The sequence below is a fragment of the Malus domestica genome, chromosome 04 (assembly GCF_042453785.1).
Source record: "Malus domestica chromosome 04, GDT2T_hap1".
Taxonomy (NCBI): Eukaryota; Viridiplantae; Streptophyta; class Magnoliopsida; order Rosales; family Rosaceae; genus Malus; species Malus domestica.
This window is the reverse complement of record NC_091664.1, coordinates 1694963-1766629: the sequence shown is the minus strand read 5'-3', so window position 1 is coordinate 1766629 and position 71667 is coordinate 1694963. Positions and strand designations below refer to the sequence as shown.

The following is a 71667-nucleotide window of genomic DNA, read 5'->3' as shown; positions in this document are numbered from 1 at the left end:
ACCATTTTTGGACAAAGTTTCACACTTTGTGGAGCAATCTAGCTTCATCCCACATGCATGTTTGGCACCCCTATTCAATGCTTTCACAAGGATTAGGGGCATCAACCTCATCATCCCTCTCAATTATCATTTGGCCACATCTTTAAAAGCTACATTATTATCTTCTCTATATTCCAAATGCAATACCATTCCTTTTGTGGTAACACAATTACTTTACTCCTCTTGCTCACATGATCAATACTTTATTACCTTATCTCTAAAATCATAAGAAAGATTTTTTCAATGTATCTAGAATACGACTCGATATATCAAATGTCATAATAATTGGTTGGATACATAAAAAAAAAAATTCAACCACTTGTATTTTGACACTTAATGTACTAGAATGTATTTTGGCACACTAAAAATTTCTCAAATCTTAGAGAGATATCTAAATTCCTATATACATACCTAACTAATGACTTTCAACCATTTGTATCTTGAGACTTGATGTACCGGGTTAGAATTTCGACACACTAAAAAATTCCTCAAATTTACAAGAGAGATCCGAATTCCGGTACACATACCTACCTAATGACAGAGGTCTCAAATCCAATAAATTATCGTCTTTTACCCACCCAGTCCGACAAAGTTAATGATCAAAATTTAAGGATGACTATGTTGGGGTTGTGTCGCTAGATATAAATCATGTATATGGATATACTTGCTACCGCATTGAAATAAAATTACGATATCAATATAGATAGTTCACTATTCAAGCATGTATGCCTTATGAGATAAAATTCCAAACTTGAAATTCACTATGAGTACTATCCACGTCATAGGGAGTGTTTGGTACGTAGACAGGATGAAATGAGATAGAATGAGACAGGATGGAATGGAGGTATTGTTTTACGTTTGGTACGCGCATGCTGAAAGTGACAGTTGTTCGTTTCGCGTTAGATAGGCGAGAGGCATAATGGAACAAAAAGATTAAATACCAATTTACTCATGTTCTCTCTCAACATGACGGCCATTCTAAAAACCCCGAAATCTGTGGCTCGACACTTCTTCATCATTTCTCCACATTTCATCGATTTTCCCCAACAAAATCGACACCAAAAAATGCGCAAATATTACTATAGAAGTTAAAACAAACAATTCAACATTCCAAGATATTTAAATCATGAAATTGAACAATATTTTCTCAATTCATACACAAAAATCCAAAGCATTACACACACAATGGACAACACGCGTGCTTTCTCCAAAAGTAATCATAAAAGTCTAAATTGGGAGAATGACTTATATGGAACAAGTTCATTGTCACGTGTCGTCTTCTTCAATAATGCATGGTTATGTCCAAATTTTGTTGTTCATAACAACAAATTATTGAACTAAAACGCTATAATAGAAGAAATGTAAGAAACCCTCCTGCAAACGAAACAAGACCTAATTCCCTCTTTAGGCATATACCACCTGCTCAAGCAAGTGAAAAAGTTACTTGGCATGCAACATTTTTTGGCTTTGAAGCACGGGCTCTTTGCAAGACATCCATGTTATTGCTAGTGGCGTGGCGTGAATACATAGACAACCCGGGCATGGAGGTATTATTTCTTATTGTGTTGGAAACACAATATTGGTACAATAAACGTCATAATACAAGTAGGATGCTGAAAATAATTTTAACCACTTATATTATAATACTTGATGTGCTGGACCGTCTTAGCTGCACATTAAAAATTTTCTCGACACACTAACCTTTTATATTATAACACTTATTATACTGAATTGTGTTCGTTTCACATTAAAATATTCTTGGCAGGGAGAGTCCTTTCAATTAAATAGGAAATTGATCATCTCCGGATCTCTTATTACTAATCCATCAAATTAGAGAATCTGTATTGTGGATGCAAATTTTCTCCTCTTCGATCTTGGACGATTTTGCACCTACAAAACAACTAGCACCTTAGGTTAAGGCCAAAAGCCTCACGCGCCCACGATGAATGGGGGGGGGCTTTGGCCGAAGAACCTCCGATGCCAAAGTTAGAAATTTAGAGAGAAATAGTGTTTAGAGTGTTTTGGAATTTTTGCAAGAGGTTTGGAATGAATTTTTGGTGAGAATAGGAGCCTATTTATAGGATTAGGCTTCCCCATTTTTCACCAAGGAAGGGCCGGCCACACCCTTCCCTTTTCTTAGTCAATTTGTGGTTTTTTATTAGCCCCTTTATTGGCTAATAAAATAGAAATGAATGGGGTCTTAAATGATTAGCTTTATTTGAGTAATAAAGTGGAGGAAAATAAAAAAAAAAAGGTAGGGAAAAGATGGGAGGGAATGTGGCCGGTTACTATGGGATTTTTAGGTTTAATTTTAGGTTTAATTAGCCAATTAATTGGCTAATTAAATATGAAAGGAGATATTTTATTATTTATGGTATTGATTGGCTAATTTAAAAGGGAAGGAAAGGTGGAAAAGGTAGAAAAAAAAGGTGATGGAATAGACTTTGAATGGGGTAGCCGGCCCTATCCCATTTTTTAGGTTTGAGTGGATGTTTCAAATTGGTAATTAAGGGATGATTTTAGGAGATATGGGAAGAATATATTATTTAGATAATTAATTAACTAAATAATATATTAGGGAAATTAAGTTTTGGAAATAATTACCTAAAATAAGATAATTTGGAATTAGTTACCTCTTCTGGAGCATTTTTGAATTGGTTGAGGATGATTACCCACTACTTGCGCGTAGGAATCCCGATATACCTCAAGGGTATTTTTGTCCTCTTTCGTTCACAAATCCACGTGTCGCCTAGTGAATATTTTTGGCTCCACAAATGCCCCCACACCTGTTGAGCTGTTTGCAGAAAAGGGCAATAGGTGTAGAGATTTTCTTGCTTTAGGAAATTCTGAACTGTTTCCTATTTTGTTGTTGATTCTTTCTTTCAATAGGAAATTAAATCCTTCTAGGAAAAGGAAATAAATTTCCCCAAAGCTTATTTAAGTCCACCTTAAGTGGATTGTTAAATCAACTTTTAGAGTGAAACTTATTCATCCTTACAAGAGAAAAAGAGAGCTTAGAGGATATTTGTTCCCCCTCCTCTAGCAATCTTCTACGTCTTGCCCGTGTAAAGGATCGCTCTTCGTTGCTTCCAAGTAAGAAAAAATTATTTTTCTTGTCTTCTTGATTTTCTGGAATCTTTGGATCTTGATTCTTGGCCTGATGGGAATCAGAGACTTGTTATAGGTTGATCTGGTGAACCATGGCATGGTAATGCCATGAAAATATATATATTTTTTTCTTGCTGGGCGTTGAAGCAAGCCAGGCCGTGAGGCCTGGCAGGTTTGCTGGTCCTGCGGCTTTAAGCCTAATTCTTTTTTTTTTTTTTTTTTTTTTTTTTTTTTTTTGCTGCCGAGAGCTGTTTCTTTTCTTTTTTTTTTTTTTTTTTTAACAACTCTCTAACAAATCTTCCTTGTACTTTTGTAGAATTTTCAAGCATGTCTTCCTCGAGCCGTAAGAATGATGATGGTGTGCCCCCGCTGTACCGTCAAGGCGGGTCTTTGAGCAAGATTGGCTACTTCAAAGCTGCTCACATCAAGATTAGCTCCGACAATTTGTTTAGAGATTTTCTTGAAACGTATTGGCATGCCATTCCGTCGGGAGTGCGTGTGAGACGAGTTAAAGATGGTAGCAGCCGAGAACCATGCAGTGGAACTCGGAGAACTATCAAGTTCCATCCTTACTATTTTGTGTTAGGGTTTACTTTCCCTATACCGCGTTTCTTCCAAGAAGTGCTTTGCTCTATGAAATGTGCGCCTGCCCAATGTTCCCCGAATGCGGTCCGAGTGATGGTGGGGTTCCACAATTTGAACCAATTCTTTGACTTGGGACTAACCACCAACGAATTTTGGTATTTCTTTGACATAGGTCGTATTGATGGAGTTGGACAACTGCGAATCCGTCATAAGCTTTTTGATAATTCGAGTAAAGGAGATCATGATTGGGCCAAAGAGACTTTGGAGATAAGTGGAGAATGGGAATCTGATTCTTCTCCCGAGCTGCGTGTATCAACGGTCTTCATATCTGGTAAGCAGACTGCTTAGTCTTTTCGGCTGCTTTGCTTTAGTGCCAAATCATTCTTCAATTTTCTGATTGTCTTCTGTTTTTTTTTTTTTTCTTTTTTTTTGTAGATTCGGAATTTGGCTCAACTCCTAGGGTTTCTCCAGATATGAAAAAAGTGCATGTCGCTCTGGGTATTCCTTCCGAGTATCGTGAGTGGCGTTGGCTGCTTAGTCCTCTTCGTAGGGAAAAAGGTGGACTACCCCCAGAAGAAGAAATAAAACGGATCAAGGCAGACGCGATGGCTCGTCCTATCACTGTGGTGGAGCCTACTACCAATGAAGGTGGGAAAAAGAAACATTCCCCGCCTGCTCAAGAGATACCTGCTGAGAAGAAAATGAAGACTGCTCGTGGGGATTCTCCGGCTGCTCCCAAGATTGTGATTGACCTGACTTCCTCTAAGGGCGAGAAAGAACGAACTGCTACATTTGTGCCAGTAACGCCTATTGCTTCGAAGGCTGCTAGCTCGATTGCTGAAAAAATTGCTCAGCGTAAAAGTTCTTCCGTGCCTTTGGTACCGAAGTTTGTGCCAAAACGTCCGTCCGGGACTAAACCTGACTTACCCTTGAAGAGACTTGCTACTATGAAGAGTGATAAGGTGCCCCTGTCTGCTAAAGTGGCGCCGAATACTGCTTCTTCCGCTGCTGCAACCATCTCGTCTGCTGATAAGAATGAAGCTGCTCGCTCAGGCAGGCTTGAAGAATCCGCCAAGGCCGTTTCTGAGGAGGCTGCTAAGATTTGTGCTCTTTTGAAACCAGATCTTCTTGAAGACATGGATGTATGCGCCCAGTTTGTTGATGGCGTCAAAGAGATTGTTGGTCCGAGTCTTTTTGCAAAGCATACACCCGAGTATAGGAAGACTGCTCTGCTAGCCATGATGCAGAAAACAACAATTCTGGCAGCCGAGTCTATGTTCCTTGACCAAGAGGACACCAAGGCTGCTAAAGAGATGGCAAGAACTATGGCTGCCGAAGCTTATTCCTCGGTTGAAAAAATCAAAAAATTGGAATCTGAGCTTGCTGCTTTGAAGGAATCTCATACTTCTGACCCCACTTCTCAGCAGCTTGAGGCCGCTCACCAGGAGATCATGGATTTGAAGACTAGGTTTGATGCGGTCCAAACAAAGAATGAAAGTGCAGAGAAGGAAATCGAGCGTTACATACCTCAGATTCGAGATCTTGAACGCTCCATATCTGAACTTCGCTCCGCTGCTTATGCAAAGGATGAAGAATTGATTGCTACTTACAACCAAGCGATCCACTTCAAAGAGGTTGCTGACAGGCTTGAGCCTCAAGTGTCGGAACTTCAAGGTGTTTTGAAGACCAACGACAATCTTAAGAAAGAAATTGAGGAGTTGCAGCGAGTTCGTGCTTGCCTGTTTGAGGAGAATAAGCAGTTGAAGAGTGAGAAAAATGGTTTCGAGGCTTCGCTTATTCAGAACCAATCTGATTTCTACAAGCTGGGCTATGTAGATCATCTCTATGGGCGGCCGTCTGACTTTGAGTTTTCCGGTAAAGACTTCGAGACCTTCTCTATTTCCCCAGAAGACTTGCTCGATTTTACCTTTGAGTCTTCTATCGGTGAAATAGCTGGAGGAGTTGATACCCAAGCTGGAACAGTCGAGGGTAAAGGTCCGGAGGATGCCGCTGCTGAGAACACCAAGGCTGCTGAAGGTGTAACAACCGAGCAGTTGGGAGATGTCCAAACTACCGAAGAGTAGTCTTCTAGGTAGCTTTTAGGGTTTCCTTTTCTTTCCTTTGTTGCTTTTGCTTGAACTCTTTTGGTATTTGCTTGTTGTTTATCAATTTTGCTATAAAATTTAATAAACTCGCTTCTTTTGCTTTTCCCATTTTTTTTTTAACCTTTAGACCTTATAAGCCAGTGGCAGGCGTGCTACTTTTCTATAAGTAGACAGGCCCACATAGCCTATGCAACCGTAGGTGTTGATGTAGAAACTTCTGCAAAGTTATTAACCATAGGGTTGGCAGCCGGATGCCTTACTTACAGAAGCAGACGAATCCGCGTAACCACTTGGTTATTCAACCTTGGATTTTTCCAATTCCGTAGGCCGTGTAGCAAGTATCACAACACTTTAGGATTTGGTATAAGTTATTCTGCGTTTGACAGAGGTGAAGCTTATCAACTACGTAGCATGTCGGTAGTGGATAAAATCTTCGTGTGTGCACGCTAACTTGTTTAACCTTTCACAATAATGTGCGGTTGCATAAGTCTAGCGTGGTTCTACTGCCCGAAGGGCAAGCCGTAGGCAGTCTTCTGGAAATCCGTAGGCTACCTTAGTGCACTCGGTAGCAGCTTTAGGTTTCCAGGGCAGCCGCCCATTGGGTGTGCTGCATAATGTGCCCCCTCCGTATCTAGGGCCCGGTTCCCTGCGGATTAAGCCGATAGACCCATAATCCTTCAACTAGCTAAGCCTTGAAACAGACCATTGTGGCTACTTCTAGGAATCCCGGCGCAAGCCATCATGCACCTAGTCATTCTAGGGCAGCCAAGCTCATCCACGTCTGGATATTCGGAGTGTTGAGTTTATCCTCCCTCCTTGGAGAGCACAGTTGGTCCCTTGGGGGGTGTAATTTTCTTTTGAAATGCAGAAAGAAATAAGTTGTTGTAGACATATATTAAAGCCAAATTACAAATTACTTTTGAATTCTTTATTGAAAAATAAAATGAGCGAATAACTTGGTTGCAAAAACTGCATGATGATTGGATAGTCCTCGGTTTACGAGGTGGTGACCGTTGAGATGCTCGAGTCTTCGGGTCTTGATATAGTGTGAAGTCACACATGGTATTTCCTCAAATTGTAGGCGTTCCATTGCTTCTCGATCTCTTTATCATTCATGGTAGCAAGAGTATAACTGCCTTTGCCGCCGACTCTGTTGATCTTGTAAGGACCTTCCCAGATGGGGTCCATTTTTTTCGAGCCTTCTCTGCGGGCAGTGATGAAAGCTTTTCTTAGGACTAGGTCTCCAGGTTGGAACTGCCGGATCTTGGCCCTTTTGTTGTAGCTGGAAATGAGCTGCTGCTGGTAGGCTGCGATGCGGGTGATGGTTTGTTCGCGCCTTTCTTCTGCCAGATCTAAATCTGTGGCCATTTCTTTACTGTTCCGCTCAACGTTTAGCAATAGAGTGTTGATGCTTGGCACGATGATGTTGGGAGGTATGATTGCCTCCGAACCAAACGCCAAAGAGAAAGGAGTTTCACCGGTTGCTCGTCTTTTGGTGGTGCGATATGCCCATAAACATCCTGGGAGCTCATCTGGCCATTTTCCCTTTTTGTCGGTGAGGGATTTCTTGAGGCAGTCGAGAATCGTCTTGTTGGATGCTTCAGCCTGCCCATTGCCTTGAGGATATCTTGGTGTGGACATGTGTTGTTTGATGCCGTATTTTTGGAAGAACTTTGCCAAATCTTTTCCCACAAATTGAGGACCGTTGTCAGTGACGATGGACTGAGGGATGCCAAATCGGCAAATGATGTTCCTCCATATAAAGCGCTCTATATCCGTCTGAGTTGTGGTTGTCATGGGTTCTGCTTCTACCCATTTGGTGAAATAGTCGGTTGCCACGATCATCATGCATCTGCCCCCCGTAGCAGGCGGCATAGGCCCTACCAGGTCGATTGCCCACTGCATGAATGGCCAAGGACTCGTTTGCGGGTGTAGCTCACTGGCGGGTAGTGCTGGTACTGGTTTGTAGCGTTGGCAACGGTCGCATTTTTGTACTAACTCCTTAGCATCTTGGTGCATGGTAGGCCAGTAATAGCCTGCGTTAAGAGCCTTTTGGGCTAAGGATCGACCTCCAGAGTGATTCCCACAAACGCCTTCGTGGATTGAGCTTAGAACCTTCAAGTCATCGGGAGGTGCCAGGCAGCGGAGATGTGGTCCGGTGTAGGATCTTCGAACGAGAATGCCATTCCACATATAGTAGCGTGCCGACTTAATTTGAAGCTTCCTTGACTCCAATCTTTCTGTGGGTAATGTGCCGTTGACCAAGTAGTCTATAATTGAACTTTGCCAAGTGGGAGTTACACTAACCTGTGACACTTCGGCTATCGACTCCATCTCTATGCTTGGCTTGTCTAGATATTCCACCGGAATAGAGCGTTTGAATTGGTGGTCAAGGGCGGAGCCTAAACCAGCTAGTGCATCTGCATGTGCATTGTCTGCCCGCGGAACTTGAGTGAGAGTGTAAGTCTGAAATGCTTCAAGCTGCTGGCGTACTTTCTCTAGGTATTGTGCCATCCTTGGGTGTTTTGCAGTGTATTCCCCAGTAGCCTGGCTGGTGATTAGTTGGGAATCAGAATGAATTGCGAGTTTCTTCACCGCCAAGTCTTTTGCCATTCGGAGGCCCGCTAGTAGAGCCTCGTACTCTGCTTCGTTATTGGATGCTTTGAAACCTAGAGTGATCGCCTGCTCGAGCATTGAGCCATCTGGAGTAACAAGAACTACACCTGCTCCCGAGCCTTTATAGTTGGATGCACCGTCGACATGCAAGTTCCAGAAATCTTTATTGGATGGAGTAAGTGTGGCTAAGGTACTCTCTGCTGCTTCTGGGGCGTCGTTGGGCCGCACTGTTGCGTTGCCTAGGCTAGGTGTGAATTCTGCCACGAAATCCGCCAAGGCTTGGGCCTTTATCGCTGTGCGAGGTTGGAAAACTAAACCATATTGGCCAAGTTCCAATGCCCATTTCATCACTCGTTGAGAAGCGTCCGGACCATGTAATATTGATCGTAAGGGATATTGAGTCATAACAATGACTGTATGAGTTTGAAAGTAGGGTCTGAGCTTCCGAGCCGCAACAACTAACGCCAAAATTAATTTTTCGATCTTCGGATATCTTGTTTCTGCATCGAGAAGAGCTTTAGAAGTGTAGAATACCGGCAGTTGGGCCCCCAGCTCTTCTCGTATGAGAGCAGAGCTCACTGCTACCTCGGAAACTGCCAAATAAATATATAAATCCTCCGCTGCTTCCGGCTTGGATAGTAAGGGAGGTGATGTGAGATAACTCTTCAAGTCTTGGAAAGCTTTTTCGCATTCTTCATCCCATTTGTTTCTTTGTGCCCTCTTGATAGCTTTGAAAAAGGGTTTGCATCGATCGGTGGATCGTGAGAGGAAGCGATTGAGGGCGGCTGCTCGTCCGGTCAAGCTTTGGATCTCCTTCAAGGTAGTTAGAGATTTCATCTCTATGATTGCTTGGATTTGCTTGGGATGTGCCTCAATTCCTCGTTGGGTTACTAAGTACCCTAGGAATCGACCTGAAGATACTCCAAACGTGCACTTGGTGGGGTTGAGCTTCATCTTGTACCTTCTAAGGATATTGAAAGCTTCTGCTAAATTGCGAATGTGATCTGATCGCTGCTTGCCCTTTACCATGATATCGTCGACATAGACCTCCATGGTTACCCCAATTTGCTTTTTGAACATCATATTTACTAACCTTTGGTAAGTGGCTCCCGCGTTCTTGAGGCCAAAAGGCATGACCTTGTAGCAGTAAGTGCCTCGCTCTATCACGAACGCAGTTTTCTCCTTGTCGGGCTCATGCATGGCTATTTGGTTGTAGCCGGAGTATGCGTCTAAGAAACTAAGTAACTGGTTTCCAGAAGTTGAATCTACTAATAGATCAATCCGGGGGACAGGATAATGGTCTTTTGGGCATGCTTTGTTGAGGTCAGTGTAGTCTACGCAAACCCTCCATTTGCCCTTCTCTTTCTTCATGACTAGTACGACATTAGCAAGCCATGCCGAGTGTGCTACCTCTTCTATGAAACCGGCCTCCAATAGTTTGTCGATTTCTGCCTCGATGATCGCTACTCGTTCGGGAGCGAAATGTCTTCTTTTTTGAATTACCGGTTTGGCAGTTGGATCGACGTGCAGCTTGTGGCAGGCCACTTTGGGATCAATACCGGGCATGTCGGATGGTGACCATGCGAAGATATCTCGGTTTTTCCTAAGGAAAATTGTGAGTTCTTCCTTCTCGTCTGGGCTTAGTCGTGAGCCAATTTTAGCCGTCTTTTCCGGCTGCTGGGGATCAAGAATGATGTCTTCGGCGTCCTCTTCGGGTTTCCATCCTATCCTGTCTGCTTGGGTGCCATCTTCTCGATCCACCTGCTGTAATTGCTATTTGGCAATTTCTTTGCCCTTTTGGACTTCGGTAACCTCTACGGGGGTAAAGGTCTTTTTCTTTGTTTCTTTTAACATTTGCACAGTGCATCGTCGGGATGAAGCCTGGTCAGACTTGATCTCTCCGACTCCTCCTTCCGGGATGCGGAATCGGATTTTTTGATACTTGACGGAAGTGACAGCATCCAGCTTGATCAACCAAGGTCTCCCAAGAATCCCATTGTAGGGAGATGGGTCGCTTACAATCGTGAATGTTTGCTTTGAGACGACTGGCGGTGTTTTTACGTCAAGTATGATATGACCGATGGCAGTTGAGGTGTGTCCGTTGAATCCAGTAAGTACCTCTGCCCGGCGTATGATTGTACTTTCCAGGCCCATCTTCTGAATGACTGAAAGTTGAAGTAGGTTGACCGCACTTCCATTGTCAACCATCATCCTGTCGACTATAGCATGGGCTAGTTGGACAGATACTACTAATGCATCGTCGTGTGGGAAGTCGACTCCTTCTGCATCCTGCTCCGTGAAGCCAATGATAGGTCCAGGTTGGGTATCGACTGCATGAACTTGTGAGATTAGTAAGGCCTGCTGGATCTTCCTCTTTTTGGAGTTATTAGTAGCCCCTAAGTGCTCGGACTCAGAGAAAATGCCGTTGATTCGAATCGTCTTAGTTGGTGGCTCCTCATCTCCGTCTGCATTCCTTTTTTGCTGCTCAGCTGGCTTGTCCAAATATCTATCGACTTTGCCTTCTTTCACGAGTTTCTCTAGGTAGTTCTTCCAAGTGTAGCAATCGTTGGTTGTGTGACCGGGACCTCGGTGGAATGCACAATACTTAGTGTGGTCCAACTTGGAAGTATCTCCTTTTGACTGCTTCGGCAACTTGAACCATGGTTCATTCTTGACGTCACGAAGGATTTGATGAATCGGAATTGAGAACTTAGAATAGTTGTTGGTCATCGGGCCTTCTTTGGTCGTGGGTCGGTCCCTGCGCTTGAACTCCTGCCTGCCCTTGTTGGGTTGTTTTTCATCCTTCATTTGAGTAGCTGCCAACTCTTTTCGAGGTTGTTCGGGAGCCTTTTCTGCTTGTCGAGCCTCGTCCCAAAGCGCATGCTTTTCTGCCAGAGCAAAGGAATCTGCTAGAGTTAGGTCTTCTTTCATGATCATTTCTCCAAACAGTGGGTGGTCTGCTGGTAGTCCTTTTTGGAAGGCTGCACTTGCTATCGAGTTGTCGCATCCGACGATCTTCGCCTTCTCTGCTTTGAATCTCTTCACGTAATCGCGAAGCGACTCTTTTGGGTTTTTCTTTACGTTGAACAGGTGATCGGACTTCTTCTTGATCGATCGATAAGATGAGTATTCTTTGGTGAAGACCAAGGAAAGATCATCAAAATTCAGGATGGATCGTGCCGGCAAGGTATGAAACCAATCTTGTGCCTCGCCTTGTAAAGTAGTGGCGAATATTTTGCACATAAGGGCGTCATTATTCCGATAAAGGACCATCGCATTTCGGTAATGCTTCAAGTGTCTTTCGGGATCCCCATCTCCTTTGAAAGATGTGAAGTGTGGCATGCTAAACTTGCGCGGAGGCTCTGCCTGCTCGATCTCATCCGCGAAAGGTGACCTGCTCATGTTGGTCATATCTCGCCTTAGTGCCTCATCAACCATTTCGTTGCGCCGAAAATCACGCATCCGCTCATTGAAAAGCCTTTCTACCTCTTCTTGGATTTGCTTTTGTTGGGGTAGCGGAGCTTTTTGCTGCCCTTGGTCTTTTTCTACCGGTCTAGGCTGCTCTTCTTCTCGCTCGGCTCGTCTACGCTGTGGCTGCAATGGATGAGATAGATTCTTAGCAGGCGAGGGATTTCTTTGCAGGCTACCGGTTGAACTAGAGCCAGATTGAACGATCGTTTCCTTCCGTTTGTCAGGCTGCCTGCTCCGATGTGATGTGGAGGATACTCCTTGTGAGCCTAATCGCGAATGAATGTTTTGCCTGGAAGGTTGCCCATGTTGATTATCAAAGCGTGGCCCCAACCGTGAATGTATACTTGCTCGTGGGCCTAACCGAGAGTGCACGCTCATCCGCGCGCTAAGACGGGAGTATACGCTATTTCGGGGGCCCAATCGAGAGTGTGCACTGTCTGAATGCTCCACTTGTGATGGGTTGAATGGCTGCTTTCCAGGACGCTGTTTAAAAGGCTCCTTGTCTACCCTTGTTCTACTCCGGGAAACTTCATCGTGAGCGCGATGCATCTCAGTACGTTGTAAAAGTTGATTCACCAAGGTGGTTTGTTGTGCAAGGGCGCTCGTCAATTCTATGACTTGTCGGGACAAGTTTTGTTCGCCATTCGGATTGGAAGAACTTGGATGGAATGCACCTCCTTGAACAATGAAAGGGTGGTTGACTCCAGGTGCGAGATTTGAGTTGGGGAATGTCAAATCTGCAGAGAAATGCGGTGAAAACGCCTCAGCCTCGATGATTGGTCCGGATGGTTGAGATTGTCTCGGGCGGACTTGGGCAGCTTGGGAAACCATGAAAACAGGCTGGGCTGCGGGGGCAGGCTGGATCACTGGGGCAGGCTGGATCGTTGGAGCAGGCTGGGCTACAAGAGCAGGCTGGATCACGGGAGCAGGCTGCTCAATGCGCGGTGCATGTGAATGCGAGGCTTGGGCTTTGGTCCACGTAAACTTGGATGGCACGACTCGGGCCGTGGTGAAGGCTCCATGGACCTCGCCACGAGTGGCTACCGAAGTAGCCACCGTGGTGGTTCCCATGGCGGCTGTGGTGAAGGCTCCATGGACCTCGCCACGAGCGGCTACCGAAGTAGCCACCGTGGTGGTTCCCATGGCGGCCGTGGTGAAGGCACCATGGACCTCGCCGCGGGTGGCTACCGAGGTAGCCATCACGGTGGTTCCCATGGTGGAAGCTCGTGGTGATGATGTCGCTCCCCTTCTTGTCGCATTTTGCCTCATGGATCTCCGTAGTCCCATTTCTTGAATACTAGAATTTTTACTTGCGGAATTTTCTAAATTTCTAGTCATTATATTTTTCTTATACGTTTTATCAAAGAACCTTTGCAAGTAGAAAATTCTAATAATAAGAACGTATGAAAAATATTCAAATAGACTAGAAAATAAAGAAAAAACCTTTTTGTACGAGAGTCTTCTACGAGTATGGATTACAACTCTCAATGAAAGCACCAATTTGTGGATGCAAATTTTCTCCTCTTCGATCTTGGACGATTTTGCACCTACAAAACAACTAGCACCTTAGGTTAAGGCCAAAAGCCTCACGCGCCCACGATGAATGGGGGGGGGCTTTGGCCGAAGAACCTCCGATGCCAAAGTTAGAAATTTAGAGAGAAATAGTGTTTAGAGTGTTTTGGAATTTTTGCAAGAGGTTTGGAATGAATTTTTGGTGAGAATAGGAGCCTATTTATAGGATTAGGCTTCCCCATTTTTCACCAAGGAAGGGCCGGCCACACCCTTCCCTTTTCTTAGTCAATTTGTGGTTTTTTATTAGCCCCTTTATTGGCTAATAAAATAGAAATGAATGGGGTCTTAAATGATTAGCTTTATTTGAGTAATAAAGTGGAGGAAAATAAAAAAAAAAGGTAGGGAAAAGATGGGAGGGAATGTGGCCGGTTACTATGGGATTTTTAGGTTTAATTTTAGGTTTAATTAGCCAATTAATTGGCTAATTAAATATGAAAGGAGATATTTTATTATTTATGGTATTGATTGGCTAATTTAAAAGGGAAGGAAAGGTGGAAAAGGTAGAAAAAAAAGGTGATGGAATAGACTTTGAATGGGGTAGCCGGCCCTATCCCATTTTTTAGGTTTGAGTGGATGTTTCAAATTGGTAATTAAGGGATGATTTTAGGAGATATGGGAAGAATATATTATTTAGATAATTAATTAACTAAATAATATATTAGGGAAATTAAGTTTTGGAAATAATTACCTAAAATAAGATAATTTGGAATTAGTTACCTCTTCTGGAGCATTTTTGAATTGGTTGAGGATGATTACCCACTACTTGCGCGTAGGAATCCCGATATACCTCAAGGGTATTTTTGTCCTCTTTCGTTCACAAATCCACGTGTCGCCTAGTGAATATTTTTGGCTCCACATGTATCATTGAAAATTAATCCAACGGTTGAAGTTATTATAACATATTAAAATGGACCTCTCTTTGTAATCGTTGGATTAAATTTTAACGGCACGAATTCTCTGATTTGATGAATTAAGAAAAAAGAATCCGAAGAAGATCATTTTCTGATTAAATAAGCTGCTTCGTGGAAGCACCTCCTTTTGCAGCCATGGAATTTATAATGGTTTATGGTGTTCGAGGGAAGCGGTAGAGCGACACGTGTATGGACAGATGGAAGGTGTGATAGGTTAGGGTGGTGCCACGTGGAGATGCAGCAGCAATAGGAGTTCAGATCTGCCGTAGAGAGAGAGAGGGGGGGGGAGGGAACCAGGGACATGTGCTTGCTCCTTGGTAAAATACCCAAATCCTCCTTTCTGCGGCCGCGGTCTTCCTGTCCACACCCTCTCTCCATAGCGCGTGCTGCGTACGCACACCCATGACAACAAATACTCTCATATTCTCCGCATAAAATAAAAGATTAAATTAAAAAACATTAGCCTATTTAGACTCCAAATTAGACCCCAGAGATTATGAAAATCATATAACATGGATTATGTTGTTTGTGTTAGGTTTATACTTACAATTTCATTTTTTTTAAAGAATCATGCATATGAGGAATATTACGTGAAAAAAAAATTAGTTTTCAATGAAATTTAAAATAAACCTGATGTTAGATTACATATTGATTATAATATCTTGATGTTTCTTTAATTCAAAATAATTAATGCGTATTTTATTTAAGATCTCCCATTCAATATTTAAATTTATTAATATACAAATTTTAATTTATTTTTTGACCAAAAAAGAGTTTTTTAATTTGTTAATTTTATTTAACATTCTTCAAACTTGAAAGACTCAATTAATGTACCTAAATGTTAGTACCGAAATGTATTATTATTGAACTAATGTATTTAAATGTTAGTACTAAAATATATGCAAATATTAAATTAATGTATCTAAATGTGTTTCAAAATGTATGCACCGATATATTAGTACCAAAATGTATTATATTGAATTAATGTACCTAATGTTTGTATTGAAATGTATGTACGGAAATGTGTGTACCTAAATATATGTACCGAAATATATTATAATGAATTTAATGTGTCTAAATGAAGAAGACAAAGTACATTGAAATATATTGTATAACAAAAGTTAATTTATTTAAATGTTTACAACAAAAGATATTACGATAAATGAAATGTAAATGAAAATTATAATGAAATAAAATTAATACATTAAAAATTAGGAAGAAAAAAAGAAATAATTAAAAAATCAAAATATAATTAATAAATAAGGCTATTAATGTATCAATGGACTAAAATTAGATTTTGATCTTACTCATGGTTTTAATCTAAAAGTCATCTTTGTCAATGATTAAAATGAAGTTTTCAATATTTTTTACTACTAGAGCTATAAGTCCTTTCATTGAGGTAAAGTAAATATTTTTAACTACTATAGGTTAACGATAGGATTAAAAACAAGAATATATGCGGTAAAGTAGGAGTGGCCCCATTGAAGATAAGATGTGAGACATCGATTAAGATGGTTTGGACATGTGAACCTAATATCTACAAATGCTCCGGTTAGAATATGCGACTACAAAAGGGAGACTTAGGGCAAAAAGGATAGACAAATACCTAGGAAGACTTAGAAATAGACTATAAAAAAAAATATAGAGTATTTGAAGTTAACGAAAGACTTCGAACAAAACCGAGCGCAATATCTCTCTAGAATTTATACATCTGACCCACTTAATGGAATATGTATCCTTTAAAAATTGTTGTGACGTTACCCTTGCAAAGGTCTGGTGTGTAAGAAATCACAACCATATGGAAAGGGCTTTTTCCCTCGTGGGAAAAGAGAATTTTATTCTTTACCAATTCCATTTTGGGTAGGAAATCGTTCGATAACACTTATTTGAAGCTCAATTAATCGTAAGATTAATGCCTTTTAGTTTCTCGGATTTATATATTTTGCTTCTTGTCAAGTGTAACATGTTTCTATTATTGATTTATGTATCCATAAATTATTTATCTCGCAGTTGAGTTTTCATGAATGGTATGGCATTTCTTCGTGAATATTTTAATTTTGTGTTGGTCTGTTATTGGATCCTCTGGGTCTACTTTGTTAAAACCAATATCTTCGTTGAATATGTTGCGCAAAAATTCATGGTGTTATGGACACTAGCTGGTTTATTGTCAATTTCTCTTTGGAGTCGGTGTTGCTCGTTGTCAAAGAGTGTCCTCATGTCCATTATATTCAAGGTTTTGTGAGTAGATGTTTTCATCAATAATGGAGTTTCTTTGGCTTTGGAGGGTCATCTCAATTCTTTGAGTTTGTATGTGAATGATTCAAGACTTGGATGCATTCTTTTACTTATTCTCGAGCGTGTCTCGCCCCCAAATACACTTGTACAGCAACAATTAGTTTGGCCAAGTTGGTCTTTTATTTTATGTTAGAGTTTGTTTAGATTAAAGACCTCTTGAATGTTATCTCGAATGTTCTCTTTGATATTTGCATATTTTTTTAAATTTATAATAAAAACTATCATTTCGTCTAGAAAAAAGAAGTAAAGCTTGCCTATTTTAAATATGTTTACTTACTCATAAAAGGAAGTCATGAATTGGAGTAGGAAAAGAAAAAGGCCTAATTGGATAAATGGTCCCCGTTGTCATAAGGTATTCGGATGATAGCCCATGTGGTAAAAAAATTCGGATTTAAACCCCTGTGGTCTAAGTCTGTTAGGATTTAAACCCCTGTGGTCTAAGTCTGTTAGGATTTAAACCCTTCTGTTAAATAATGCTGACGTGGCTGCCACATATATGCCACGTGGCTGCCAAATGGCTGCCACGTGGCAAAATAATAATTTTTAATTTTTTTTTAAAAAAAACCTGAATTAAAAAAAAAAAAAAACAAACAAACAAACCGGATCTGCAAGAAGAAGGAAGAGGGAGAGGGAGGAGGGCGCGAGGAGACGGCTCCGGCGAGGGGGGAGCTGGTCTCCGGCGGGAAGAAGAAGAAGAAGAAGAAGAAGAAGAAGAAGAAGAAGAAGAAGAAGAAGAAGAAGAAGAAGAAGAAGAAGAAGAAGAAGAAGAAGAAGAAGAAGAAGAAGAAGAAGAAGAAGACGAAGAAGTCGCGCAGGGAGACCGGCGGGAAGAAGAAGAAGAAGGAAGAAGGAGAAGGAGGAGGGTCGCGCGGGGAGAGGGCTCCGTCGGGGGGGGGGGGGATTTTCTGGGTTTCTGCGTTTTTTTTTTTTTTTTTTTTTTAAATTCAGGTTTTTAAAAAATTATTATTTTTGCCACGTGGCATATATGTGGCAGCCACGTCAGCATTATTTAACCGAAGGGTATAAATCCTAACAGACTTAGACCACATGGGTTTAAATCCGAATTTTTTTACCACAGGGGCTATCATCCGAATACTTGTTGACCACGGGGACCATTTATCCGATTAGGCCAAAGAAAAAACGTGTATACTCATTAATTAAATTTTTTTTTTTTAACAAATGATATTATTTACACTAAAGGGAGATGAGAGTGAACTTAGCCTCATAATGAGCTAGCAATAATGTGGTTCAAATTCGCATTTGACGAGAATCGAATTTAAGACATCTCATTTACAAGCGAAGAGGAATAACTAGTCTCGTAGTTTATTTAGTTCCTTATTTTTTTTAAATAATACATAATCCATATCATTAAACATGTCATTAGTGTTGGGCTTGTGCCACAAACCAAGCCAAATTCCAAGTTTGGAAAGAAAGCATCCAACTGAAGTACAACTCAACATGATTTAAACTACAAAAATTCAAACCAAGACAAGGACCTTATCACGCAACTTAACTTGGTATTGGCTTTGACTCTCTCTCTCTCTCCTCGCTCTACAAAAACTGTCCTTACCCAAAGATTTTTTATTTTTATTTTAAATAAACGATATTATTTATCATAAAAAGGAATATGTGAACTTAGTCTTACAAAAACCCACCATAACTAGCAATAATGTGATCCCAACTCACATTTGACGAGAATTAAACTTAACCTCTTATTTACAAATGAAGATGAATACCACTAGACAGTAGTACTAAGTGATACTATTAACTAAAGATTTGGAACCCAAACACTGCATCGACAGCATGGGACTTGATTTGGATGGATCATACTCTTTCTCTCTAAACCATGTGTTGCGTAGTGTTGGTCTCACCAATTTACGTGCTTCAAGCCCCTTTACTGCCCTCCTTTTCTCTCTCTCACTTGCAATTCTCAACTCTCGCGTGTAACCTCCGAACTCAAAAGAGAGAGCGCCATCTCTCCTTTCTCTCTCTAAAAATACCAAAAATCATACGAACAACACGCAGAGGCTCAGACGGAGACTCAGACTCGGACGCCACCCATAAAATACAAGCACTACAAGACTCTGAGAGCAAAACACAGAAGAAATCTGCTATCTTTATCATCATCTATCCATTCTTCTGCTTCTTGTTGTATCACTTATCTTTAGAGAGAGAGACAGAGAGAGAGAAAGACAGAGAGAGAGATCCTCCTCTATCATTCTGCATTGCCCACTTTGTAGTGGACGAGGTAATCTTACCAGTTATTTATCAAATACCCATAATTCAGATTTCGCAGATTTTCTCATTGACGCTTTGAATCCACTCTCTTTTACCCTTTTGATCGATATCCACGAAATAAAAATTGAAATTGTAAAGTGGGTCGATTCTCTTTTCTTTTTTATTTTTGAAGTTTTGAATTTTTGCCCTTAATTTTTTGTTTGAGGAGTGGGATTAGGGTTTTTGATAGTTGGTGTTTCCTTTCTTGGTGGATTTTCTAGGGTTTTTGTTGGATCGCAACTGGGTACTGCTCCAATTCTGCAGTTTTTGACTAATTAGGGTTTGATCAGTGCCAGGAACTGAGTAGTATTGGGATCATCGCGGCCCTGCATCGAATGATCATAAGCTCCGATCTTTCGGGGAATGGAATTGTGTATTTGGCAGTGCTGGGGTGAGTACATGAACTCTGAGATTGCATAGAATTATGGAAAGTGTTATTTTTCTAAGCATGGAAGAAGATTGCACATATTGAATTCGGTACAGGAGTGATCATAGACTTGCCGAATCGTCATTTTGAGCAAAAGGGCTTCTGGGTTTTTGCTGCTTTTACATGCTTGATCTTCAGCTGGGAATCAATCTTGTTTTGTTATTTGGTAATAAGGAGTAGCTGATGATGCTGTATTGGCCCATAAGGCAACACAGACGATTAGGTTGCGGTGGACTGTTTTTTGTTTCTCAAAAAACCATTCGCGTTAACTTAGTTTGAACAAAATTCTTGGTAGACAAGCTTTTGGAGTAGTTAGTTCATGGTTTTTGTTGGATTTTAGTTCATATTTGTGTTGCAGTTGTTTATATTGAGGTGGTCCTGTGCTGAGCCTTGATTTTTCAAGTGAGTTTGGTGTGATATCTCATATACCTGACTGCACATCTGTGTGGAAAGGATTAAAGGACTGATTGAAGTGACTGAGAAGCTAATGGCGGGTTTTTGATGCTGGGAATGAATGCGGGGACATGGTGCATGGACAGGAGCATAGTTGCTGGTTCGTTCCCTTTCTGGAACAGTGCTGCTGGAAACTAATTCAGGAGTTTTCTTCTTTGGAAGATACTGGTTTTTGGTACCGTCAGGCTTTATGCAATGTCGCGCTGCTTTCCATTTCCTCCACCGGGATATGAAAAAAAGGCTAGGACAGATGATGTGGACTTGCTGAAAAAGGTTAAAATTCTTTCCTTTTATTTTTTCATTAATATCTTTTAATTCGTATAGAATTCATTACGGACATGATTTATCAAAAAGATAAAAAAGGTAAAATGAAATAATCATTCATTAGGCACATACAAGTGAGTTCCAGCAGTTAACTAGTATGGCTTACTCATCGATACACAAACAAAATAAGTATCGTCATGACTGAAGATTGTCTATTTCAATAATGCTGTAGTTTAGGAACAAATATAATTAGAAAATATGGAGTAAGTAAAGGTATAGGTGCCAGTTAGAGTCCAGTAATTGCTGGGCAAAACTGGTCATTTTGTCCTGATTTCTAATCAATTACATTTGTTGGATGCTTTTCTTGCCTGCATGTTGAAGTCCAGTAAAAATAATCATCGTCATTTTGCCAGTTAGCGACTATTAGGTTGATTTTTGTGTGTACCCAATTCATGTTTGAGTCCCGCTCTTACTAAGGATTTATGGTTACCCACCTTTGGATTTGATATCAGGGGCAGAGAATAATTGGTGCTGCTTTTCATGTTTAATTCTCAAGCTTCGATATCAAATCTAAGGGTTAGTGGCTATGCATTCCTTGGTCACCTGGTGACCAGGAGAACATTTTCTTTTCATGTTCAGTGGGGCCATGTTGAATCAGCAATAGTTTATGTTACTCTCTAAGTTGGATCAGTACTCCGAAGCCTTTTTCTTTTCTAGTGCTTGGACTGTCAGATTGCAACTATATCTTGATGGTATGTTTTGATGCATAAACTAAGGTTATACTGAGCAATGGGTCTCGCTTAATTTAAGGATTCCAATACAAATCACCAGCCAGTCAAACATAGTTGCGTCATATTTGTCCAGTCCGCAGTTTCATCTTATAGGCCTGAATTATTTCTCAAAGTGGAGCCAATACTTGTGACATTATTCAGAGTAGGCCTAGTCTAGCCCAGCATTGATGCATCATGTGCAAAAAGAACCTGAAAGTATAGATCATCTATTCCTCATCTTATGATTTCATCAAAGCTTGGCATACGAACTTCTTTTGGGAGCTAGTGTGAATTTGGTGATATCAAAATTCTACATGTGTTTTTTGAGAAGTAATGGGGTTCTGAAAATATTAGGGGTACAAATCTGAACGAAGGTGAAATGGAGGAATTTCTCCACTTGCTGCTTTTTATTGAGTTTTAGTAGGGGCAAGAAGGCCAGAGTTATATGGGGGCGTCTGGTTCTTGCTGTGATTTGTGTGGTCTGGATGGAAAGAAATAAAGGGCTTTTGAAGGTATGGTGGAGTGGGGGCTGGGGAGCTATGGGATAAGGTTCAGTTTTGGTCTGGTTTCTGGGCGTCTGTCTCTAATGAATTCGACTTAATTCTTTTCTCTGCTAATTTGGCGAGGAGTCTATGATGTTGTAGGCCTGCTAATTTTTCAGATTTTAGGAGGGTTTTGTTTCCATCGTGCGTTTCTGTTTTCCTTTAGTGGTCCTCTTGACCACTTTTTCATTTGTTGTTTTATTGTCTTTGTTGCAATAAAATTGTTTTTTTTTGGCAACAAAGAGAAAAATTTAGGGTGAGGAAACGAGGGATTCTGGGATACAATCTGTTTTGGGAATCAACAGGCTCAAATTTCCTGGATTTTTTGGAGAATGTTTTTTGTCGTTATTCATGTGGAGTGGAATTCACAAATATTTTAAATTCTCTCCCTCTAGCTTAGATTTTTTTTGCTATAATTATACTCACTTTACTATTGTACGTCGTATTCTGTGTGCTGTTATGTAGCTGGTCTGTCGGGGTTTTTATGCATTCTACCGGACAGCTTGACACTATATTTTCGATCTTGGGCATATCAATAAAATCTTTCCATTTCTCTTAAAAGTTAAAAGTAAAACCAAGGAGAGAAAAGAAGGACATGAAGAAGCTGCACAAGAATGTTTTCCACAAAGAACTCTAAGATATGGCACATTAGCATTAGTGTTTGTTTTTGGAAGTGGGCATCTGATGTTGGCCAAGATAAGTTCCAAAGCAGGGAAATATGGAATGGCTAGATATCGTATGTTATTGATAATACGCTACCATTTTTTTCTATTTGAGTTTGTATTATCTTGAAGACCAGTTTTGGATAAAACAATGGTTCCTAGAATTGTTTGGTTGGCACAATCTTCTGCTGCTGAAATTGGTATGCTGTCTTAAAGCCTTGGAAGAGATGGGGAGAACGGTTGTTGACAGAATTTTAGGGTACAAATTGGCAACTGGACAATTTGAATTATAGCAGACACAGAGTTACTTGCAAGGATGCCAGTTGGATCTGGCTATAATTACTTTGAATTGTTGCCTGTTTCTTGTCGCTTTTTTGAATTGCGTTCTCTAAGCTTATCTGGGCTTATCTTGTCAACTTAATCCTAAATGTTTTTTTGGAGAAAGAAACGATTTATTACTTAAGCCTTTTACAACTTTGGTATCTGATTGATGGTTACTGTTTGACATTATACTAGCCTGCCATCGCTGGTGGTCATTTCCATTGGTTTCCGTGATTTTCTTTTAAACCAAAATTTGGAATGATATGTATTTTTTTATTAACTCCGCCTATGTCTTACATGGCCGGTCCCAAGCCCGGATAAAGGAGGAGGGGGAGGGCGTCAGGTAGTCGACAGCCGGCACTCCATGATCACGTCGAATCCTTATGAAAATGAATCCAGAACAAAATCGCGCTAAAGCTAGGGCGTCACCCGTAAGTGGCGCGCTGTGTGGCCTGAGCACAGTGATAAGTGAGCAAGGGTCGCTGTATCTCCATCGGCACCCGGATGCAGTGTTAAATGAGCAAGGGGGCCATAGAAACTTCTTTTCGAACGACTCCACTCAAAGTTGTTTGGGAGCATATGCTCCTATCAACTTTACCCGGGACACACAAAAGAAGTACTTTGATCCTATTAGACGGGGGATGGTGAAGAAGCTAGGACAGAAGGGTAGAGTTCAAGAGAGCAAAATGCGTTTAGGAACGTGGAATATAGGAACCTTAACGGGAAAATCTATGGAAGTAGTGGAAGTTATGGTGAGGAGAAGGATAAATATTATGTGCCTACAAGAAACTAAGTGGGTTGGTAGTAAGGCAAAGGATCTAGAAAACTCAGGGTTTAAACTTTGGTATTCGGGCACAAATAGAACGAGAAACGGTGTTGGCATCATCGTGGACAAGACCTTGGTACAAGATGTTGTAGATGTCAAGAGGGTAGGAGATAGAATCATGGCAATCAAGATTGTAATAGGACAAGAACTTATCAATGTGATTAGTGCGTACGCACCTCAAGTAGGGTTGGATACAAGTTCGAAGGAGAAATTTTGGGAAGATCTTGGAGACTTGGTGCAAGGAATTGCTCAAACGGAGAAGTTATTTATAGGAGGAGATTTAAATGGACACGTGGGCAGGGAGACAGGCAACTATGGAGGTTTTCATGGTGGCCATGGTTTTGGGGAGAGAAACGAGGATGGGGAAGCTATCTTGGATTTTGCAATGGCATATGATCTCTTCTTAGCCAACACCTTCTTTAAGAAGAGAGAAGAACATGTGATCACCTACAAGAGTGGGTCGTCAAAAACACAAATAGATTTTCTTCTAATGAGAAAAGGGGATCGTATAACTTGTAAGGATTGCAAAGTTATACCAGGAGAGAGCGTGGCTAATCAACATCGCTTGTTGGTGATGGATGTACATATCAAAAGAGTAAGACAAAAGAACAAGACTTGGAAGTGCCCAAGGACTAAATGGTGGAATCTAAAAGAAGAAAAACAAGCCATTTTCAAAGAGAAGGTAATCACCCAATGTGTGTGGGATAGAGAGGGGGAAGCTAGCCAAATGTGGGATTCCATGGCTAGTTGTATCCGAAAAGTAGCAAAAGAGGTATTAGGAGAGTCCAAGGGCTTTGCCCCACACCAAAAGGAATCTTGGTGGTGGAATGAGGAGGTACAAACGAAGGTGAAGGCTAAGAAGGAATGTTGTAAAGCCTTATACAAGGAGAGGACCGATGAAAATGGTGAAAGGTATAGAAAAGCGAAGCAAGAGGCGAAGAAAGCTGTCAGAGAAGCTAAGTTAGCGGCTTACGACGATATGTATAAACGACTAGATACCAAAGAAGGAGAGTTGGATATCTATAAACTATCTAGAGCAAGGGAAAAGAAGACAAGGGACCTAAACCAAGTGAGGTGCATCAAGGATAAGGATGGAAAGGTTCTTGCTACAGAGAACGCGGTTAAAGACAGATGGAGAGGTTATTTTCATAATCTTTTCAATGAAGGACATGAAATGAGTGCTTCTTTAGGGGAGTTGAGTAACTCAGAAGAGTGTAGAAACTACTCTTTTTATCGTCGAATTCGGAAGGAAGAAGTGATTGTAGCTTTGAAGAAGATGAAGCATAAAAAAGCAATAGGCCCAGACGATATACCAATCGAAGTGTGGAAACTTTTGGGAGAGACAGGTATAACATGGCTCACTGACCTTTTCAATAGGATTTTGAAAACGAAGAAGATGCCAAATGAGTGGCGAACGAGCACTTTGGTGCCTATCTACAAGAATAAGGGCGACGTACAAAATTGCATGAACTATAGGGGTATTAAGCTAATGAGTCATACAATGAAGCTCTGGGAGAGAGTCATTGAGCATAGATTGAGGCAAGAGACACGGGTTTCGGACAACCAATTCGGGTTCATGCCAGGGCGCTCAACCATGGAGGCAATCTATCTCTTACGAAGATTGATGGAAAGATATAGAGATGGGAAAAAGGATTTACACATGGTCTTTATAGATTTGGAAAAAGCGTATGATAGGGTCCCAAGAGACATTCTTTGGAGGATTTTAGAGAAGAAAGGAGTACGAGTAGCATATATCCAAGCTATAAAGGATATGTATGAAGGAGCAAAGACTGCCGTAAGAACTCATGAAGGACAGACCGAAAGCTTTCCCATAACTGTAGGATTACATCAAGGCTCATCCTTAAGTCCTTACCTTTTTGCGTTGGTAATGGATGAGTTAACAGGACATATTCAAGATGATATTCCTTGGTGTATGCTTTTCGCAGACGATATAGTGTTGATAGATGAAACTCAGGAAGGGGTAAATGCAAAGCTTAACCTTTGGAGAGAAGTGTTGGAATCTAAAGGTCTTCGCCTAAGCCGATCAAAGACAGAATATATGGAGTGCAAGTTCAGTGCAAATGGAGGCCAAAACGAGTTAGGGGTGAGGATCGGAGATCAAGAAATGCCAAAGAGCGACCGTTTTCGTTACCTAGGATCTATCTTGCAAAAGAACGGAGAATTAGATGGAGATCTCAACCATAGAATACAAGCTGGATGGATGAAGTGGAAGAGTGCATCCGGCGTGTTGTGTGACCGCCGTATGCCACTGAAGCTCAAGGGAAAATTTTATAGGACGGCAATAAGGCCGGCGATGCTGTATGGCACAGAATGTTGGGCGGTGAAACATCAACACGTACACAAAATGGGTGTAGCGGAGATGAGGATGCTTCGTTGGATGTGTGGGCACACGAGAAAGGATAAGATTAGGAATGAGGATATCCGGGGTAAAGTAGGAGTAGCCGAAATTGAAGGAAAAATGAGAGAAAATCGGTTACGGTGGTTTGGACATGTGCAAAGAAGGCCTACTGACGCTCCAATTAGAAGATGCGACTATGGGACAGAGGTTCAGGGCCGAAGGGGTAGAGGAAGACCTAGGAAAACTTTGGAAGAGACTCTAAGAAAAGACTTAGAGTACTTGGATCTAACGAAGGACATGACACAGGATCGAGCACAATGGCGTTCTAAGATTCATATAGCCGATCCCACTCAGTGACTTGGATTTTCCAAGTCTCCAACCGAGAAGTTTTCCTCACTCGGGAAATTAAGGGAACACTACCCCAACCTACATGCTCCACTCAGAAAGCTTCAACATACAAGCTTCAACAAAAGAAAATTCAAAGAACTTAGCGAAGAAGGCTTTGGTGTATTTAACACAATACGTTGAAATGAAGGAAAGCTTATTTATTGATATCCCCGATAAGCTACAAATATGTACATATACATGAGTCAAAATAAACACACAAGAGGGAGCCTTCACAAAGGTTGCTTAGGAGAAGTCTCAGCAGTCGGTAGAGCCCCAGAAAGAGAAGGCACCGGAGGGGGATCATTTGGAGCCTCAGTACTGGACAGAACCCTAGAAGGAGGAGGCATCAGAGGTTGATCATTTGGAGCTTCATTACGCGGTACAGCCCCAGAAGACGAAGGCAATAAATGCCTTTGGAACAAACCCACAAATCTCTGATGATCAAGTAACACCTGACCATCAGTTTCCTTCATCTGGTCAAGCTTCCTCTTCATGTTTGTAGCATAGTCATGTGCGAGCCGGTGCAACTGTTTATTCTCATGCTTGAGCCCTCTAATCTCCTGTTTGAGACTCATCACTTCAGCCGCCAATGATTCAACTTGGCGGGTTCGAGCAAATAGGCGTTGGGCCATATTAGACACAGAACCTGCACACTGAACACTGAGAGCCAGCGAATCCTTAACAGCTAACTCATCAGACCGTTTGGAAAGTAGTCTGTTATCTTTGGGAGTGAGAAGGTTCCTGGCCACCACCGCAGCGGTCATATCATTCTTCATCACGGAATCCCCAACGGTAAGAGGACCAGTAGGGGAGACGAAGGATGGGCGCCATATGTTGTCTGGAGAAGGCGGGGCTGCCTCTTCAACAAGGTTCAAGTCAAAACGACGGTCGGAGGGGCTAGACATTTTCAAAGGTGTTGAAGAGAGAAGAGGTCGGACAAATCAAGATCTTAGAAGTGCAAGAATGAAGCTTCTACTGGTGGAGATTCAAGTGTGCTTTAGAACTTAATGCCAGCCCCTATAAAAATCTGCACTCGACGGAGCTTCAGAAATCGAAGAGGCGCCTGCTCAGAAATCGAAGAGGCGTTTGCTTTCTCAAAAGCTGAGCTGCTTAGAGATCACGAGGGTTGATCTCAGAAATCGAAGAGGCTTTTGCTTTCTCAAAAGTTGGGCTGCTCAAAGACCACGAAGGCCGATCTCAGAAATCGAAGAGGCGCTCGCTTTCTCAAAAGCTGGGCTCCCCAGAGACCACGAGGGCCGATCTCAGAAATCGAAGAGGCACCTATTTTTCCAGCCTTGTCAGCACCTGTCACACGCACACTCAGCTTTGCGGAAATTATGGGCATTCTGTCGAAGACTTCTGGGGAAGTAGAAAACACATGAATCTTACTGTTCAATCACCCACTTCCCACACGCAACAATAGCTCATGGGTACCACAGATAACCTTGCCAAAGTTCTCTGCCAAAGTTGAGCACGTGAAGCTTGCAGCTCCCACTACATCGCTCTGACCAAGAAGGGTAAAAGAATAGCAAAGAAACAGCACTAACAAAGTTTAGACCCATAAATTTTGAAGGTCTAGCTACCATATTATTACCCACAAGGGTAAAGGAACAGTACCACTGCTGGATAATTGGAAAGTCCCTGTGTGTCAACCTCTGTGCTTCGTGGCAAGGTAGACTAGCAAACATGCCCAACCTTTACTCACATTCGAGAAAACACTCCCAACAAGATTGCTTGCTCCAAAATCGAAGAGGCACCGCCTTCCGAATCTCGAGAGCCAGACTCCCAACATGATTACTTTCTCAAAAATCGAAGAGACACTGCTCCCCGAATCTTCGAGAGCCAAACCCCCAGCATGATTGTTTTCTCAAAAATCGATGAGGCATCGTTCTCCGAATCAATCGAAGAGGCGCTCGCTTTCTCAAAAGCTGGGCTGCTCAGAGACCACGAGGGCCGATCTCAGAAATCGAAGAGGCACCTACTTTTCTAGCCTTGTCAGCACCTGTCACACGCACACTCAGCTTTGCAGAAATTATGGGCATTCTGTCGAAGATTTCTAGTGAAGTAGAAAGCACATGAATCTTACTGTTCAATTACCCACTTCCCACACGCAACAATAGCTCATGGGTACCACATATAACTTTGTCAAAGTTCTCTGCCAAAGTTGAGCACGTGAAGCTTGCAGCTCCCACTACATCGCTCTGACCAAGAAAGGTAAAAGAATAGCAAAGAAACAGCACTAACAAAGTTTAGACACATAAATTTTGAAGGTCTAGCTACCATAATATTACCCACAAGGGTAAAGGAACAGTACCACTGCTGGATAATTGGAAAGTCCCTGTGTGTCAACCTCTGTGCTTCGTGGCAAGGTAGACTAGCAAACATGCCCAACCTTTACTCACATTCGAGAAAACACTCCCAACAAGATTGCTTGCTCCAAAATCGAAGAGGCACCGTCCTCCGAATCTCGAGAGCCAGACTCCCAACATGACTACTTTCTCAAAATCGAAGAGAGGGTAAAGGAACAGTACCATTGCTGGATAATTGGAAAGTCCCTGTGTGTCAACCTTTGTGCTTCGTGGCAAGGTAGACTAGCAAACATGCCCAACCTTTACTCAAATTCGAGACAACACTCCCAACAAGATTGCTTGCTCCAAAATCGAAGAGGCACCGCCCTCCGAATCTCGAGAGCCAGATTCCCAACATGATTACTTACTCAAAAATCGAAGAGACACTGCCCTCCGAATCTCGAGAGCCAGACCCCCAGCATGATTGCTTTCTCAAAAATCGAAGAGGCATCATTCTCCGAATCTCGAGAGCCAGATACCACAGACCACTTTTTCAAAGTGCTCTGACAGAGTTAAAACATGTGAAACTGACAGCTCCCACTACCGTGCTATGACCAAGCAGGGTAAAGGAATAGCATTACTACTTGTTGTTAGGGAGACGCCTATATATGTCAACCTCCATCCCCAACGGACAGGCAGACCTGCAAAAATGCTCAACCCTTCATCATATCTGAGAGGGCACTCCCAACGAAGCCTTTCGAAATATTCAGCTTTCTTTCCCCCCGATAATACCTCTGCAAACAAGCTATACTAGAGCAAGAATATCTCATATCATCAGGGTTAAAAGCAAGAGTATCCCATATCATGCTTTTTCCCTATCTTTTCCTTTGGCCTTGTTTTTACCTGCAAGACAAGGAGAAAGAGAGCAATCAGTCAGCACTTGGAATCAAGCTTCCAGCCAGGAACTGACTGCCTGGAACCCCTTACCTGATTACTTACCTGGCATTGCTCTCGAGTACTCATCTTCAACATCTTATGTTTCCAAGGAAGATTCCGCATCTGCTTGAGGAACAGATAGGGCAAGTGCGAAGGATACAAGGAAGCATGTGGAGACAAGCGTAACAGCACACGTGCCGATACATCCATTACTCTGTCAAAAGCAAAAGTATCCCATATCAGCAGGGTGGAACGTACTCTAGATTTGATGGACTTGTTTTGACCCTCAAATTCTTCAGTCGGCCTTATACTCTGGAGGAAACCAGAAAACCCTCCAGCTCAGTTCAAGAATAAGCCTGTGGAAAGTTACTTCTTCAAAAGCAAAAGTATCTCATATCATCTCTTCTCATTTTTCTTCTCTTTATCCTTCATGCTGTTGCAAGATGGGGAGAAGGTGAACAATCAGTCGGAGCTCTGATTGCTTACCTTGTCTGTCACCTCTTTCAGCAGACCCCCTAGCTCGGCGACTTGGGGGACTCCTACTACATGGTTTGTATCGCGCTTGACCAAGCCTGAAACTACAAGTAAGCTTCAAGTGAAATTGATACATTACCTTGTGCATCTCCACCAGTTAAAGATACCACCCCTGGATGGAGGAAAAGTACTTCCAGAGAAGATGCCACATCTACCTATGAGACAGATAAGGCAAGTCAAGACGACACCACACTCCGATACTTAGAAGTTTCGTGATTACGAGATCATTCTCCCACAATATTTCCTAATGTCATTTATACTAAATCATTCACTTGTACTCACTAAAGGAGAGCTTGAACCTATGTACTTGTGTAAACCCTTCACAATTAATGAGAACTCTTCTATTCCGTGGACGTAGCCAATCTGGGTGAACCACGTACATCTTGTGTTTGCTTTCCTATCTCTATCCATTTATATACTTATCCACACTAATGACCGGAGCAATCTAGCGAAGATCACAAAAAGCGACCGTTTTCGCTACCTAGGATCTATCTTGCAAGAGAACGGAGAATTAGATGGAAATCTCAACCATAGAATACGAGCTGGATGGATGAAGTGTAAGAGCGCATCCGGCGTGTTGTGTGACCGTCGTAGGCCACTGAAGCTCAAGGGAAAATTTTATAGGATGGCAATAAGGCCAGCGATGTTGTATGGCACAGAATGTTGGGCGGTGAAGCATCAACACGTACACAAAATGGGTGTAGCGGAGATGAGGATGCTTCGTGGGATGTGTGGGCACACGAGAAAGGATAAGATTGGGAATGAGGATATCCGAGGTAAAGTAGGAGTAGCCGAAATTGTAGGAAAGATGAGAGAAAATCGGCTCCGGTGATTTGGACATGTGCAAAGAAGGCCGACTGACACTCCGGTTCGAAGATGTGACTACGGGACAGAGGTTCAGGGCCGAAGGGGTAGAGGAAGACCTAGGAAAACTTTGGAAGAGACTCTAAGAAAAGACTTAGAGTACTTGGATCTAACGGATGACATGACACAAAACCGAGCGCAATGGCGTTCTAGGATTCATATAGCCGACCCCACTTAGTGGGAAAAGGCTTTGTTGTTGTTGTTGTTGTTGTTGTATGTATTTTTTTATTCTTTTTTACTTTGTGATTTGGGCTTTTATCATGTTGTACAATCTTCCTTTCTTTTCTGTTATCTCATTCCCTATTTGCTTGTCGTGATCTCTTCATCCTCCTTTATTTGTCCTGTGAAGTTTGGATTGCTATTTTTTTATATGGTAGTATATGATTGATGACTGGGAGACAGGAGAGTATCGACAATTGTTAACTGTATTTTGTTTGGACACCGCGTAGGAAGTTGGCTATGAACCAAAGAAGTTTCCTTGTATTGCATCTCCTTTATCTTGGTGATAACGGCTTTTTGATGATTGGTCTTTTATTATTGTTTTGTTTTTAAAACGTTCTTTTTCCTTTTTGGTTGTTTTTCCTGTTTTGCTTATCTTGAACTTTGGTTTTTGGGTGGATTGCCTTTGAATGTTGTGCACCATCTTATAAGCCTTAAGTTATTACTTTGTACTTTACTGTCTGTCTGTTGGGTACAGTTTTGTGGTTCCGATGCACTAGAGTGGGACTGCTTTGTACACGTCATTCAATAGTAATTTCTATTACCTAAATGGTTTTTTTTTATTTTCCCCTTCCGGGTTATCTATAAAACAAGTTTTTTTTTCAAGCGAGTGATGGTAGGCTTAGAGATTTCACTTTTCGTGTACTATTCACAGAATGTTTTATTTCTTCAAAAACTATGTATTTGATAGCTTAAGAGCCAAAACTATTTGAAAACTGCGAACGTTTGTTTTCCATTGTTCTTTTCTGGTTTTTTGGGATCTTTTGAAAAGGAATGCAAGTATCTTTACGGGTATGGGGGTTTGGAAGGTGGACATATCAGTAGACATCAGTAGTATATTGTTCAATGACTGAAAGAATTCACTCAGGTAAGGTTTAGATTTGGTTGTATTTTTGTGGCATTTCTTGCAAGGCAGTCCTTACTATCGATTTAATCAGTATGGATTCCTGAAACCTCTTTATTTATTTAGTTATTTATCTATTAAATCAGTATATATGTTTATCTAGATTTTATATCCTTACCTGTTTTTCTTTTATAACTTTTCAATAATTACAGGAGAAACACAGAGAAAAGAAGCATAAAAAGGAAAAGAAGGACAAAGAGAAGAGAGAGAGTACAGACAAAAGTGATGGAAAGCATCGGGAAAAGAAGGACAAGAAGGAAAAAAAGAGAGACAAAAAGAAGGATAAGGAGAAGGATAGGGACTTGGTTAAAGACAAAATTAGTACTTCAGATGAGAAGAGAGTTCCAGGAAAAACAGAGGGTCATGGCGAAGAGAGATGCATTCAGAAAGAGTACAAGGGCAACTGTTTTGACAAGAGATATGCAGGGCAAATTGGAGGTCATCAGGCAGAGAAACTCACTCAGTACCGTCATCTGGCTGAGCAAAACCAGAATTCTGTATTGGTGGAGTTGGGTAGGAGGAGTAAAGATGAGGCCAGGGCATTTGGTAACTATCTGGCTGAGAAGATTACTGAATCAGACCGAAAGAGGGATGACATTTTGGCCGAAATTAAGGAAAAGAACAAGGACAGGAGAGTTGATGACAGAAGGACAGATGGGCAAGGTGTCAGGGGTGCAGCACAGGTTAGTGGGAACACGATGGTTCAGAATCTTGTTGGTATGGTTGAACCCAAAGTTGAAGGACTTTCCAGACCATTGGCAAGCAATGTGGACAGAAAGATTGACGGAAAAGAAAAGGCCAAAGAGAAGGAAGGTGATGATAAACGAGGTGAAAAACGCAAGGACAAAGATAGAGAGAAGAAAAAACAAGGGAAAGACAAGGACAAAGATAAACAGAAGAAAAAGGAAGCGAAAGCAAAAGAGAAAATTGAATCTAAGAATGGAGAGCCAGATAAAGAGAAGAAAAAGGAAGAGAAAACAAAGGAGAAAAATGAAACTAAGAATGCAGAGCCAGATAAATTAAGAAAGAGCGATAAAGAGGATCACATAGATTCCCATAGCGTTGTAACCTCCCAACTTCTGAAGGACAGCAACAAAAGTGCTGGCAGTGATGGAAATCTGAAGAAAAGAAGGGACATACAGACGAATGGAGTTGTGCATGGTGAGTTCTTTTTTATGACGCTAAGTATCATCGTTGGAGCCCAATCATGCTATGTAGTTGTCTAACACAAGTTGGCCTCTTTTTGCGTACAACCGAGGGAGGTTGTAGGTGCACTTTTTTGAACTAAAGTTGGATTCTGCTATCCTCTGTTTCCTTTGATTCCAAATATTAATGTTTTTCAGTTTGGTATCAGTCAATTGGCAGTGCTCTTGAATCAATTTTGTCAAGCAGGTTCAAACTTTGGTAATTTTAATTTTTTGCCGTCTAATGATGCTTCCTTTTCTGATCTTACAGCCAATGATATTAGGCCCAGTAAACTGTCGAGGCCTTCCTCTTCCTCTCATTCATTGCCTGTAAATGGAAGCACACTGGAACCTTCCCAAACTTCCATCCCATATGTGTCAGATAGGCTGGGTGCGGCAAATAACCTTAAGGTGGACGTTAAGGACTGCAAGATAAATGGCATTGTTGAAGCTCCGTCATTGGCTGTCTCCACTGCAAAGCCGACATCTACAGCTACACAGGCTGTTCCTGTTGCTGAAGCATGCATGAGACCACCCCATCCGGATTCCAGATATCTAAGCCATGTTTATATGGTTCCGAAATTGGACGAAGTGCCTGATCATGACGATCAAGATTGGTTGTTTGGGTGCAGTGATGCCCAATCAAAGAGACCCCTGGTGGAATCTTCACGGGTTGCAGAGACACCTGAGGTATGGTCAGAGGTTCTACGGATAGAGTCAGCTGATGTTCATGCCCTGCCGTATGTCATTCCATACTGAACAACTGAAATGGGCATGTTTCACCTCGCAACTCTGGTTCGGGCAATCCGTTGATAGTTGATAGGACCACACTAGATCGAAGCTGCAAAGGCGTCTGGGCACCTTTGACAGTTTTGAGTTTCTGCATTAATGTGATTGCAGTGTTGCAGTGGTCATGACTCCAACACGTCTCAAACACAAATGTCACACTCAACACGTCGCGGGACACACACAACACGTCATGGCATGCTCCGGGATGGGGCTGGCAATTTGGATTCAAGGGGCGGTTTTCCCCAACAGCTAATTCATTCAAAACGGAAAGTTTCATAAACGCGACGAAGCGTAAGGGGTTGCGTAGAAAGGGAGATAGATACATAAAAGGCTTTTGCATTTTTTGTTGTCATTTGGTTAGGAGCTGAGAAGCTCATCCTAATTGAGCATTTAAGAGAAAACTAGATGTGGTATTATTTGCAACTCCACCACAATTTTGATTTGTAACATAGAACAGCTCCTATTTACGTAAATTGTAAGATAGAAGAAGGAAAGGGGAAAGTAGTTGCATAATTCGTTTGGCCTCTCATTATTGTTCTTCCCCCATTCAGTGTTTCCATATATTTGTATTGGTTTCATGTTTTTGGTGGAGGGTGGAGATTGTGATTAATAACTCGCATAATGGGTCGGCCATAAATTACAATTGTACTCGTTATTCAAGGAAAACGAATTAAGATCTTATACTTACAATAGTTAAAATGACTAATTGTGTTCAATGACCGAAAAGTTTGCTTATGTTGCTTGAGTCTTTGACAATCACTTTTTAGTGTGCCGAGAAAACGGTCTGATATACCAAGTGAAAAAAAATTCAATTGATTGTGTAATGACACTTACATAATAGGCCGTGTTCGTGGAACACCAACAAATTTCTCCAAATAGAGAGCAATATTACTAGATTATAGTATTAGTGATGGTTCTTAATTTCACTTTAGAGAGTTTATAACGAGAGCATTTGCTCACCACCATAAAATATGGTGGATGCTCACCATATACCTAATCAATTGACAAATGTGCTTCCACTTAACTTTGGTTAACTTTTTTTTTTTAATTGAAAAAGTAACATTTAATGTGAGAGTCAACTAGAATTATGTGAAATAACATGTGTCAATTGATTAGCTAGTAGTGATAGGAGGTAGATTGTCTGCCCTCCCATTTCCATATTCTTCCCATCCCCTCCTGTTTGTGTGGTCACGGTTAAGCCACGTCAACATTTTATATTGATTTTTTTTATAAAAATAATAAAACATAAAGTAATAGGAATATAAAAGGTTGACGTGGCTCAACCATGACCACACAAAACAGGAGGGGATGGGAAGAGTATGGAAATGGGAGGGCAGACAATCCACCTCTGTAGTGATAAGTTGCTCTCACTTTCCTAATATAGGTTCTTATGGGAGTGCCTTCCAAATTACCCTTCTTCCTCTAATTTTTGGGAGATTTGGGCCATTTTGTTTGAAGATCATAGCTTCATGGTCACGGAGTTGTTATGTTTGGCAGAGATGAAACAATATTGTGTTGATGATGCCAATTTATTTGATGCCTTGCCGCTTAATTTGAAGAAGTCACTGATTGCAGAGACCCCTTACCTCAAGGAAGTCCTCTGAAATTGTTTGAGAGTGCATGCCTTATTGAGCCACATATTCAGAAGCATGGTGGTGCTGCTAGTGCCATAGAGAGTAAATTGGTGATTAAGAGTTTGAAAATGGGGGTGAATGAAAATGGGGTTACACTGCATGAAACGCTTCATTAAGTTAATCCAGCTTAATCCTTAAAGCTAGTCCAGTCCGAGATAGTTTGATGCAACAAATGCACCCGAATAGTATTCTTGTGCAACATATTAGTAAGAAGCCAGCTTCTAGCTCCTGTTGTGGTTTCCATCCTTAAAGAGGCAATGAATGGTTGGCAGGGATGGGCAAAGGTTATGACGGGGGGGGGGGGTAACCACAGTTATTTTCCCATAACCGTATAACCGTTTACCTGTTGGGTAATTGTATAAACGGTCATACCCATATTCATAATCGTTTATAAACGGTTAACCATACCGATAACCGCATACCTATTTTACTGTAACCGCATACCCGTTTACCGTTTTTTACTCATTTACCTTTTTTTTACCCGTCTACACATTATTTAACCATTTATAAGTACATTTAGCATGCACTTCCGTATTTTACGAAGCAACCTTTGTAGAAAGAGGTTTAACATATTTTTTATCGAAAGACTCATCTGGCTGGTTCATCACCACACACACATATACTGTCCGAATATTGGATCCTTAGATTTTTTGTTTACTTCCATCGATACTCATGAAAGTTTCATCTCAATGATTAGTTTCAGAGACGGAGCATTGTTTTCTAACACAGAAATATGATAATGCCAAGTTCGAAAAGGGCATATTTGGAACTTGAGCAAGACATAAACGAGTTTCACTAAAATGCTTCCACTTTTCCAAATAATGGAGGCCCCATTTTCCCACCCAGATTTGTTAGAAGAAGGTTGGGGTAATCATATAAGAAATTCATCAGGCAGAATTTTCACTAGCATTAATATTAAATGGACAGTTAACCACGGTTAACCATACCCGGTGAGTATTTGCCCATCCCTAATGGTTGCCCAACTTCAGTGGCGGACATAACTCCAGAGTTGCTTCTAAAAGATGTTGCTTATGGTGCTTCTAAAAGATTGGTTTAATAACGCATTATTCCTTGTGCTCTCAAATGATTATCCAAGTATGCGTCTCATCCATCTGAAAGTTGCACTAATATTGGGACAATGAGTTTCTAAGATTAAAGATGAAGTAACGCTAGGAAGACTAAATTTGCAAACTAAATAATATGTCACTAATAAAAATAAGCACGTTTATCAACGTTTAAGTAATAAACCAATCATCAAAGCCAATTTATTGTGCTTTGATCAGATTGCTACAGGGCAAGGACTATGATGATTACAAGGCCAAGTTTCTACAATTCCTCTTGAAGTCTTGAGGACAAGGCTAATTTTCAAGGGGGGAATACTGTTTGAACCCAAATATGACTCAATTGCCTATGCTTTAGTTTTGTTATTAAGCATTATTAAGGGAAGCATTATTGCTCACCATCATAAACTAGGGGTGGGCGTGGGTTGGTTTGGGACGGTTTTGGGCCAAAGAAACCAAACCGACGAGTTGGTTTAAAACTGATTAAGTCGTTGAACCGAAAGTGGGGGGGTTGGTTTGAGTTGGTTCTCGATTTGCGTGAATACGAAAATACATAATAAATTTATCTTCCAGAAGCTACGGAACGTAACACCAATACGAGTGATTGCTTAAAGGAAAGCACAAATGAAGCAGCCCAAGGAGAGCACCAAAGCAACATCTGCTCATTCTCCAAATGGTGCCCATTGTTCTTCTCCAAAGGGACTCTTAAACTAAATAGGTTTTGTTTTCATGTGGTGGAAATACGATAACTCATAAATAAGTAACAATTTATATTACTACACGTATTAATTATGATTAAAAAATAAAATTAAATATATGAGGGTCGGTTCGGTTAACCGTACCCTAAGAATTTTGGGAATCAATTAAGGTCGGTGCGGTTTGGATGGTTAAGTAGGTTTTTTTTTTTTAAATGCCCAACCCTACCATAAACTATGATGAATGCTCACCATACACCTAATCAGATGACACATACGTGTTATTTAATTAGGTGTATGATGAGCATAAACTATAGTTTATAATGCCGAGTAAAAATGCTCCCACTGTCAAAAATGCCAGCTGGCATTTTAAGGTGCGGAGTCATAAAAGGAGGGCAGCTCCCAGAAAACAGAACATATCAAATTTACAGAGTAGAAATCAATACAAAAATATATTGGAGCTCTGCCTCCTTCTTCCTTCCTTCCCTCTCTTCCATGTGTAAGAGTTAAGGTTGAGCTAGGGTTAAGATTTGGGTTCTATCAGAGAAAGACAGAGAGAGATCTCCTCTTTCATTCTGCATTGCCCACTTTGTAGTGGACGAGGTAATCTCACCAGTTATTTATCAAATACCCATAATTCAGATTTCGCAGATTTTCTCATTGACGCTTTGAATCCACTCTCTTTTACCCTTTTGATCGATATCCACGAAATAAAAATTGAAATTGTAAAGTGGGTCGATTCTCTTTTCTTTTTTCTTTTTCTTCAAGTTTTGAATTTTTGCCCTTAATTTTTTGTTTGAGGAGTGGGATTAGGGTTTTTGGTAGTGGGTGTTTCCTTTCTTGGTGGGTTTTTTAGGCTTTTGTTGGATCGCAACTGGGTACTGCTCCAATTCTGCAGTTTTGGACCAATTAGGGTTTGATCAGTGCAAGGAACTGAGTAGTATTGGGATCATCGCGGCCCTGCATCGAATGAGCATAAGCTCCGATCTTTCGGGGAATGGAATTGTGGATTTGGCAGTGCTGGGTGAGTACATAAACTCTGAGATTGCATAGAATTATGGAAAGTGTTGTTTTTCTAAGCATGGAAGAAGATTGCACATATTGAATTGGGTACAGGAGTGATCAGAGACTTGCCGAATCGTTATTTTGGAGCAAAGGGCTTCTGGGTTTTTGCTGCTTTTACATGCTTGATCTTCAGCTGGGAATCAATTTCGTTTTGGTATTTGGTAATAAGGGGTAGCTGATATATTGGATATATTGTATTGGCCCATAAGGCAACACAGACGATTAGGTTGTGGTGGACTGTTTTTTGTTTCTCAAAAAACCATTCTGGTTAACTTAGTTTGAACAACATTCTTGGCAGAAAAGCTTTTGGAGTAGTTAGTTCGGATTTGTGTTGCAGTTGTTTACATTGAGGTCGTGCTTGTGCTGAGCCTTGATTTTTCAAGTGAATTTGGTGTGATATCTCATTGACGTGCCGGCACATCTGTGTGAAAAGGATTAAAGGACTGGTTGAAGTGACTGAGAAGCTAATGGCGGATTTTTGATACTGGGAATGAATGCGGGGACATGGTGCATGGACAGGAGCATAGTTGCTGGTTCGTTCCCTTTCTGGAACAGTGCTACTGGAAACTAATTTTTTGTTCATTGGAAGATACTGGTTTTTGGTACTGTCAGGCTTTATGCAATGTCGCGCTGCTTTCCATTTCCTCCACCTGGATATGAAAAAAAGACTAGGACAGATGATGTTGACTTGCTGAAAAAGGTTAAAATTCTTTCCTTTTATTGTTTCATTAATATCTTTTATTTCGTATGACATTCATTACGGACATGATTTATCAAAAAGATAAAATGGTAAAATGAAATAATCATTTGTTAGGCACATACAAGTGAGTTCCAGCAATTAACTAGTATGGCTTACTCATCGATACGCAAACAAAATAAGTATTGTCATGACTGAAGATTGTCTATTTCAGTAATGCTATAGTTTCGAACAAATATAATTAGAAAATATGGAGCAAGTAAAGATACAGGTGCCAGTTAGAGTCCAGTAATTGCTGGGCATAACTGGTCATTTTGTCCTGATTTCTAATCAATTACATTTGTTGAATGCTTTTCTTGCCTGCGTGTTGAAGTCCAGTAAAAATAATCATCGTCATTTTGCCAGTTAGCGACTATTAGGTTGATTTTTGTGTGACCCAATTCATGTTCGAATCCCGCTCTTACTAAGGATTTATGGTTACCCACCTTTGGATTTGATATCAGGGGCAGAGAATAATTGGTGCTGCTTTTCATGTTTAATTCTCAAGCTTCGATATCAAATCTAAGGGTTAGTGGCCATGCATTCCTTGGTCACCTGGTGACCAGGAGAACATATTCTATTCATGTTCAGTGGGGCCATGTTGAATCAGCAATAGTTTATGTTACTCTCTAAGTTGGATCAGTACTCCGAGGCCTTTTTCTTTTCTAGTGCTAGGACTATCAGATTCCAATTATATCTTGATGATATGTTCTGATGCATAAACTGAGCTTATACTGAGCAATGGGTCTCGCATAGTTTAAGGATTCCAATACAAATCACCAGCTAGTTAAACATACTGTCATGTCATATTCGTCCAGTCCCCAATTTCATCTTATAGGCCTGGATTATTTCTCAAAGTGGAGCCAATACTTGTGATATTATTCAAGGGATGCCTAGTCTAGCCCAGCATTGATGCATCATGTGCAAAAAGAACCTGGAAGTATAGATTATCTATTCCTCGTTGTATGCTTTCATTAAAGCTTGGCACACAAACTGTTTGGAGCTAGTGTGTATTTGGTGATATCTAAATTGTGCACGTGTTTTTGAGAAGTAATAGGGTTCTGAAAATATTAGGGGTACGAATCTGAACGAAGGTGAAATGGAGGAATTTCTCTCCTTGCTGTCTTTTATTGAGTTTTAGTAGGGGCAAGAAGGCAAGAGTTATATGGGGGTGTTTAGTTCTTGCTGTGATTTGTGTGGTCTGGACGGAAAGAAATAAAGAGCTTTTAAAGGCTATGTTGGTGTGGGGGCTGAGGAGCTATGGGATAAGGTCCAGTTTTGGTCTGTTCTCTAGGCTTCTGTCTTCTAATGAATTTAAACTTATTCCTTTCTCTACTAATTTGGCAGGGAGTCCATGATGTTGTGGGCCTGCTATTTTTTTCAGATTTTAGGAGGGGTTTGTTTCCCTCATGCGTTTCTATTTTCCTTTAGTGGTCCTCTTGACTGCATTTTATTTTATTGTTTTATAGTCTTTGTTGCAATAAAATTATTTCTTTTCTCCGAAAAAGAAACATTTAGGGTGAGGAAATGGAGAGATTCTGGGATAGAATTTGTTTTGGGAATCAACAGGCTCAAATTTCCTGGATTTTAGGGGGAAATGTCTTTTGTCATTTTTTCTCTTTTACTTTGTGATTTGGGCTTTTATCATGTTGTACAATCTTCCTTTCTTTTCTGTTTTCTCATTCCCTATTTGCTTGTCTTGATCTCTTTATCCTCCTTTCTTTGGGCTCGTTTGGATGTGCTTTTAAAATGACTGAAAAACGCTTTTTGAGAAAATATTTTTGGGTTCCAAAAGCACTTAAAAATGCTTTTTGCAAGAAGCACCAATTATGTGCTTCTTCCAAGGAGCACTTTAAGTGATTTTTCAGGATTTACTTGCATTTTTTCTAAGGATTGGTTCTAAAACATTTTTACCAAAAGCGCTTTCAATCATTTTAAAAGCACATCCAAATGAGCTCTTTGTCCCCTGAAGTTTGGATTGCTAATTTTTTTTATATGGTAGGATATGATTGATGAAGACTGGAGAGTATGGATAATTGTTAACTGTATTCTGTTTTGGACACCGCGTAGGAAGTTGGCTATGAACCAAAGAAGTTTCCTTGTATTGCTTCTCCTTTAACTTGGTGATAACGGCTTTTTGATGATCAGTCTTTATTGTTGGTTTGTATTCAAAATGTTCTAATTTTCTTTTTTGGTTGTTTTTCCTGTTTTACTTGTCTTGAACTTTGGTTTCAGATTGCCTTTGTATATCTTATTTCTGCACCATCTTATAAGCCTGAAGTTCTTACTTTGTACTTGACTGTCTGTCTTGCTAGTATTCTCTTCTCCTATTTAAGTTCTGAAATTTTATTTGTGAGGAAACAATTTTATGGTGGTTCTTATGTTGCAATGATTTGGTGGGTGGTGGTTGTTGGCATAGTACAATTTTGCGCTTCCGATGCACTAGTGACACTGCTTTGTACATGTCATTTAATTGTAATTTCTATTACCTAAAAAATATTTTTTAATTTTTTTTTCTTTCCCCTTCCGGTTATGTACAAGGGAATTGTTATTGGCACTCCAAATTTCTCATTCTACACTCCAAACTTTTTAGAAAGAAAAATACACTTGTGAGGAGTGTAGAATGAGATTTTTGGAGTGCCAATAACACTTCCCATGTATAAAACAAAGTTTTTTTTTTAATTTTCAAGCGAGTGATGGTAGGTTTATTTCACTTTTCGTGTACCATTCACAGAATGTTTTATTTCTTCAAAAACTACCATTCACAGAATGTTTTATTTCTTCAAAAACTATGTATTTGATAGTTTAAGTGCCAAAACTATTTGAAAACTGTGAGCATTTGTTATCCTTTGTTCTTTTCTGGTTTTTGGGATCTTTTGAAAAGGAAAGCAAGGATCTTTACTGGTATGGGGTACGTTTGGACGGTGGACATATCAGTAGACATCAATAGTATATTGTCCAAAGACTGAAAGAATTCACTCAGGTTTAGATTTGGTTGTTTTCTGTGGTATTTCTCGCAAGTCAGTCCTTATTATCTATTTAATCAGTATGGATTCCCTGAAGCCTCTTTATTTATTTGTATCTATTACAGCAGTAGATATGATTACCTTGATTATATATCCTTACCAGTTATTCTTTTATAACTTTTCAATAATTACAGGAGAAACACAGAGAAAAGAAGCATAAAAAGGAAAAGAAGGACAAAGAGAAGAGAGAGAGTAAAGATAAAAGTGAAGGAAAGCATCGGGAAAAGAAAGACAAGAAGGAAAAAAAGAAAGACAAAAAGAAGGATAAGGAGAAAGATAGGGACCTGGTTAAAGACAAAACAAGTACTTCAGACGAGAAGAGAGTTCCAGGAAAGACCGAGGGTCATGGTGAAGAGAGATACATTCAGAAAGAGTACAAGGGCAACTGTATTGACAAGAGATATACGGGGCAAATTGGAGGTCATCAGGCAGAGAAACTCAGTCAGTACTGTCATCCGGCTGAGCAAAACCAGAATTCTGTATTGGTGGAGTTGGGTAGGAGGAGTAAAGATGAGGCCAGGGCAATCAGTAACCATCTGGTTGGGAAGATTACTGAATCAGACCGAAAGAAGGATGAGGGGATGGTCAGATTGCTGGCCGAGGGTACTGACATTTTGGCCGAAGTTAAGGAAAAGAACAAGGACAGGAGAGTTGATGACAGAAGGACATATGGGCAAGGAGTCAGGGGTGCAGCACAGATTAGTGGGAACACGATGGTTCAGAACCTTGTTGGTGTCGTTGAACCTAAAGTTGAAGGACTTTCCAGACCATTGGCAAGCAACATGGATAGAGATATTGATGGAAAAGAAAAGGCCAAAGAGAAGGAAGGTGATGATAAACGAGGAGAAAAACGCAAGGAAAAAGATAGAGAGAAGAAAAAACAAGGGAGAGACAAGGACAAAGTTAAAGAGAAGAAAAAGGAAGCGAAAGCAAAGGAGAAAAATGAATCCAAGAATGGAGAGCCAGACAAAGAGGAGAAAAAGGAAGAGAAAGCAAAGGAGAAAAATGAAACTAAGAATGCAAAGCCTGATAAATTAAGAAAGAGCGATAAAGAGGATCACATAGATTCCCATAGTGTCAAAACCTCCCAACTTTCGAAGGACAGCAACAAAAGTGCTGGTGCTGATGGAAATCTGAAGAAAAGAAAGGACATACAGACGAATGGAATTGTGCATGGTGAGTTCTTTTTTATGACGCTAAGTATCATCGTTGGATCCCAATCATGCTATGTAGTTGTCTAGCACAAGTTGGGCTCTTTTTGCACAACTGAGGAAGGTTGTAGGTGCACTTTTTGGAACTAAAGCTGGATTCTGCTATCCTCTGCTTCCTTTGATTCCGAATATTGTTGTTTTCCAGTTTGGTATCAGTCAATTGGCAGTGCTCTTGAATCAATTTTGTCAAGCAGGTTCAAGCTTTGGTAATTTTTATTCTTAGCTGACTAATGATGCTTCCTTTTCTGATCTTACAGCCAATGATATTAGGCCCAGTAAACTGTTGAGACCTTCCTCTTCCTCTCATTCATTGCCTGTAAATGGGAGAACACTGGAATCTTGCCAAACTTCCATCCCATATGTTTCAGATACGCTGGGTGCTGCAAATAACGTTAAGGTGGACATTAAGGACTGCAAGATAAATGGCATTGTTGAAGCTCCGTCATTGGCTGTCTCCACTGCAAAGCCGACATCTACAGCTACACAGGTTGTTCCTGTTGCTGAAGCATGCATGAGACCACCCCATCCGGATTCCAGATATCTAAGCCATGTTTATTTGGTTCCGAAGTTGGACGAAGTGCCGGATCATGACGATCAAGATTGGTTGTTTGGGTGCAGTGATGCCCAATCAAAGAAACCCAAGGCGGAATCTTCAGGGTTTGAGGAGACACCTGAGGTATGGTCAGAGGTTCTGCGGATAGAGTCGGCTGATATTCATGCCCTGCCGTATGTCATTCCATATTGAACAACTCAAATGGGCACACTTCACCTCGTGACTCTGGTGTGGGCAAACCCTTGATAGGACCACACTAGAGCAAAAGCTACAAAGGCTTCCGGGCACCTTAGACAGTTTTTGAGTTTTCTAGCTGCATTCATGTGATCAAGCACTAGAGCAAAAGCTAGAAAGACGTCTCAAACACAAATGTCGTCACACGTCACGGGGACACACTCAACACGTAATGGCATGCTTGGGGACCGGGCTCGCTATTTGGATTCAACGGGTGGTTTTCCCCAACGGCTAATTCATTCGAAACGGAAAGTTTCATAAACGCGACCAAGTGAAATGGTTTGCGTAGAAAGGGAGATAGATATATATAAGGCTTGTGCATTTTTTGTTGTCATTTGGTTAGGAGCTGAGAAGCTCATCCTAATTGAGCATTTGAGAAAACTAGATGTGGTATATTTGCAACCCCACCTCAATTTTGATTTGTAACATAGAACAGCTCCTATTTTCATAAATTGTAAGATAGTAGAAGGAAGGGGGAAAGTAGTTGCATAATTCGATTGGCCTCTCATTATTGTTCTTCCCCATTCAGTGTTTCCATATTTCATATTTGTATTGGTTTCATGTTTTTGGTGGAGGGTGGAGACTCGGATTAATAAGTCACATAACGGGTTGGCTATAAATTACAATTGTACTCATTGTCTAAGGAAAATGAATTAAGACCTTATACTTGCAAGAGTTAAAAATGACTGATTGTGATCAGTGTCTGAGAAGTTTGCTATAGTCGTTTGAGTCTTTCACACACTTTTCAGTGTGGCAGGAAAACGGTCTGGTACTAGTGTTTAAAATTTCTTCGACACGGTCTATATGTCCTTGGAAATATCCAAAGAACCAGATAAAGATATGGAAATGGAGAGTGAAGTCTAAACTTCAACTCATATCGGAGAAACTCTCAAATTTAGACTAAATCGATATATATCGTTGACATTTCTAACACATATGTTAAATATTGGAGAAACTCATGAAGAGCTACACAAGTCAATACCAAGCTGGGTGGTGTTGGAGCTGTGATATGGGATTGGTGGGGGGTTTTTTGGCGGCTGGGGTGTGGCAATATCCAGGCATCTCATCTGTGCCGCTCCTGAAGCTGTTTGCTGTGAGTCACGGCATCCAACTAATCCATCAGCAGGGTCTTGATCAGGTTGTGGTGGAGAGTGAGTTCATGAAGGCCACTACAAACACGTAATAGGACCTATTCAGACTCGTCAGCAATAGGTTTGATTGCGGATGATGTTTTGCAGGTTGCATCCTCCTTCTCTATTTTGAATTTTATTCATGTTCTCGTTTATATGACGTGGTTGCCCATCGTCTTGCAAAGTTTGCTTTGACTAGTAACAATAATTTAATTTGGATTGAGAAGCCTCCTACTCTCATTCAGGATGTTCTCCTCCCAGACATATATAGCTCTTTATGAGTTGATTAGAATCAATACAACGCTTTCCCTTGAAAAAAAAAATTAATTAATTTCAAACAAGGTGCACGTGAATAAAATAAGTGGCCCTAATTAATTTCCTTAGATTCCCTGAAAAATCAGTGGAGCAGTGAGAAGCAATTAGGTGCCAATAACGGCGACGGAAGAGGGAGGAGGAGGCAGGAATGGGAGAAACAAAAGAACCTAAAATCAGGGTCGGATTAATTTCAAAATTTTTATTTATTAAGGAATTGTTTTTAATTGACGTGGCGAGTCAGATAATCTGCCATATCATATGGTACAAATTTTTGTATATTTAGGTGATAAAAATAACATGACCAATCATGCATATGCTTGTTTCCTATCCAACTGATTTTTTTTATATTAGAGGTAATATTCGTCAATTTTTTTTCAGAACTTGCAAGGCATTGGCAATTTATTTTTATTTTAGTCAATTATCCACTGAACTTATATAGTTAGCTAAGTTTATCATACTTTTAGAATTTCGAATTGTCCATCAAACATTCTTCCATCTTAGTCAAGTGTTGTCTATGTGAAAAACTTTTGAAGGTAAACAAGTCATTTTGTCCCTCACTAATGGCGTGTTTACGCATCGGGTATGAGATGAAATGAAAGGGAATTGTTTATACCATACTTAGGGCCTCCGTATTTAGATATCGTATAAATACTCGGAGGACTCAAATATAATTATGTAATAAAGGAAGGGGCAACTATGTAATAAGTGAGGAACCCTTATTCTATAAAAGGACTCCTCACCCTCACAATTAGGGGAGGCCAATTCCTAAGGCTCCTCACCCCCTCAAGCTCTCTCTCTCCCCCCCCTTAGAAATACAATATCAGTGTGGACGTAGCCCAAACCTTGGGGTGAACCATGATAACCCTTGTGTTATTTACATTACTTGCAGATTCACGGTCGGATTTATGTTGTTCCAAGACCTTCGGTTTTGTGCATTAACATTTGGCGTCGTTTGTGGGAATCGATACTAAAAGTTGTGTCGGTTTTTTTTTCATTTTTTCACCTCCGCCGTGAATATGCAAAATCTGCAAAATTCGCAAAATCTGTAAAAACCCACAAAGACACAGAGAGCGATGCTCGACCCCATGGACCTGCTCCGATCCAATCTCTCTCGGGTATGGATCCCGGAACCCACCAACCGCATCTACAAGCACCGCCTGATCTCTTTCGACGACTCCATCTCCGGCAAGAAAGGCACTGGTTCTGGCAAATCTAGCAAGGCAGATTCAGGGAATCAAATCTCTCATCTCTTTGTCTTGTCTCTCTGCCTTGATTGATGAGCGGAGTTTCAACAGTAGTGTACGTAGCTCGTCAAGCAGCTCAGAAGGAGAAGGTTCAGATCCTCTACAGGCGAGCCCTCAAAGACACTCTTAACTGGGCCGTTCACCGCCTCTTCTTCTACCCAGATGCTGATGCCCTCCGCGAGGGTAGCCATGAAGGTGCGTTCATCTGTGAAGAAGATGTGTGAGTTTTGTAAGACAGTTAAGCGTCGCGGGCTTGTTTTCGTGATTTGCACAGCCAACCCCAAGCATAAGCAAAGACAGGGCATGTCGACATTGGCGTATGAAGGCACAGTGTCCTCCATGCAAATGGCTCAGCAACAACAGCAGGTCGAAATTCTCCTCCGTAAGCATTAACAGAAACTTCGGTCAGACGCGATACAACTCCAGTTGCGGATAATTCCTCGACAGGCTCATCTAATGTAATACCTGCCCCAGTGTGCAATGCAATGATTTTCGAAGCACTTTCTGCCTCGACAGATCCAAATGGATTGGACACTAGTGCTATTGCTAGCTTTATTGAGGGAAGAGTAAAAGGAAATGAGTGCTAAAGGAGCAACAACATAATAATTAAAGCATAAATGAAGGTGGAAAGAGACAGATAGCGTGCAACAGAAAAGAGAAAAGCAAAAGAAGAAAGCAGAAAGGAAAACAATCAAGTGAGCTGCGGCACAAAAACAAAAGACAGAGACGCAGTGGAGAGAAAAGAAGAAAAACAAAAGATCTTCGTATTATTATGATTCCTTCTGTCTGCCAGATGAAGAGACAGAGAGAGTGCAGCAGAAAAACACAAGCAAAAGCAATGAATAAACACCCACACTGCAAAAGCTAGGAATAAACACCCCACCAGAGTGATGTGGTTTACTTTCCTTATTTTTTAATGATGTAATTTATTTTTCGTATCTTTCGGAGATATCTGTATAAACCCCATCAGAGGGTAAAAAGAAAAAAAAAACGGCAAAGCCTAAAATAAATGGGCTGCAATGTCATGTGGAAGGCGAAGGCCCATATGCCCAAAAGAGCCAGGCCCTAACTAGCTATTCATGCCACCAACCAGGTGATGAAATGTACAACCCATACTCTCCTTCATGCCACCAACCAGGTGACCAAAAGTACGCCCAGTACTCCAAAATTATTCAGCAATCTGCCGCTATTACCACAAACCAGGTGATCAAAAGTACAACCCGTACTCTAATATCATTTGGCAACTAGCCATTCATGCCACCAACTAGGTGATGAAATGTACAACCCGTACTCTCCTTCATGCCACCAACCAGGTGACCAAAAGTACGCCCAATACTCTAAAATTATTCGGCAACCTGCCGCTATTACCACAAACCAGGTGATAAAAGTACAACCCATACTTTAATATCATTTGGCAACTAGCCATTCATGCCACCAACCAGGTGATGAAATGTACAACCCGTACTCTCCTTCATGCCACCAACTAGGTGATCAAAAGTACGCCCAGTACTCTAAATTATACATGAGCATTACTCATGACAATCATACATAAACATTCATGAGCATTACTCATATCAATCATACATAAACATTCATGAGCATCACTCATGTCAACATCCATGAGCATCACTCATGTCAATCAATATAAACATTCATGAACACCACTCATGTCAATCAGCTTCAAAAGCTTCATTTACAGAGCTCCAACTTCGAAAGTTTGATTTACAGAGCTCTAGCTTCAAAAGCTTCATTTACAGAGCTCCAGCTTTCAAAGCATCATTTACAAAAGCTCCAGCTTCAAAAGCTTCACTTGCAAAGCTTCACTTGCAAAGCTTCACCTAGAAAGCTTCAGTGCAGGGTATACGAATACCGCCTTCGAACAACCGCTACTTCGGCCCATACATGGATTCAATTTGAAGTCTCCAGCCAACAGACTCTATTGACCAAAGACTTGGGGGACTACATTATGTACCATATATTGAGCCTTAACTGGGCCTCATGAAAAATACTTGGGGGACTTAGCCCATTATTTATGTATTAAGGAGCGAACCCTTATTCTATAAAAGGGACTCCCTCACTTTCATTAGAGAGCACCCGTTATTCATGTACTGAGGAGCGAGCCCTTATTTTATAAAAGGGACTCCCTCACCTTCATTAGAGAGCAACGCTGCCAGCTGAGCAACCACCTCGCCGCGAGCATCACTCCTAACCCATCACTTATGTATTAAGGAGCGAGCCCTTATTCTATAAAAGAGACTCCCTCACCACCATTAGAGAGCATCGCCGCCTACTGAGCAACCGCCTCACCGCGAGCATCAACTCTAGCCCATCATTTATGTATTGAGGAGTGAACCCTTATTCTATAAAAGGGACCCCCTCACCTTCAAGCGCCACAAACCGAGCCAACCAAGGCAACATAAGCCATAAACCGAGCAGCCTCGCAACATGTGCTACTTATAGTTGAGCATCATTTCACTTTGAGCACCGCCTCATATAAAGTACCAGTTCAAGGCAACATCTAGTTACTTCGGCCCACACATGGACTAAATTTCAAATCTCAAGCCAAAATACTCTCTTGACTGAAGACTTGGGGGACTACTGTTTATACCATACTTAGGGCTTCCGTATTTAGATCTCTTATAAATACTCGGGGGACTCAAATATAATTATGTAATAAAGGAAGGGACAAATATGTAATAAGTAAGGAGCCCTTATTCTATAAAAGGACTCTTCACCTTCACAATTAAGGGATGCAAATTCCTAAGGCTCCTCACCCCCTCAAGCTCTCTCTCTCTCCCCCTCAGAAATACAATATCAGTGTGGACGTAGCCTAAACCTTGGGGTGAACCACGATAACCTTTGTGTTATTTACATTACTTGCAGATTTACGGTCGGATTTACGTTGTTCCAAGACCTCCGGTTTTGTGCATCAACATGAATCATTCCCCAATTGAAAGGATTCTAGTGTTTACTAATCTTTATGGGAATGGGAACATGGTGGGGTCCACTCAAAAATAGGAATTCAATTCCAAATTTAGGAGGAATTGGATTACTTAGATGGAGGTGGTAATCCCACTTCGGGTGAAAGCCTCCATCTGGAATCATACTTTCGTTCCCAAAATGCCCTTAAAACGCTTTAGCACCCAACCCTCCCCTTCATCTATTTCTTTCTCTCGCCGACTCCCTTACTGCTTCAGCATCCTGCACCGCCATCTTAGCATGCACGGTACCGAAGTGAGGATCGAAGTAGCCGTCAGAAGCTTAGTCGCGCGCACGTGAATTCTCGGATCTGAAGATCCATTCCTTTGAAATCTAACCTGTACTGACGGCGGAGTAGGTAACAAAGAGAGGAAGGAGCAAAGGAAAAATGGGAAAAACAAAGGAAGAGAGGAAAGAAAAGGAAATAAAAACAAAGGAAGGAGGAGAGGAATACTTTTCTAACCCATTTCATAAAATGATATTTCCGGGTAGGTAACATAGAGAGGAAGGAGGAGAAGAATAATCTTTTTGCCCCATTTCATAGAATGATATTTCCGGGTAGATAACAAGGGAAATTTGGAAAAATAATCAAATTTTAGATCCCATATAGAATTATAGCCACTATTTTAACTTTATGATAATTATAACCAAAACTTGATGTAAAAGTACTAATATACCCTTAATATTAGGGTTTCTCACAACAACCAAAACAAACCTTTAAACTATCTTAAAATGAGAAATTAATCTTCATCACTTTTTTGCTTTCACTATTCACTTTGCATATGCAATTTCATATTCTTCTTCATCCACTAGAAAAATATATCTGAATGTATGCAATTTAGTCAATGAAACACTAAATCCAAGTATCTAATTAAAAAAATAATAATTAGCCATGGAATTAGTAGCTTGTCCTGCTAATTAAAGAGAAATCTAATTCAGTGGCCTCAATCTGCAGTAATCCTCAACATTTTAAGGTAGTTTAAAGGTTGTGTTGTGGTTGTTATAAGAAACCCTAGTATTAAGGGTATATTAATACTTTTACATCAAGTTTTGGTTATAATTATCATAAAATTAAAATAGTGGTTATAATTCTATATGAGATCTAAAATTTGGTTATTTTTCCAAATTTCCCAGAAAAAAGAGAGGGAGGAGGAGAGAAAAAAATGGGGAGAAAAATCAAAAGGAAGAAGATGCGACTGTAGAGTGTTGAGCAAAATAAGATAAATGAGTTTTTATTTATTTTTTAATTTTTACTATTATATAATATCAAATTGTAGTAAAAGAAAATAAGCATATAAAAGGAATTGTGGCAAGGGTATTTTAGTAATTCTGATGATTTATATTTCAATTCTGTTGAATTAGTAAACAGTTTTATGTATTCAATACTGTTTCTATTATGATTCCAGAATACTTTAGTAAACAGCTTTTATGGAAATCTGGATTTTGATTCTGCTCAATCCAATTCCTCCTTAATTCAATTCCTCCTTAATCTAATTCCTCCATAGTTGATTATAGTTACGTAAACGTGCCATAAGAGTTATGGAAGGGAGGAAAAGTAGAAATGGTTGCAGGTTTAGGTGTTAATGAGGTAAAAAGAATATCGAGTTTTAGAGTGTAAAGTAACGATTGTAAATTAGTTCACGAGGCATTCCAAACAATAAGCCTCAAAAAATAAAAACTAAATAATTATCAAACATGCTCGTACTTTTAATTAATTTTTTTTAATCCAAAATGGTCATTGAGATTGTTATAACTCACCACCACTGACAATAGAAATTGATAGAAGTAGCCCATATGTTTGTCCACTGTAAATCATTTTGATCATTATGCAAAAACATTATCAATATTCTCGTCAAATTGTCACGTGAACAACTAGGGCTGGTTCGCCATGGAATCCCAAATTCCAAACCGATTTCTTTTTAGGACACGGTTTCAGAAACCAAAACCGAAATTTCGTTATTCCCAAATTTCGGAATTTCCGAATTTTTTTCGGAATTTCGGTATGGTTCAAGATAAATGGCATTGTTGAAGCTCCGTCATCGGCTGTCTCCACCGCAAAGCCGACATCTACAGCTACACAGGTTGTTCCTGTTGCTGAAGCATGCATGAGACCACCCTATCCGGATTCCAGATATCTAAGCCATGTTTATTTGGTTCCGAAGTTGGACGAAGTGCCTGATCATGACGATCAAGATTGGTTGTTTGGGTGCAGTGATGCCCAATCAAAGAAACCCAAGGTGGAATCTTCAGGATTTGAGGAGACACCTGAGGGATGGTCAGAGGTTCTGCGGATAGAGTCCGCTGATGTTCATGCCCTGCCGTATGTCATTCCATATTGAACAACTCAAATGGGTACACTTCACCTCGTAACTGTGGTGTGGTCAACCCTTGATAGGACCACACTAGAGCAAAAGCTACAAAGGCGTACTCTGGGCACCTTCGACGGTTTTTGAGATTTCTAGCTGCGTTCATGTGATCAAGCACTGTTGCAGTGATCATGACTCAACACGTCTCAAACACAAATGTCGTCACACGTCACGGGGACACACTCAACACGTAATCGCATGCTCGGCGACGGGCTCGCTATTTGGATTCAACAGGTGGTTTTCCCCAACGGCTAATTCATTCAAAACGGAAAGTTTCATAAACGCGACCAAGTGAAATTGTTTGCGTACAACAGGGAGAGAGATATATACAAGGCTTGTGCATTTTTTGTTGTCATTTGGTTAGGAGCTGAGAAGCTCACCTAATTAAGCATTTGAGAAAACTAGATGTGGTATATTTGGAACTCCACCTCAATTTTGATTTGTAACATAGAGCAGCTCCTATTTACATAAATTTTAAGATAAAAGGAGGAAAGGGGAAAGTAGTTGCATAATTCGTTTGGCCTCTCATTATTGTTCTTCCCCATTCAGTGTTTCCATATTTGTATGGTTTCATGATTTTGGTGGTGGGTGGAGGAAAAGGATCCTGTATGGATCCCTTCCACCTGAGCCTCATGATCACACAATCTGGACTCTTGAAATTTGATCAAATGGCTAAAGTTATTATAACTTTTAATAGAGCCTCCTGTTTGTAGCCGTTAGATCAAATTTTAACAGCTTGAATTTATGGGTCATGAGACTCAGATGGAAGGGATCCAAAGAGGATCCCTTTCCGAGGGTGGAGATTTGGATTAATAAGTCACATAATGAATAGGCCACCTGAATATAACACTTTTATTTCACAAATAAATAAATAAATAAATAATTTCAAAAAAGATACACTTGAATAAAGTGATCCTAATTAATTTCCTTAACTTCCCTGAAAAATCAGTGGAGCGGTGAGAAGCAATTAGGTGCCATGACTCATGACTGCGACGGAAGAGGGAGGAGGAGGCAGGAATGGGAGAAACATAAGAAAAAAAAATCAGGGTCGGATTAATTTCAAAGTTTTTTTTTTATTAAGGATTTATTTTTAATTGACGTGGCGAGTTAGATCATGAGCCATATCATATGGTACAAATTATTGTATATTTAGGTGATAAAAATAACATGACCAATCATGCATATGCTTGTTTCCTATCCAACTGATTTTTTAATTTTTTTAATTTTTTTATTAGAGGTAATATTCGCCAATTTTCCTTAGAACTTGCAAGGCATTGGCAATATTTATATTTTATCTAATAACTCACTGAACTTATATAGTTGGCTAAGTTTCTCATGCTGTTAGATTTTCGAATTGTCCATCAAACTTTCTTCCATCTTAGTCAAGTGTTGTCTATGTGAAAAACTTCTAAGAGTAAACAAGTCATTTTGTCCCTCATTAAAGTTATGGAAGGGAGGAAAAGTAGAAATGGTTGCAGGTTTAGGCGTTAGTCAGGTAAAAAGAATGGAATAGGATTATCTCCCCTTTTTTTTCCCTTTTCATTCTCTCTCTTCCTATTTGAACTGTCATGGTTAAACCACGTCAACATTTTATATGAATTTTTTTTATAGAAAGAGAAAGACAAAATAGAGAATGTGAGATGAGAGGATGGAAGGGAATGGAAAGAGGAGGGAAGAAAATTCTAGTCCAAAAAGAATATAGAGTATCAAAATGTAAAGTAACGGTTGTAAATTAATTCATGAGGCATTCCAAACAATAAGCCTAAAAAAAAACACTAAATAATTATTAAACATGCTCCTAGTTTTAATTTATTTTTTCTTTTATCTAAAAGGGTCATTGAGATTAATATAACTCACCATTTTAGTCACTGACAATGAAAATTGATAGAAGTAGCTCCTATATTTGTCCACTGTAAATCATTTTGATCATTATGCAAAGAAATTATCAATATTCTCGTCAAATTGTCACGTGAACAACTATGTGACAATCTTTTCAAGAGTAGTTTTGTCAAACCAACCCCTCTACTTAACGTGGATATTGTCAGATTTTTCATATAATGGACAAACTCAAGGACGACGTCTATCGATTTTCACTGTCAGGGACCAAAGTGAGGACTTATGCCAATCTTAAACACCATTTTGGATAAAAAGACATTTTTCATTAAAAAAAATGGATTTTACCTTGTAAACATCATATTATATTGCAAATGTAAGATATTAGACCTTAACGTGATTGCATTACGCTAACAACGTTTAAATTAAATAATACTGATCCTTTTTTTCTTATTAAGAAAATATTCAAAATGGAACAAGTTCATTTTAGAACACTACTTGGCTATTCAACAATAGCTCCTGCTTCTACTCAATCACAAATGAACATGTGTCTAAAATAATTGAAATTGTAAACACAAACTGGATACGTGTTTATCTATAATTGGATAGAAGCAAGAGCCACTACTTGCAGAACTTGTAGCAGCCAAGTAGTGTTCTTTTTGTACAGTGATATTAGAGGTTTGCGATCATAATTTAGAACAAGGACTTGATAATGGAATAAGAAGCATTACCCTTTAAATATGGCATTTTATTACACGAAAATACAACTATTTTTGCTCTATTTCTAGGTTTGGGCCGATGAAATTTAATGAAGGCCGCTTAACTGTTCTTCTGAACCAACCAATTGACAGTTCATCTGCAATAGGGGTCATAACTGTCTCAACCACTCATTTAACTTTCTCAACTACTCACCTGCACATATATATTTACAAACTACACCATAATCTTAGGCACCAACCTAAACACTCAAACACCCTCTCATTTCTCTACCACCATGGTCTTAGCCAGTCAAGAAAATTTGGTCTATGGCATTAAGCTTTCATCGGTCGGGCCAGCCAGGGTTACCGGTTCGGACGTGGTTCATAACCCGAGTGGCATGGACTTGGCTATGAAGCTTCACTACCTTAGAGGAGTCTACTTCTTTGATAGCCAGGCGGCCCAAGGCATGACCACTAACCGCATAAAGGAAGCTATGTTCACATGGTTATGTGTCAGCTACCGGACATGCGGCCGGTTTCGGAGATCCGAATCCGGCCGGCCCTATCTGAAGTGTAACGATTGCGGTGTGAGGTATCTTGAAGCGCAGTGTGATAAAACCCTCGATGAATGGCTAGGGTTGGACTGCTCTCTTCAGAAGCTGCTTGCTTCTAACCAAATCATTGGCCCTGAACTATTCTTCTCTCCAGTTGTTCTCTTCCAGGTAATTTTTTTTATTTTTTAAATCAAAGAATATCCAGACCTTAAAAAGTTGGCAGTAATTTGTTACAAGTTGAGAAAAAAAGTTACTTCCCTTTTTCTATATGATTATTGTGATTGAAGTATTTGAGAGCAGATTAGTTTTATCATTCGTGCTATTTTTAGCTTAACATCAAACTCGTTACAAATTTTGCGAAAAAATGTTGCGAAAAATAAAAGAAAAAAAAATTCGGCCGTTTAACCTGAAGGACAAGACATAATGAGTTATAACTTAACATTACAAATTTATATAAGTAATGCAATTCATACAATATTTTTATACCACCTTAGGTGACATCTGATGTGGACAGCCACATCATTTGAAAAATTTGCAAAACCCCACATCATTTGAATAGTTTGCAAAACCCAAGAAAAGAAAGGAGAAAGACTCCTCATATACCACAACCATCATTTAATTAATTAGTGTATTAAATAATGAACTAAATTTAAAAATATAATTAATTCAAATGATATTTTTAGGCAAGTTCTAAGAGACGCTGATGTTCCCAATCTAATAGTCATTAATATTGGGCATTAAATTTGATTGATTGGCTTATGATGACTTAGCATGCAACACTCTTAAAAGCTAAGGGACAAACCAACCTTTTGGTATTTTTAGACAAGGTTTGAAAGGACGCTAGTCGAGCGGGAGGTTGGATCTAGTATTTAGGGATCTAGCATCTAGGCAATTAGACGGGATCTAGGCAAGTATGTTTTATCATATATCATATAAGTATTTTTTATATTTAAAAAATACATAATTGTATTGGGATACATAAATTACAATAAAATAATATATAGATTATAAAGTATTAGAACATATTAAAAATACGAGGAACAAGCTATAATGAGTGTATGATCAGTTATTCGACAAGTCTCTTATATTTTATTGAAAAAAATAAAATGCAAAATGAAAGTTGTCGATTTTCTGTTTAGGTGAGAGTTGTGATCTAAGTGGGTGCCTAAGCGGGTCTAAGCAGTCTAGGCAAGTGCTTAGGCAGGCTAGGCGGACGCCTAAGCAAGTCTAGCCGTCTTTTCTTAATATTCAAACGTTTAGGGATTAATCAGGACGATAACCATCCGTCTAGAGTCTAAATGGCGCTAAGTGGAAATTTTTAAAACAATATTTTTAGGTATAATGCTTTATTTTCTGCAGGTTACTTATTTCAAATGTGGAGGAATATCACTAGGCCTCAGCTGGTCTCATGTCCTCGGAGATGCATTTGCAGCATCAGATTTCATCAACGGCTTAGGGCAAGTCATGTCTGGTCTGGAGATCAGCAAGCTACCAAATTATGCAAATCCGAACACAAATGTTCAACAAAAACTTGCAAAAAATCCATCACCACCACCACTCTCCATCAGACACGTGGACTCGGTTGGTGACTATTGGATAAGTCCCAATAATTGCAAGATGGAAACATTCTCGTTCCCTGTAACTGCCACGCAGCTAAACAACTTGCAAGTCAAGATATTAGGTCCAATTCAAAGTGACCAAATTCCAATTTTTGAACTTATTTGTGCCCTAATTTGGAAATGCATAGCCACAGTTAGAGAAGGGCCACAACCAAAATTGGTGACAATTTGCAAAAATGACACAAATAATAGAACAGAAGGTAACAGTCAGACTATAAGCACAGTCGAGGCAGATTTTAGGGTTTCGGATATGGATCTGAAAGAACTAGCAAACTTGCTAGCCAAGCAAGCCGGCCAGAACGAGAAAACACGAATCGAAGAGGCCATAGAGAAAGAGAATGGAGTAGCTGATTTTGTTGTGTATGGAGCCAACTTGACGTTTGTGAACTGGGAAGATGTCGATTTTTATGGGTTGGAAGTGAAGGGACATAAGCCGGTTTGCGTGCATTATAACATACAAGGTGTTGGTGATGAAGGAGCTGTTTTGTTGCTGCCTGCTGGGGCTAAAGAGTTGGGTGATGGAGGAAGAGTGGTGACTGTTATTCTGCCAGAGAAAGAAGTGTTTGGGGTCAAATCTGAGTTGAGGAAAAATGATCTGCTGTTTGGTAATGAGCTTGAATGAGTTAGGGCATGGGTGGTAGTTAGGGTTTGGTGTGAAAATGATTGAACTCTAGGGCTTGCCATAGGGTTTGAATCAGAGTAGGCAACCGCTAAAAAAGTTGAGAAAATATGTAAGAAAAATAATTGAGCTCTAGGGCTCCCGTTGTTTATTTTCAATAAATCTTTATTTGGGCAATTTTTTTTATTCCGAACACTGTGGCATTGTGTTGTCATCTCACTTATATTGTAACGTGTGTTTTTATTTTTTATTAATATATTTTATAAGTGAAAAATATCAATCATGTCATTTACTTATAATATAATGTACAACGTAATAACTATTTCGAGATGATAATCTCTCACGTATTACTTTTTATTAAAGCTTTGAGACCATCATTAAATTATAACTGAGGAATAATGTGACATGAAAATTAATTATGTCCTACCTACCTTCTGAAGTATCTCAAGAGTCTTTTTAGATTAGCCACTGACGAGGGTCGAACTTACACTGTCATGCAAGAGCTCAATTCCACCATTGTGGTAAATGATCACTTGCCTAAAAGTACTTTGTTAATTTTATGCTTTGTGATCATCAACTGTACAACTTTACCAATCGAAAACCTAGACACAACCACACCTTCAAATTACAATTCCTGAGCCCTAGAGGACCCTCCTAATAAATAAATAGAATGAAAAGAAGACACACACTCTTCAGCATAAGCAAAAGCAGCTAGAGATGAGCAGCACTATTCTCTGTCGACGTCTCTACAACAGTGATGAATTTCCTGTTGACCTAGCAAGTTTGAATTTATAAAATGGGTACACGATGAGATTGATATGTGTGATGGTCCTAAGATATAGTTTGAGGAATAATTTATGCACACTTTTTTTACACGTAACACACCTCTCTTCATTGTAATTTTAAGATGAATAAATTGATTGAACCATAAGCAGTGTGACAACTATATGGTCCATTCATATTATCTACATTACATGAATCACCTAAATTTTATTTTAAAAAGTACGTAAAACTGAAATTGATTAAACTCGCTTTCAAATCCAATTAACTAGAGCCCTTTCTCTACTTTACAACCGTAAACCAAAAACAAACTAAACTAAGTAGTGATATGTTGAAATATCCCACATCGTCCATATCACTAAGAAAAGAAGAGTTCAAATATCCTAACTCCACTCCAACTAATACCGAGGTTTTTTGTGATAAAACCTCACACCTAACGGATTGTTGAAATTTGATCCAACGGCTACAATTATTGTAACTTTTAGAGGAGCCTCCTATTTGTAGCCGTTTGATCAAATTTCTACGGCTCGGATTATTTGATCCTTAGGCTCAGTTTTTAGGGATCCGGAGAGGGATCTAGGTTCTGGGTTCAAATGGAGAGGGTCTGGGTTCTTAGTTCAAATTCTGATGGCTTATATGTTGATGGTGGTATTAATATAAATAAAAGAGACAGAAAACATGCTTCCATCAATCAACCAAACAAAAAAAAAAAACATTAAAATATGCGATCGAATATATACCCACCTCGGTACACCCTTTAAATAATTCAATTTCTATCATTTTCTGAGTTATGAGAGAGGTCATTTTGCGGTTGGGTTCGAAAGGTCTAAAACCAAGGTCACTCACTGACAGTGATGAGGAGGATAGCAACCTGCATGGCCAAATAAGCCCTAAATATACGAAGAAATAAATTAGCTAGATTGTTCTTTTTATTATTCTGGACGAGTTGGAAATCAGCTTGAAACAAAAGACTCTCTCTCAATGGAGATTTGGATGAATACAATTAACGAGTCACTGCTCTAGTCTATCCACTACTTGTTTTTGAAAATTTGAGGTCAGAGGGCATTCTGATTTCCATCTAGGATGACCGTGGATCCCATCGTCACTGTGTTGTCCTGGGGATAGGGGGTCAGTTTACCGGAGAGTTAGCCATTTTCTAATCGCTTTGAGTGGGAAAGAAGTATATCATACTTTGCAGTTGATGACTTATTTTCTGGGGTCTCTCATCTTGTGCAAGTTTAGAGAGTAAGACTAATTTGGTAGACCAAACCTTATGTGTAGCTTGACTCACTTAATCTATTATCATTCTTAAAATCAAAAAATAAATACAAAGAGGACACTAAATATGTTATGAGCATATGTTTGATAAGCATTTAGTTTTTAGTTTTGTGCTTGAAATATGGAGAAATTACATGGTGCAAGAATGATGCACAAAGAGAAAACTAAATTTAAAAAAATAAAAAACTATCTCAAGTTTGTTTTGACTTTAAAATTTTCGCTTTTATTCTTGTATATTTCTTTCCTTCTTTCCAGCACATTTCTTCGCCTTTCCTTTCTTCTTTATAATTTATCTCATATATTAAGAATAAAAAGTGAAAATTGAAAATAAAAAACAAATTAGTATTTTGTTTGTTTGTTAAAGGGTGCGTTAAAGGGTGATACCCGTTGCACATGTAGAGAGATAGAGAGAAAAAAACGCCCACTAATTAAACCCAGGTTAGATTCTCTCCCTTGTGAGAGCCTTTCTCTCTGCTTGAGGGTTTTTCTCAGTTTTATCTGAGGGTTTAATTTCAATTCTGTGCAGATCGGGGGCCGCCGACCCTAGCTTCGGCTGGGCTTCCTTCCTTTGGGCCTTTCTCGGCTTGCTTTAGGTTTTTCTGTTTTGGGCCCATGCTGTTGGTTGGGTTTTGCTTGGTTGGTCCATTTTGTTTGTACATGTACTTCGAGTTTTAACAATAATGATAAAATAAATGGTAAAGTAAATAGTACCAGTATTGATTTTTTAGTGTAAAAATATAATTTTTTGTTAAAGTGATTTCGTTAAAATTCTCTATTTTATTTCGCAAGTTGTAAAGCAAATTGGCCAGTTGTAAAGTTAATCAAATTGGCAAGTTGCAGCTTTAAGGTTTATCCATACGGAATAGTACTTGCCTACTTTCTACTCAACAACTCTATGTGGCAATTCACAATAATTTCGTGTTTATAATTAAAACTAATTTTTTATACAGTACAGATTATTTATACAAAAATCAAGAGTTTTAAAAAGGGAGTTAACGAAAAGTCTGTGGTATTGTTCACTTTAACGAAAAATCACATTTTCACTAAAAAATCAAACATGATACTATTCACTTTACCCTTTATTTTGTCCTTATAGTTAAACAAAAAGTTTTCAAGCATTTTTCATTAGTTTTCCTTTTAAGAGATCATCTCGGCCACGAAGAGTTACCAGCAAGTACTGTTCATATACATATGCCTACTTGGTTATTGAAACTTAGAGCAATGATGCCCAAACTTTGGTCCAATAGAACCTTTAGTTCTTGAACTAAAAGATAATGGGAGACAAAATTTTTAAACCAAATTTACAACATCCACATCATTAAATTTATAAAATTTGGTTTTTCTAGCATTCCCCTTAATTAAAAGTTCATAAGTATTCCTTAAATTTGTTATAACGTGAAAGAATAGTCATTTTCGCTAACTCAGTTAGAACTTCCATCCAAAGTAAAGAGTTTAAAGAAACGAAAAGTGAATTGAAGTTCTGCCGCCACATTATTACAAGTCCAGGTACGAATACCCACGATTATTTTTTTGAGAGACCAAAACTCTAACTAAAATTGAAGGTCGATTCCTCCAATGTTCTCATCTTGTATCCGATGAGAAGACTTGTCCTCCACCTCATTGAATACAATTTCAATTGGGAATAATTCAAGCTCACATGGTACTGAGTCAGAGTTGGCAATAATGTTTAATCAAGCAACAAAGTCTAACAAAACCTTATGTACATTATATCTTGCCTCTAATTACGATTGTCACGGACAGGGATTACATCTTTGCAAATTTCTGTTTTAACCTTCCATCTGTTTAGCATATTGAAATACTTTCCTTGCTTGGCTAGGGTAAATATGGTAACTAAATGGAAGCTTGAGTTCCCTCTGTCAATGTCAACCATGACTAAGAAATTAGGGAAGATACATCTGCAGGCATACATAGAACACCGGAGGAGCTATTTTATAGTTGATCGGACGATCCTTCTCTTTGCCGGCGCATTCGAGCTCCCCATGACATATGTGCTTCTCTTGTAGCAGCATCCTTGTTCATGCTTCTTCTCTTCAACTCAGAAAGCTGACTTTGCCATCGATTCCTCCAGCTGCCGACATCCTCCTCTCCCTGAAATTGTAAACAATCGAAATTGAAATTTAATGCCATTCCGGAATAGGAAAACAATTGGCTAATAAAGAGCTAATCTTGGCCATTTCCCTTTGATATTATACTACCATATATGTTAATCTTCATGCCTCGATATATTTCTGGATTTCTCGGTTGTCTGAACCTTCGAAATACTTTAATCATCGAGGCATGAAGATTAACGTGTATGGAAGGTTCAGACAACTGAAACCAAAACTGTCATCGAAAAACAACTGTTATGAAATGAACGAGGCTGCCAAAGCACAAGACGAATTAAAATCCCTCAAAATCCCAATTGAATACACCCCTAGACACCGGAGATTTGATATAAAACAGAAAGCTAAGGATATAAAACCATGGCTTCTGAAACCAGAACTAATTCCAGCAAATACTTGCAATTACAGAGGCCGGTAAAACCCACCGAATCAAAGCTCAAAAAAAAACAAATACAGCACCAAGATTAGAAATTGAAAAAACCCCAATTAAGATTCAGAGATTTTCATAAAACCCATATCAATAATTTGGAGAAAGATCGAATTAAATTAACACCAAAATCATCAGAAGATTTAAAAAAAAAAAAACCTCATCGTATTGGCATCGTCTTGCAGAGAAGGCAAGGTGAAGACCCCTGGCCATGTCTTGATCATATAAAGCTCTCCTTCTCGAATCAGACAAGGTCTCGTAAGCCTCCTGAACCCGGATAAACTTCTCCGTATACTCCTCCACCAGACCCGGAGGCGACACGTCCGGATGGTACTTCCGGGCCAGCTGCTTATACGCCTGCTTGATTTCGGTCACGGATCCGGATTCGGGTATGCCCAGAAGCTCGTAGAAGGTGAGCTCCTTGTACTCCGCCACCCACCCATCGTTGATGGCGGCCTTCGCTTTGAGCCTGAGGGGCCCGGACAGGTTCCGGAAGGAGGAAACCGATTTGGGGAAGAGGAAGCTGGGTTTGGGGTCGGGTATGGGTATGTTGGTAGGGATGGTTGTGTGGGATGTTGGGATGTGGAAGCAGGAATCGCTTCCCGTTCCTGAGATTGCTAATCCATAGCTCTGCATCTGTCCTCTCTCTCCTCTCTCTCCTCAGCAATGTCTTTTGCTTTCTATCTTTTGTGTATTTATCTTGGATTTTGGAGAAGATCAGAATAAAGAATGTTCAGAAAAAAGTTGAAGGGAAATATATAATATTTGTGGAGTGGATTGGACATTATATTGGACTAATGTAATGTGTGTGTATATACATACCATGGGCTGTTGTTTCAATGGGTAATTTGGTAGTTTTGTTTTTGGGATGTGACATTTCGGTGCTCTAACGTCCTAATAAAAGAAATACAAGAGATAGATGTCCTAATAAAAGAAATACAAGAGATAGATACGTTTTTCTTATTCAGAGAACTTTTGTGATGAGACGGTTGATAGTAAAAATAAATATCTATGGATAAGAATTTTTTTTGTTTCGTCAATATCACGTTTTAGTCAACAACTTTAAAGTGGGTATCAGGTGAAAGTTTACGTTAAATTATGATATCCGTTACGTTAAAAATCACATGGGAGAGAAAAAGAGAAACAAATGAATTGTTGGAGTGAAAATATTTACTCATGTTGCTAGCTTACAACGTGTGTATCAGGTTTGGTCAACAATTTTAAAATAGGTGTTAGGTTGTAACTTGTGTTACAGGGTGATATTCGTTATATGCTAGAAATTACATGGAGAGAGGGAAATCAATTAATTTTTGGACATGAATGTATTTTTCCGTTTCGCTAGTTTACAAGGTGTGTATCACATTTTGGTAAAAAAAAATTAAAGTAAAATTAAAGTGGAAACTTACATTAAAGGGATAAAATATCAGTTACGCACAATTTTACATGGGGTAGAAAAAGAGAGAACAATAAATTTTTGGACAATTTTTTTTTTCCTAAAACCATAGTCAATTTGATTAACAAAAATGGCCAAATTACAATACTTGAAATATAACAACACCCCAAAGAGGAGGGTTCCAGCAACACTTAAAAATGAAACGATGAAAGCCATCCGAGACTCGGTCAAAAAAAAATAAACCAATATACTACAGATCAATCTCGACCGATTTGACTTCTTGGCAAGCAAGAACTGAAGGAATCAGCCTCTCAAAGCCGAGATGCACAACATCGCCAGCGTAAAGAGACAAATCTACATCAGATCAGGCAATAATTATTGAATAAAGTAAAAACCGAGCACATTCGTCATCTTACAAAATAAATCACAATTTATTTTAAATGGTTTCATTTTTAATTGCATCGATGTTTTTTACATAAAAGTTTTCCACTGATTGAAGTGATTAAGTGGGAGAAAGTATTGATACCATTAGTGATGGACTGCAGTCTATTTCAAACGTAGTTTCAAGCGGATTTTCAGATTTGGGCCCAAATTATTGGGTTCACTCCCAAACATGACTGATGCAATTCCACGTCAGGCCCACTCTAAAGTGGTCCGACATGAGGGAGCATGTTAAATAAAGTAAAGTTTCATGTTAGCGGTCTTATAAAACAAATCACAACTTATATCAAATTATTCCACTTCTAATTGCGTCGAGGCTTTTGCATAAACATCTCATCTCTATTGAATTATAGTAACCCCTAAAAAGTCACTCCTAAAAAACAAGGGAGATCCAAATCCTTGCAAGAGATGCAACGTGAGATAAATAGCACAAAACTAGAAGAGATTTTTCAGTTTGCAAATAACATGGTCTAATATACCAAATATCATACTACAAGTAGTTGGATATAGGAGAGATGCCCAAATTTATTATGCAGGTAGAAAAAAAATTTTAGTGTGTAGAAAACACGATCTGGTACATCAAATGTCTTAATACAAGTGACGAGATAGAAAAAAGAAGCCAAATGTATTCCGCAGACAGAAGTATGATTCCAGGGGGGAAACCATCCCCTCTGTCTGGAATCTATAAGGAAACGTTGCTTTGTGGCCTAGAGGGTTCTGGAGGTGTTTGCGCAGAGAGAGAAAGTATGCAAAGGTTTATACATATAATTATTTTTGCAAGGTTTGTATCTGTTATCCCAATAGATGTGTCATTTTATGAGTCACTAGCCTTTATGCACGTGTTCACGCACGTGTAAAAGATATTTTTTGAATCATGGCATGCTACGCGTGATTTGTACATTTTAAATATATTTATATGCATGCATTAATAAAAGAAAAGTCAAATATTTGAAGTAAATGAATAATTTTAGATCATGCTAAAAGAAATCCCTCATAAACTAATTAAATCAGCTGAATTCACATAATAAAATCAGTCTCTATATAATTTACATTAAGAATAGAGAATATATTATTTAATAAACAATTGATTGAATCACATTATTGTTAGCCCATTATGAGACTAAGTCTACCCTCTCCCCTTTAGTATAGATAATATCTTTTGTTTAAAAAATAATAATAATAATTTGACAATTAATTTAATCACATTATTATCCGTGTGTGAAATACTTTTTTATAACCAGCATTACACGTCTCTTAAGATGTTTCGAACGTGTTTAAAAATAAAGAAATTGAATCATATTATTACTAACATATTTTGAGGTACTAATTAAAAAACAAAACAAAACAAAGCTGCACCAAAAAAAAAATCCATTAAAATTACAAAATTACCCTTGTATTATTTTATGCATTCTTTTTTGCTGCTTTTGATTTTTTATTGGCTAAAAGGCATTTTGGCCATATTATTTTTTGTCGAAGCCGTGACCCCAAAGCGGGGCTCTGAAGATATACATTAAATCATATGAGTAGGACATTTTTGTGTGTGTGTGTGGTCTGATTATAAGCATTGGAGATAGAGTATTATATTGGAAATATTACAAAATAATATGTTCTTTACACGTGAGAAGTTACCGAAGCATTTTATTATTAAACCACATCATACATCATGTACTAAATGGTTACAATATTAATAATTTTAGACCATAAAATTATGAAGTAAACTTATTCTTATAAATAATGAGAAATGCCAAGGAAACTTTCTCAAGAAGGGACTATTCATGGATTTTTTGTCACTCACAATTTAACGTTAACTTTTGTGTCAACATTATAATATATTATACCAAAAACATAAGGTGACAAAAAGTCTATGGAAAGTCTCACTTTTGAGAGAGTCTCCTTAGTATTTCTCATAAATAATATATTTTAAGTATTGCTAGGTAGACTAAATTTGTAGAGTAAATTTGCAAACTAAACGATGTGTCAACAATAAGAAATAAACACATTAATCAACACGTAAGTAATAATCCAATCATCAACTTCTATATCATTTAGTTTACAAAATTTAATCTACACATTTAGTCTCGTTAGCATTACCCATACATTTTTTGTCACAACATAAATATAAAAAAAGGCAAACATGAACATTGGGATATTAGATCATCTCCAACCCTTGGGTTAAAACCTAAAATTTTTAACTCATAAAATTTAGGTTTGACCCAGAAACAATTTTTCTCCTCCAACCTTTCTAGGTTAAATTTTTAGTCCAAGACTATTAAAAGAATGAATTTAGGATAATTTTTTTCTTAAAGTAACCCTTTGAAAGGAAAAAAAATTGTAGACTATCCTAATTTTATTTTATGAATATTATAACTTAAAAATATTTAGATTTGAATAAATATTGAAATATTATTAAATCGACATTATGAAACTTGTGGAACACTATGAAAGAATATGAAACACTTAAAATAATTTTTTTAATTACTATGGCATTTAGATTTAAATTTGGACCGTTAGATCTTCTTTTTTACTGTTAGATTTGATCATATCAGATCTTAGCCGTTGAATATAATGAATTTATAAATACAAAATAAAAAATATGCCATATATGATGGGCCAACCCCCACTAACTTAGGGAAATCTTAGGCTAAATTTGTCCCAGAAATGAGTTTTGGGTTAAAACTCATATTTGCCCCAAGGTTGAAGTAAGTTGAGATAAGTTTAAAACCTAAAATTTGAGTTTTATTGTAAGAATTGAAGTAGGTCTAACAGTTATGTTTGGCTAATTTAGTAGTTTATAATGAAGGGTGGAAAGATAAATGCAACAATTTTAGAAGGTCATATATTACCCACGAGATAGAAAATAAACACCCTGCAGAAATATAAAAAAAGAATTATAAATTAAAATATCTTGTTAAGCATCCATGCTTATCAGGGCTAATAATGTTGACAATGATGTTTTTTACTTTTTTCTAAACTTGTAAACACCATGCTCTGATAAATAAACTACTTATGAAACTTGGTACAACTGTCAAACCAATTACAATTTAGCGTGATTCGTACGATTCTTGTTAAACAAGTGGGTTAACCCTTAAGTCTGTCAAAGGACAAGCATCCTATCAGTTTTAGTTTTTCTGTTTGCTAGCTGTTTATAGAGAAATTTTCATTGTGACCAGAATACAAGTTGACACACCCCGATCCGGAGGATCCAGGTGTGCTGGCCGTCACGTGAGCGTGACGTAACCATAAGTGCGACACGGAAGCGAAATAATAACATACACAAGACGAGTTAATACAAATACATAAATTCAGAGCATAGGTTTAAGTGTAGTCAAGTAGGACCATAATTTAAAGTACAACACCCGCAGGTGAGTCCTACATGCAGTACGTCTGTCAGAATGCCGAAAAGGACCTCGAGAGTCACCAACTGCTAACTAGAACCTGGAGGGGCGCAAAACAAAATGAGTGGGTCAGTAAAACCAAAGATTTTCCAAAACATTTCATTTAAAGCATTTCTAACCCCTCACCGTAAAACCTGTATACTTTCCCAGAAAATATATATATATAAAACCATATGAAATCTCAAAACTTAAATCCCAATCTTTAACATTTTTCAAGAAAAACATGTCATGCCATAAATCAAAATATAAATCAGGTGAAATAAGGAATCAATCGGAGACCCTGCAGTTGGTCCTATACGATTAATTCAACAGCTCAATATCCCACTAAGCCGGAGTCACCACCGTGACCTGTACGGCCCTACTCTGCACATCACTCGGAACTACGTAAGGTAGTCTATACGATGAAAGGTGTAAAAATACGCTCTAGTGCTTCTCTCATCATATCATCAGCGCGCATAACTAAGGTCACCCACTAGTCGGAATCACGCCTAGTGATCTGTACGACTAGCATGTCGGAACCCTCACATGGTCTGTACGACATCCACCTACTTGGATCCAAGACGAGCGTGCGGTGTGGTGAATAATATAAGCACTAACACCTAGGGTGCAGGTTATGAGCTCAAAACATCTCAACAACAACCAATTCAATGAATAAATGAACTCACCTGACTTACCTGTGCCTCCACTGCACCATGCAACATGTATGCATCATATATCAATCATATAACTCATATGCAATTCACATTTTTCAAATAATTCTATGCATGGCATTTTCTAAAACATATTTTCACATAAAATCATTTTCTGGGAAAAATCAATAGTATAAAGGTAATACGAAAACAAAACTGCCCACTCACTGATAAGTCGACGGGTCGTAACCCCCGTGGCGTCCCTGGATGCGGTCGTCCTCGGGATACGTCTCACCTATATGCGAAACAACTATAAAAACGTTAATTTTAAACACATCACCAATATTTCGAAATAACTTCTCATACGATGCTCAATTTTGGTATATGAATATACCACATCGACCTACTCGACGTCACGAGCGTCGGGAAATTTTTAAAAACAATTTTGGACCCCCCACGCACCCTCACGCGCCGGCTAGGGCTCGGCCCTACGCGCAGGCCACGCGCGGCACGTGTCATCTTCTTCACAGGGATCGCCAGACTGGTTTTTCCGGCGGCCCGATTCCGGCCAAACTTTAAACATCTTGTTCTCCTTCGTTTTTCACCCATTTTCTTCGTATTATATATCAATTTGAAGCCCTAAGAGTGTACTATCACATTGGACAAGTTTTAGGGTCTAAAAATCAAGAAATCTCACCGAGAAAAATTCAAGAATTCGGCCAACTTTGAAACCCACGATCCCGACGTCAAAATCCTTCAAACGAACGTCCCCGAGCTTCCTTAGGACCTCACTAAGCTTGCTATAAGCTTGAATTTCCCTGAAACACAACATTTTACGTTCGCATGAACAGTGACCAAAAACTGGGGTTCGGGTTTCAGGGGTTTTTCGAAGGTTCTACGTCCAACAAATAGCACCATTCAACTCAAAACTTCAAGAGGGTGAAGAATCTTACCTTGGTTGCTTCGATCCACTGAGTTTTGAAGGGTTTTGGTGGTGGTCCGTACGTTGAGGGTGAGGGAGAGAGTGAGAGATCGCGAGGGAGAGAGAGAGAGACACGGGGGAGGGATAGGAGGAGAGTGCAGATTGTGTGTGGTCCAAATCAACCCTAACCACACAAAATGAAATGTCCTTAATCAAATTTCAAGCTTTTCCAAAAACTTAGGGAATTATGCATACTAAATATCATGACACACACAGACCTTGATACCCGTCAAGGGTAATTCCGTCAATTCACGTCCCCGATATTAATCTCGGGACGGGCTGTGACACAAGTAGTACATCATGTATTTGAATATAAGTGGTTAGAAATTATTTTTTTTAAGTTATTAATTTTTGACACATATATCTTACCATTTGTATAAAACACGTGATGTATCACCTGTATGCTACTTACATAGAAAAATCTCTTCCGTTTATGCGGCGGGGCTTGGAAACTATCAAACCCTAACTTCAAGAACTCCACCGAAAAAGGAGGAGGAAAAGAAAAACCCTACTCCCCATTGGAGCATTAGGTTTGTTGAGGGTACGAATCTCTCACGTTTAAAGGAATGTTACTTGTTACTGATCTAATTTTTAATTGAGATGATTAACAAAAAGAGAAGGAAGTTAGGGTCATCTAAGGACATCAGGAAAGTAGAGATTAATTGCATGTGCTTATGGATTTTATGATAAAACTTCTACTTCTTTTATAGTATAAAAGTTGATTCCCATGTGAAACGCCAACGTCTATTTACGTACTCAACCTTACCCTCTGACTTTCTTGAAGTTTATATGTCGAGTTTTAAACAAAATCTACCCGTGGGCTCTCAACATAGCTAGAAGGAGGATTCCAAATCTTTACTCTAGCATCTGTGTATTTACACGCATTAAAAAAAATCTTAATCGTTATATTAATCAAATGAATTTTGATCCATCCACGTCAACTTAGTTGTATTACATTCTCTGCATAGTATCTCATGTCCCTTATTTTCTTCATCCTTCCCTTCCCTCCTCTAATTTTTCCTTTTTCCATATCTCATTTGACAATCCATAAGTTTTAGAGTTGGGAAGCTTTTTTCAATATCATTTTTCCTCTTATCAGTTAAGATTAATCCTGCAATTCTTCCTTTTTCAATAATTGTAACTCATAACATAAACTAAGAAAATAATATGGAGTTGGAAAGCTTTAGTTGGGTTCATCGGTTTCTATATAAAAGGTTTCTATATAAAACTTAGGAACAAGAGGGAGACGGTTTGAAGAGAGATCGTATGATAAAGAACAGAAGAGTGAGAAATATGAACTGAAAAAATAGGGGAAGGATTGAAGCGGTGGAATGATTTCGTTTTTGGGTGGGGGAAGAAAGAGAGAAAATAGCTGAAAGTGATCAAATGTGGAGGCCATGATTAGGGTTTGGTAGAGAACAGACAGGAAGGAGAGAGATGAAAAGCGGTGCAAACAAATGTAAAACCTACAATTGTTCAGACCTGGGCTGATGTGAAAATGCACCAATGCTAAATTTAGATACTCAGAAACCTACAAGATGCCAATTACTCAGATAAATGAGAAAGATAAAGTTGCTGATTATCCGATGACGAATGGAATGTAGACAAGCTTAGAATTTAAAAATTCACAAGCTTGACCAAAAACGCTTTTAAAACTCGAATTCAGATTCTAAGAGATCTGGAAATCAATATCAAATTACTCAAGATTGTTTTCACGAACTATTTTTTAAAAGAATCCATATTATATAAATTTCTGGATTACTATTAATAGTATTCTTGATACCACACTTCCTCACCTTCTCAGCCACCACCTACATTTTTATGAAAGATCCAAAAATCATAGGGCAATCAACAATTCGAATGATATTTTTTTAATTGACAAAAAAGTAATAATTTTTTTTGGTACACTAGAGGCTAAAATAATATGTTCAGTACTAGTATTTTAATTAGAAAAATATTTGGCACCTTCCACAACTAGACATTTTAAAATTTTTTCCGGAAACAATTTGACATGTGTCCGAAATATTTTTATTGTTGTGTTTTTGATGATTTTTTTTTAACAAACAATAGTATTTACACTAAGAGAGTCAGAAAGTGAGCTAAGCCTTACAATGGGCTTGTCATAATAATGTAGTTCAACTTTTCCTTTGGTAAGAACCGAGTCTAAGACCTCTCATTTACAAATGAAAAGGAATATCAGTTGACCGTAGTACTAAGTGACGTGTTTTTGATGATTTGAATGTGTATATATGTCAAACTACGATTTGCTGAAATGATGAAGTACTCTTTTTTTAGTGTCCTAGTACTTAATTGTGTTACTAGTACTACGGTTTAGTAACATTCATTTCCACTTAGAAAATCACAAGTTTAACTTACTATTTGACAAGTTCAATGCCTAATCACTATGACCTCATTTTGAAGACCTGTGAGAATCAAATGCATATTAGTCACAAGATTATATTAGTTTAGATCCAAAGGTTTAAATTATTTGATAACTTAATAAAGCAAAACTAACTTAAAATTAGTCATGAACCATTAAAAAAGTCTTTTTCGTCGGCTAAATGAACAGTCCTTCTATAAATTTATTCATCGGCTAAATATTAAAAAATAATAAAACTTAAAGGTGGACTCTTGAGCTAGGAAAAAAAGAAAAAGCGAGAAGACTGTTTTACAAAATGAGTGAGTTGTGTTTGAATTGTTAATAATAAAATATTCTAAGTTTATTAAAATAGAGAGTGTTGTTAGAGATGAAAAATTAAACTGAGTGGCTAAAATAGTTTTTTGACGCTATTCACTTGCTAATTTAATAAAAAGATAGAACTTTTCTTGGAGATGCTCTTAGTAGAATCTAGAAAGGAACCAAAGAGCATAAACCACATCCAGTCCAAGGGCATAATTTCAATCTTCCTCTACTTCTTTGGTTACTTTGTGTAAAAGAA

At 39.2% G+C, this 71667-nt stretch overlaps 5 protein-coding genes across 5 annotated transcripts; 4 read left to right on the top strand and 1 right to left on the bottom strand.

The window, feature by feature from the left end:
- The first annotated feature begins 18528 nt into the window (after positions 1-18528).
- LOC103443544 (uncharacterized) lies at positions 18529-34237 on the top strand. Its single transcript, XM_070819861.1, has 4 exons — positions 18529-18950; positions 19201-20132; positions 31888-32896; positions 33191-34237. Exons 2-4 carry the CDS (start codon positions 20055-20057, stop codon positions 33676-33678), a joined length of 1575 nt encoding a protein of 524 aa, XP_070675962.1. The 5' UTR covers positions 18529-18950; positions 19201-20054; the 3' UTR covers positions 33679-34237.
- A 3273-nt stretch (positions 34238-37510) lies between these two features.
- LOC103443418 (uncharacterized) lies at positions 37511-44415 on the top strand. The gene is made up of 3 exons (XM_008382255.4): positions 37511-38863; positions 42060-43101; positions 43394-44415. Exons 1-3 carry the CDS (start codon positions 38786-38788, stop codon positions 43879-43881), a joined length of 1608 nt encoding a protein of 535 aa, XP_008380477.1. The 5' UTR covers positions 37511-38785; the 3' UTR covers positions 43882-44415.
- A 6737-nt stretch (positions 44416-51152) lies between these two features.
- LOC139195393 (uncharacterized) lies at positions 51153-51930 on the top strand. Its single transcript, XM_070820921.1, has 2 exons — positions 51153-51179; positions 51604-51930. Exons 1-2 carry the CDS (start codon positions 51153-51155, stop codon positions 51928-51930), a joined length of 354 nt encoding a protein of 117 aa, XP_070677022.1.
- A 2799-nt stretch (positions 51931-54729) lies between these two features.
- Positions 54730-57457, top strand: LOC139194882 (protein ECERIFERUM 26-like). Its single transcript, XM_070819859.1, has 2 exons — positions 54730-55210; positions 56402-57457. The coding sequence occupies exons 1-2, from the start codon at positions 54785-54787 to the stop codon at positions 57281-57283; spliced, it is 1308 nt and encodes a 435-aa protein (XP_070675960.1). The 5' UTR covers positions 54730-54784; the 3' UTR covers positions 57284-57457.
- Positions 57458-61012: 3555 nt separating this feature from the next.
- Positions 61013-62770, bottom strand: LOC139194883 (chaperone protein dnaJ 20, chloroplastic-like). Its single transcript, XM_070819860.1, has 2 exons — positions 62048-62770; positions 61013-61447 (listed from the first exon to the last, which is right to left on the bottom strand). Exons 1-2 carry the CDS (start codon positions 62522-62524, stop codon positions 61289-61291), a joined length of 636 nt encoding a protein of 211 aa, XP_070675961.1. The 5' UTR covers positions 62525-62770; the 3' UTR covers positions 61013-61288.
- Positions 62771-71667: the final 8897 nt, after the last annotated feature.

Coding starts and splice junctions, on each gene's coding strand:
- LOC103443544 (XM_070819861.1), top strand. CDS start 20,055: ATGTCGCGCTGCTTTCCATTTCCTCCACCGGGATATGAAAAAAAGGCT. Junction 20,133..31,887: donor ATGTGGACTTGCTGAAAAAG/GTTAAAATTCTT, acceptor CAATAATTACAG/GAGAAACACAGAGAAAAGAA. Junction 32,897..33,190: donor GACGAATGGAGTTGTGCATG/GTGAGTTCTTTT, acceptor CTGATCTTACAG/CCAATGATATTAGGCCCAGT.
- LOC103443418 (XM_008382255.4), top strand. CDS start 38,786: ATGTCGCGCTGCTTTCCATTTCCTCCACCTGGATATGAAAAAAAGACT. Junction 38,864..42,059: donor ATGTTGACTTGCTGAAAAAG/GTTAAAATTCTT, acceptor CAATAATTACAG/GAGAAACACAGAGAAAAGAA. Junction 43,102..43,393: donor GACGAATGGAATTGTGCATG/GTGAGTTCTTTT, acceptor CTGATCTTACAG/CCAATGATATTAGGCCCAGT.
- LOC139195393 (XM_070820921.1), top strand. CDS start 51,153: ATGGTTGCAGGTTTAGGTGTTAATGAG. Junction 51,180..51,603: donor CAGGTTTAGGTGTTAATGAG/GTAAAAAGAATA, acceptor GTATGGTTCAAG/ATAAATGGCATTGTTGAAGC.
- LOC139194882 (XM_070819859.1), top strand. CDS start 54,785: ATGGTCTTAGCCAGTCAAGAAAATTTGGTCTATGGCATTAAGCTTTCA. Junction 55,211..56,401: donor CTCCAGTTGTTCTCTTCCAG/GTAATTTTTTTT, acceptor TATTTTCTGCAG/GTTACTTATTTCAAATGTGG.
- LOC139194883 (XM_070819860.1), bottom strand. CDS start 62,524: ATGCAGAGCTATGGATTAGCAATCTCAGGAACGGGAAGCGATTCCTGC. Junction 61,448..62,047: donor GACGATGCCAATACGATGAG/GTTTTTTTTTTT, acceptor TTACAATTTCAG/GGAGAGGAGGATGTCGGCAG.